This window comes from Cannabis sativa, chromosome 8 (assembly GCF_029168945.1).
Source record: "Cannabis sativa cultivar Pink pepper isolate KNU-18-1 chromosome 8, ASM2916894v1, whole genome shotgun sequence".
In the NCBI taxonomy this organism is placed as follows: domain Eukaryota; kingdom Viridiplantae; phylum Streptophyta; class Magnoliopsida; order Rosales; family Cannabaceae; genus Cannabis; species Cannabis sativa.
In genome coordinates this window covers 37,992,582-38,052,046 of record NC_083608.1, presented here as the reverse complement: position 1 = coordinate 38,052,046, position 59,465 = coordinate 37,992,582, and the positions used below count along the sequence as shown (strand labels likewise).

The following is a 59,465-nucleotide window of genomic DNA, read 5'->3' as shown; positions in this document are numbered from 1 at the left end:
GCAAACAGAGTATTTAAACCAGAATCGGTAAATACAAAAAATAAAGAAATCAACACCAAGATATATACTGGTTCAAGTCCGATCGATCGATGTGGTCCATGGCTCTACTCTAGTTCTAGAACACCACCGTAATTCTTCTTTATTGATTGAGTAAAACTAGGTACAATACAGTCGAGACGAAATTATCTGTTGAGTTCTCACAAAGTGTTTTAACTCTCACACTTTATACCCAAGAATTTTCTTCATCTACAGAAATTTCTTCTTACAAAACCCAAGCCCAAGCTCTCTCTTTTCTCTGCACCTCTCTCTCTCTCTACCTCTCAATTTTTTCTCTCTCAAACTCTCAATCTCCTCTGAATAGAGTTCTTAAACTCGTATCTCAATCGTGTCTTCAAATGTCGGGCCAAAGGTGGTATTTATAGGCTTAGGATCAAGATCCTAAAGCCGGTGGTTGGAAGAAACTAGGTTGTTAACTAACTTAACCAACTCCTCATTTAGCGAAATCGTCAACATAAGCACCAGGGCCTTCTGGAGCATGAATGAGCTTCCGGGATCAAGGACCACGGACCCTTGCTGAAGATGCTTCTGTATAGGATATAAGACTACAAAGTCGACTATTCGAAACTACAATTCCAGAAGGGATAACTAGCCAGCTAGAATTCCTTTCCATGGAAGGGCTAGCTATCTTAAAGACTGGACTCGAAATGGACATGATACTCATCCGGAAACTCTCTTCCGGACTCGACTATCATTCCACACAACTCCTTCTGGGATCGAAACTATCGAGTGAATAGCTTTCCAAAAATGACGATCGCAGAAACCTTTTCATTTGGGGGAACTATACCACAAATTCTTTTTGTTAATAAGGGAGACATATTAATCTTAAGGAAATTTTCAAAAATACTCTTTTTTTTATGTTTTATATACAATTTTACAACCTAAATTTTTTATTTATAAAAATACACTTTTAAATTTTAAAATTACAAAAATACACTAAATCTAGAGCTACTGAATAAATGATTCAGCACAAAGTTGTAATCCATTATAAAAAAAAAAAAACAAAACTGTAAATTTAAGAGATGTATACAAACTAGAACCCATGACTTGCTCTTATGAGACTTATATTTCATTTAATTGAAAAGGGCAACAATACATATTTTTCCTACACCAATATAATGCAAAAATGAAATTTACAAAATTACAATTTTTACCATTACTACACCAACCCCTTTTATTTCCCCTATCAACCCCCCAAATCAATACACACGAAAAATGCAAGGATACAAGATGAAGATATTCCTAATTGAAGGGAAACAACATTAATTGATGATGAATTTGTCTCCCAATAATTAATGTTAAATAACAATTAGAAAGAAGAAAAAATAGCAATGGCTTTCAACTTAATACTAATATTAGCTAGTTGATCGATCAACTGAAAAGAGCAGCGTACATGAGCTCATTCCAAGTGTCTGGCAATCCGGGAAGGCACCAGTGGCTACAATCTTGGCCACTGTGGTCGCCGCTATACCCGGAGGGATGCCCGTCTTTACGGTACTGTGACAGAGTTGTCACGTCTAGATAGAACACCGGCTTCTTCAACCTACTCATCACTTTGTTCACCACCACCGATGCCGATGGTATTCCACCTGGATATCTTACTCCAAAGTAAGGAAGTTTCTCTCCTGAACATGATTTTGATGGTTGGTTCCAATCCCTCCCCCTGATATCATTTCAAATTATTATATGTACGTATAAAGAATGTTGATGATTATTAATTACGTTTTAAAATTTAACTTACTCGTAATGTGTTGGAGAGATCCCTTGAAAGAAGACTTTGGTTTTGTAAGGATCAACGTTGAAGTTGACCCATCTAGCCCAAGTAGTTAGTCCTTTGTAAAACGCAACTAGACGGTTCATGTCTTTGTACAATTTGTTCCCGTCTTGGATGTAATCCCATCTGATCGATGAGAGTGCATTAGTTTTTTAATATATACTAAAAACATTGTAATTAAATATAAATAAATTAATATAGTAGTAAGTCGATCTTACGGTTGAGTTCTTCCTGTGTGGGTCCACCAGTGCCAGGTGTTGAAGATCAACATGTCCATGCCCCTCCATCCATTCCCATTCTTGATCGAATCAAGCTTCAACACCCGTCCCACTCTCTCGCTCCCAAGATCTACAAGGAATGGCGTGCGATACAGCAGTATCTTCACTCCGTACTCCTGCCAATGTAATAAACAATATTCTTTAAATCTTTATTTATTTTCTTCTCTAAAAAAAACTTTATTTATGTTCTAATAATTAAAAATATTTAGACCAATTTTAGGACGAATCCAAAGAGCATTTTTCAAAGCAGTATTTATTTAACAAACACAAAGGAGAGTTTTGAGATTTTCCAGAAAAAAAAAAAGAAGAGACTACAAATATGTAAAGGGTTATTTATTTTTAGCCTTTTGAAACATGTTAATTATTTATTTTATTTTACTTTTTCCTCTGATTAAAATTTGAAACATGTTATTTGTTACCCATTTGTAATATTTGTAAGTCGTGATGTGACGTGGTCCAATATTTTAACGAGAAAAGTCGTGTGTACTCAAGTTAGATATCAATTATGGAATTAGTAATAACTAGCACAAGTGGTCCATACTCCATAGATGTAGACTCATTTTACACAACAAACAAAATTTCACCCTCAGTAACAGGCACACCAAACACCACAGACAAAGTACATAAAAAAAATTATGTGGTTTCACACCTTTCATCGATGGATTTGTTTATTGTATACGTAACCATGGAACTAATACACAGGGAGTAGGTACCGTAGCAGTTTCTACATCTGTCGATACTGTTGAATCAAATTAAGCTAAGAAGATCTCTCGCACATGTAAAACATATATGGGTGGTACGTAAGTATGAGTGGACTGAAAGGAAAAAGTTTATATATTGGAACATAGAAGATGTAAATAGTTATTATTATTATTTAAAAATTATAATGATATATTCAAGTAAGAAAGTAAAGGAAGAGTCTTTATCCTAGCGTGAAAACATTTATTACTAAATAGAAAGGACCATCAAGAAAATTGAATAACCATAAAGTGAAAGTAAGAGATACACAAAAGGCAGAACAGCACCACTAATCACGGCTGGCTCCACTCTCACAAAATTTAAAGCAATAATAAGTTGGACCTCACCAGTTCAGACAAGAGAGGATATTACTTCAACAGTTCTACTACTCTGTCTATCAAAACACATTGCCCCATTCAATTAAAATTGGACCTAAAAGAAAGTGCAAAGTGAAAGAAATTTAACCATATATTGATAAACTCAACAGCCTTATACTATATTCCATACTTTCGACTTTGTTTTTGTACAAACTCCAAAAAAAAATTTAATTTTTAAAGAATAATAACTTTACCTTGTGTAAAAGGGTTTAAAGAGACAGCTAAAGTAGAGAGGAAATATTCACGCACTAAAACCAGCCAGCAATGATTGTAGACAATTTACACTCTCAAAGAAAATAATAATAATAATAATAACAATAATAATAATAATAAATTGAAGGAAGGAAGGAAGGAATAGAGTGAAAAAGCGATAATTTAATTTAAGAGTAGCTTTTTCTTACCTCAAATGTGACTGATGAGAGTCCTTGAGTTCTGATCACTGTGGTTCTGGAATTTGGTACCCATGCATGAATCATACAAGTTAATGATTCCCACTGGTTCTGACTCAATGAATCACCCACAAACATAATCTTTTTCCCTCTCCATTTTTCCAAGAAATACAACCCATTAAACCTGCAAAATATAAAATAGAATAATGACGAACAAGCTATTGACTCATAGTAGTAGTATATAGATACATACCCATTTGCCAAGTTTGATCCCAAAATCAAGGAAAAGAGGCGAAAATGGTACCTGGGCAAGACGCAAGAGAAAGGTTGCCATCTGTATTTGAGGTAAGACTTATCGGGTCGGCCGTACTTTTGGCAGTTGAACTCTGGATCTACAAAAGGACATGTTGAAGCGTCGTAGAGAGGATACGACTTGTCGTATACCCAGGAACCACGGTACCAGTTGCATTTTCCAGCCAGTATTCTGGCTACTGAGCTAGTAGTATTAGTAGTAGAAGAAGAAGAAGAAGCATTATTGAAAGCAATGAAATCCTCTGCTATGGTTTGGTGAGAGAACAAAAACAGAGTCAGAAAGAGAAGCAGAGGTTTCAATGGGAAACCCATTCTCTTGGGTTTCGAGTTTCCACCCAATACAATATAAAATTTCTTTTCTTTTGAGTCCGAGGCAAGTGAAGAGAAAAAGTTACTCTCCAACTATTCTTATATAATGGCATGAGAGAGAAGTGAGAGAGATTGACAAAGATCAAACCTCTCTCTCTACAAGAGTAAGAGGAGCTTATTTCTCACATGGAATGTGGGAGAAATACTTATTAACTTTAAAAATAAAAAATACAAAATCAAAAGAAAAATTCAAAATAAATTTAGCAGTGGAATGTTGTGGGTTTGAAAATTTGTTGGAGTCATTATGATGTGGATTCTAAAAAGAGAAATGATATATGGCCAAACTTGTAGTCTATGTATGTATAATCTTTTTCTTTCACTTTTTTTATCTCCCAAGAAAGAAACAAACACGAGGACTTTTTTTTTTAAGGTAAATTCTCTTTTTTTGGTGGGTGATTCTTTTTTTTTTTTCTATTGGTATTCAAGAACTTTAATTAGGCATACATACTATATAGACTGAGAATTTCTAAAATTAATCACTGGTGGGCAGCATAACTATAAAGTGATAAAATATAATTAGTTTAATTTAATATCAAATTTGATATATTTTGATTTAATAAACGTCAAGTCGTAGAGCCTACTCGTATCTAATAACAATAGTAGTGTGTCCCAAATTTTCATATGTATTTTTGTTGAACACAAAACAGAACACAGCATTTTAGTTTAATTAATGTCCATATAGCTTTGTGGGTTTATTATACAAAGCTTCATTACTATATCTCATTATTCCTCACCTATCTCAGTTCTGTACAAATTTAAGTCACTATGCATTGATAGGCAGTTCTCTTTAATTAAATATTAAACTGTTCTTTTTTTTTTTTAAATAATATATATACAGCTCTGATAAACTTCCCTTCTATGGCCATGTATGCCAATATAAAATATAGTTAAATAATTAGTTCAATTTTTGTATAGGTGTTTTTGCAATTTTCCAACCCTTTCAATCTCCATACATTAATTTCCTTCATTATTCAATACCTAACAGTTGAGTCCAAATTCAAGTACCGTACATATATTTTAACTTTTTTTAAATACATCAAAAGTTCACCATTTTTAGATGTACTCTACACTTACCGCTCGTTTGGAACGCCGTATTAGGTCGTATTGTATTGTATTGTATTATATTGAATTGGATTATATATCATATTTTTATATAATACTATGTTAAACTTTAATTTATACTAAAATATTATATATTTAGGTATCTATAAAAGTTAATACCACATATAGTTGTACATAAAAATATTGCATAAAATACAATTCAATATAATACAATACAATACAATACGATCTAATACAGCGTTCCAAACGAGCCCTTACTAGTTTATATAATACACACACTAATAATATAATTAACGTAATTAATCAAGTTTATGTATTATTGGCGGTAACAACTCGTCAACAATATTATGATTGGAAACTTTGAGTAAGACTATCTCCAATGGATAGTATATATTTTGAGTTAAATTTAGTCCAAAATATATCATAAAGTTATATTTGGCCAATTTTTTTATATTTGTGCTCCAATGCACAAGGTACAAATTAGCTATAAAAGTCAATATTATCATTAAGACTCATTCAAAATATACAAAATAATTAATTTTATTTATATTATTTTAACAGCTTATAAATATATCTTCTTTTTTTTTTTTGAAGAAAAGCATGTTATTAAATTAAATCAAATCAGCTGTTACAGGAACACTAATAAATCTAGGACAAGCATCAGTTCACAAATGAACCCCTATCGAACTAGTAACAGACTTTGCTAGTGCGTGGGTCACACCATTTGCATCACGCGAAATGACACAACAAGAATAGTATTAATAAGTGGCAAAGAGGTAAATAATTAAAAAAAAATAGTATTTATTGTGGGTTAAAATTTAGCTCATGCTATTTTTTGTGCCAAATTTGGTACAATTTTGAATTTGGGTCAAATTTAACACACATTTTACATCACTATTGGAGTTAAGTTTTAGTAAAATATTCTTAAAAAATAGCAATACACCACATTTATAGCTCTCTATTGGAGATGCTCTAATGATGAATAAAAATAGTGTAGTGATCTTAATGTAAAAATATAAGAGAGAGAGAGAGGGTAAGAGAGAAGATGTGAAATATTTATATTGAGAAAAAGATTTCTCTAAATTACAAGGCTCCAACCCCCTCTCTAATGGAGTAGAGGGGTATTTGTAGTTGGGCTCTATTGGCCTTGTATACAAAATGAGTTGTAGGTGGTCCCTATAGGGACCATGTACTATTTTGATGGCAAGTGGTAGTGGGCTGGAGTCATTGTTGGTCAGGTGTTAGGTGGTGCTGACACGAGCACGCTTTCACTACTTGTATCCAATCACGCCCCTGTACGTCTACTACTTTGTCTCAGCTTTTGCTATCCTTTCCTAGGCATGCATTTGATTCTCTTTGGAATCTCTCATTGTATCTCAAGGTGCTTGCTTCCTACTTTTAATTCCATATTTAATGGTTTCTCTTTCAACGCTTATAAAAAGTCACTAAGTGTTAGTTATGTTATTGGGGAACCCCCTTATGGTGGCGACAACCCTGTGGTGGCGATGACCCTTTGACTTTTGGAAGAGACCCCTTTGTTTGGAGTTGTTTGACGACAAGGAATGGATCCTTGAGAAAAGCCTTGTGTTTGCTTATAATAAATGAATAGAGTTTAAGCGAGACCCTTGTCTTTGCCTAGTTGAAGAGGTGTGTATTAGGGTTTATGCTTTGAAAAGCCTGTAAAGACATTATTGATTATTAATAAGAGTTAATAATTAATATTGAATAATTTATATATAAATATCAAAAAAATTCTTATTCATACATGAGACTGTGACTTGTAGTTGTACGAAGAATTAAGATCACTTAGCCATGAATAAAATAATTAGCAATATATTAAAGTTTGGGAATCTTTAATCAATAGTATCTAGTAATGTTCACTAATGCCCATTCTTCGGTGCAAGTAATCTCGATTCGGATTACTGATGTAGCATGATATCTAAGTGAAGGTGTTGTATATAGTAGAGATTATATATGACAATGCAAGGACCAATATAAATAAAGCTGACTTTATCAAACTTACTATTTACTATAAAGACCTATAATTTATATCATAATAATAATCAATTGTAGATCAATCTAAATGTTGAGGAATCATGAACTCTTATTTATGTTATTAGTTTCTTTATTTCACTCGTTAAAATTTTTCAGAGAAGATGATTCTTACAACTTTTGTTTGGGAAATCTCATAATGGGATGGATGGGAACATGATCTACAATTATAGAATCTTAACTTTCCCGACAGATCGAATGATGGTTCCTTTTATGTGTTAATTCTAAAACTGAAAAAGTTGCACGCAAATTTAGATGGAATCTAAATTATACTTCCACTAGTGAATTCATGGTACTAAAGTATAAAAAAAAGTAATTAGAAGGATAAAATAGTAATCTGACCAAAACTAATTACGAACCACACAAGGAGTGCTAATCACTAGAATTGATTATATCAATGGACACTATAGTAAAACTTAATAAATATAATTCTATAATTACTAAGAATTCAATTTCATGTTTATAGTTGAGTAATTGTGGAATTAATAAACAAAATTTATTTGAATTGGAAAGTTATGCGCTAATTAGATGAGATCTAAATTATATTTCTACTAGTGAATTAATGGTACTAAAGGCTAAAGAAGTAATTAGAAGGGTAAAATGATAATTTGACCAAAACTAATTACGAACCAACACAATGAGGACTAATCACTAGAATTGATTAAATCAATAGAAAATGTAATAAAACTAAGTAAATATAATTTTATAATTACTAAGAGTTTAATTTCATATTTATAGTGGAGTATTCATGGAATTAATAAACAAAAATTATTTGATTGATGAGACTGAATAAATAAATGTAGTTTATTAGAGCTTAGAATTATAGGTCCATGGTCCTTGGATCGCTACCGTAAAATACTATCGAAGGGTGAGATAAAAATTGTATATGAAAGTTTAGAAAATCTATTTTGAATTAGCAAAATAATAATTATTTGTTTTTTGTAATAAATAATTTTTTAAATTAATTAAATAGAAAAAAAAAAAAGACAAAAGTTGTTAAGACAAAATTTGTCAAGAAAAAAATTATTAAGACAATTTATCAAGACAAAAGACACCATCCGTGTCTTAATTAAGACAAGGTAGGGTGTTCCTATTGATTTTTATTTTTTGGTTAATTAATTAATTAATTAATTACTTCAATTACATAAATATTTGATTTTAAAAAATAGTTAAAAATATTTCAAGATGGTTGAGATGTGCTCTCAAGTAGTTTAGAGATTCCCTCATCTGAAATATCTATAGCAGAATTCAGTTATAGATATTTATTTAAATAATTAAATATGATTTAATTAATTAAAAATTAAATACTGTAAATATAAGTCTAGTTTGAGAAATCAGATGATGCTCTACACTATAGAATTCGAAATTAACAAGGAGAAAAGAAAAAAAAATCTCTCTCAAACTATTCTTACTCATATGTTGAGAATTCAACAAGAACTTTATATACACTTTATCGTAATAGCACACACTAGTCCTTGTGTGTGGTGAATCAATCTGAAAGACTACGGTGTGAGTTTCTAATCAACCTGGAAGGATACAATTTACGAAAAGAACCATGGACACTCTAATAGGCTTCAAGAGGTATTTATTTTTTTCATGCAATTTATGTTTTGATTTATTATATATATCAGGAGATCTTTGGCACTATGGTACGATGATAATCAGATAAACAATTATTCTGCTGCGTACTTGATTTAGTACCATAAACTCAACAACGTGGTACCGAGCGGGCGACTTGGCACCAAAGGTCCCCTCTTGGAGGGGCAACTTACACCAAGGGTCCCCTCTTGGAGGGGGCGACGCGACACCATGGTTCCTCATTTGGAGGGGTGGCGTGAAACCATGGTCCCCTCTTGGAGGGGGCAACACGACACCATGGGGATCCTCTTGTGATCTTGGCCTTTTTCTCAAGATTAGGGTCTTATTTGGATATCAATTCTTTCTTCGGACCTCTCTTTTTTTATTATGACTTCGAGATTATACTTTGTAAAATTTTGGGGTAACATGCACCTATAGGCAAATAGTGATTAAAAAAATAACTATTATTTGCTTAATATATATATATATATAGAGAGAGAGAGAGATTTAGGAAAAAAAAAATAAGTGAAAGCACTTTGGTAAGGATATTTTTCTATTTTCAGTATATAAAGAAATTGTGTAAGTTATTATTTTATATAATGATATACATTATATTTATATATAATTAGTATTCTGTCTGTTTTAGAAAAATTTTGAGTAATTTAAATTATGATTGCTTATGAGATTATGCACAACTTAAAGAAAAAACGAAGAGGGAGGAATGGTTATATGGCACTTAAACTAGATGTTAGCAAAGCCTATGACAAGCTTGAGTGGGGTTATCTCTGGGCTATGATGGTAAGGGTGGGCTTTGATGGTCGTTGGATTAATTTAGTTATGCAATGTGTATCATCTGTTTCCTATACCATTTTACACGGTGGGAAGGAGTTGGGATCCATTTCTGCTCAAAGCGGGTTGTGCCAAGGTGATCCTTTGTCACTATATCTGTTTATTCTTTGTGCTGAATGCTTCTCTAGTTTTGTTGCGTAGCTATGAACAGAGTGGCTTACTTACGGGGTGTAAAATCGCTCAAGGTGCGCCGGTAATCTCTCATATACTCTTTGTTGATGACAGCTACATTTACTGTAAGGCAACTGAGGAAGAAGCATACAATGTGAAGGAGCTGTTGCATACTTATGCGGTGTCTTCAGGGCAAAGAGTCAACTTCTCTAAGTCTTCCGTGGTTTTCACCAACAATACTGGAAATGCGGTGAGGGATTCCATTTATGCTATGTTGGAAATTTATGAGACTGGTGAAAATGGCTATTACCTGGGTCTTTCGTGTTCGGTGGGGAGAAATAAGAATGTTATCCTTAGTTTTATTAAGGATAAGCTTCGAAAGAGAATTCAAGGGTGGGAAGGGCGTATTTTATCTCGTGCGGGAAAGGAGATTTTGCTAAAAATCTATTGCTCAAGCCTTGTCGAATTATGCTATGAATGTTTTTCTCTTGGCTTCAAACATGTGCAAGGAGTTAGAGCGACTTATTATGGCTAAGTTTTGGTGGCAATCGGATTCGAGCAGTGGTAAAGGTATTCATTGGATGAGCTGGGAGGGGTTGTGTCGCCATAAACATGCAGGAGGATGGGGTTTTCGAAGTTTGAGAGACTTTAATTTGGCTCTTTTGGGGAAACAATATTGGCGTTTGTTGGTTAATGATGATTCTTTGGTTAGTAGGCTTTATAAGGCAAAATATTATGCTAGTGGTAATCTGTTTTTTGCTGAATTGGGAGACAATCCTAGTTTTATATGGCGTAGTATTCTTGAAGCTAAAGATCTAATCCATGCCTGTGCTCAAAGAACTATTGCTAATGGGGAAAATGTCTTCATTCTTAATGATCCTTGGCTTCTTTATAACTCTAACAGCTATGTTGTCTCACGACACCCTACTCTTGTGAATAAGTCGGTTAGCTGCCTCTTTCAAGTTGATACTCGCGTTTGGGATGAGGATGTTGTGCGAGATCTGTTTGTTTCCCGTGATCAGGATCTTATTTTGTCCATTCAACTTAGTAATTCGACCGCTAATGATGGTTGGAGTTGGAGACTTGAGACTTGTGGGAATTATTCGGTTAAAAGTGCCTATAAATTCTTGCAAGAATCCAAGGGTGCTTGGTCCCGAGATGCCAATACTGATTTTTGGAAGCGGCTTTGGTCATTAAAAATTCCTCCTAAGGTCAGTAATTTTTTATGGCGGGCTGCTTCGGGCGTGCTTCCAACTTGTTTTCAACTTCAAAAGTGTCATGTTCCCGTCAATGCAGAATGCCCTTTGTGCAATTCTAGTACACAAACTATTCAACATGCGTTGGTTGAATGTTCGTTTGCAAAAGCTGCTTGGAATCGCAGCATGGTGGACGTCGGGGCTGGGGCTGCAAGATTCAGCAGCTGGTTGTTGGGGATTTTCACCAAGGGGCATGAAGGTGAAATGGAGGAAGTGGCGGTGGTAAGTTGGGCTATTTGGCATGCGCGGAATGAATTTTTTTTTTTTTTTTTTTTTTTTGCAAAGGAAGAGTTGGCTTGCTTTAAATATTATTACATCAGCTAGAAACATGCTTGATCAATACAAATTCTCTCAAAGAAGGAAGGGTCTTTCGTTGTCTCCTTTAAATGATAGGGGGCTGTATCGTGAGCGCTGGATTGCACCTGTATTAAACAAGATCAAAGTTAATGTTGATGGGGCTTTATTTGAGCAAGAGGGGAGGTTCGGGGTGGGTTGTGTAGCTCGAGATCATCATGGTACTATGTTAGAAGCTTTCAAGAAGGAAAAGATTGGTTGTGTCCAACCGAAAATTCCTAAGATCACAAGCATGAAATAAGTTTTGAGTTGGATTGCAACTCATTCCTGGAACAATGTCGTATTGGAAACGGATAGCTTGGTGTGTGTATAAGTTGTTCAAAGTAATATTTTTATGTCCTCATAGTTTGGTCTTCTCGTTCAAGATGTTAGAAATTTGTTTTTAGATTTATCTTTTGTTGATTTGTGTTTTATAAAATGATCTGCAAATAAGTTGGCTCATTGCTTGGCAAGAGACTTGTTTCTCTACAGGTTATGTGCTTCAGTTGGAGGATTATTCCTCTGAAGTGCGTTGTATTGTTTTGAACGAATTTATTAATTAATAAATTTTATGATTTTTATTTAAAAAAGTAACCAATTTAAATTTTATTATTGATGCTTTAAACTATTCACAATTTATTGAAAAACGTAATGCGTATTACTATAACTAATAGTGTACACTATCACATGAAAAATTAGAATATAGTTGTCTAGGTGCCAAAAATAAAAGAATGCTAGTGTAGAAAATAATGCCTTCCCTATTTAATTATAGAGAATTACTATTAGGCACCAGTGGTGCCTAGCACTTTTGCGACATGTCGCGTTGCGATTAGCTAGCGATACTCCCTAAAAGCTATTATATTAAATTATATAGGACCCAATACTTAGTTGGACTAATAGAGATATTGACACACAGAAATATACTAGGCACCACTGGTACCCTTTAACATTTCTCTTAATTGTATTACACGAAAAGAAAGAAAAGATTAGGACATGAATGCCCTTTTCGCTAAAGTTATGAGATGGCATGGACTTGCTATGTTTATAAATTATGATATGCTGAGTCCTCGTTCGTAGCTATAGCCAATCACGCATAAGAAAACAACAATAATAAACATAAAAGTCAAAAAAATACATAGAAATTTTGGAAATATATATAACTTTCTTCCTCGTCCACTGGCTATTACGATTAATCATCATGAGATTTTTTAGTTGAGTAGCTGTGGAAAGATGTCTAAAAGAGACAACTTTTCAATAAATTATTTTATATGATCAATCAGCTTCTCTTTGTTATTGTTTTACTCTACAAAAAGAAAAATATATATATGCTTCTCATACGAGTTATTTTATATATTATGATTACCTAGAAAAAAAAATTGTGTTTTTTAATGAGATATTAATTATTATTATTTTTTTTTATATTTTCTAATAATATGAGTAATTATTTTTTATTTTTATTCCAAAAATAAATTTAAATAAATAAGAGAATTATCTTATATATTATTTTTTCTTTTAAATTTACGGTTTGGATTTCTAAAGTGGTTACAGACTAGTTGTAATAGGGATTTCTAAAAAAATATACTAAAAAAATTCATAACAATTAAAACAGACAACTTTAATAATTAATAAGTATCAAATTTTTTTTTAACATAAATTTACATTTATGGTTTAAATATCATGGAATACTCATATATTTATATATTCTCATTTTTCTTGAGAAATATTTGGAATGATATATACATAAATAGAGATGTATACATATATTAATAATAAGATAAAATAGATAAAAATTTAACAATATTAAATAAAAAAATATGATTGACAATAGGAGCAAATTTGTTCTCCTTGATCCTAGTTTTAATTGGGAAATTTGAAATTTCATGCTTTAAATACCCTATAATTTTTCCCCTAAATGTATAATCATTAAAATTGGTCATATATGACCACTTTAATGATTTTCCTAAACTACCCCTCACATTTCAAACCATCTCTCTCTCTTCCTCTCTCTCAGCCAAACTAAGAACCCATCCCAAACCCACTCTCAGCCGACGCCACCCATCCCAAACCCACTCTCACCGACGACCGTCCACGGTGTACCCAGCTCCGGCGTCGACGTCAACCCCGAACCACCCAAACGCTGCACCCCATCTCAGCCCCCTTCTCTCTTCATCTCTTTCTAATCAAGAAAAAAAAAACACCACTTGGTCCGATGGTCGGACCATTGGGTCCGATGGGGTCCGACCAATCGGACCCATCGGACCCAATGGTCCGACCATCGGACCAAGTGGTTTTTTTTTTTTTTTTTTTTTTCTTCTTTAGAAAGAGATGAAGAGAGAAGGGGGTCCGATGGTCGGACCATGGGGTCCGATGGGTCCGATTGGTCGGACCCCATCGGACCCAATGGTCCGACCATCGGACCTGGTGGGTTTTTTTCTTTTTTTTTTCTTTCGGTTAGAAAGAGATGAAGAGAGAAGGGGGCTGAGATGGGGTGCAGCGTTTGGGTGGTTCGGGGTTGACGTCGACGCCGGAGCTGGGTACACCGTGGACGGTCGTCGGTGAGAGTGGGTTTGGGATGGGTGGCGTCGGCTGAGAGTGGGTTTGGGATGGGTTCTTAGTTTGGCTGAGAGAGAGAGGAAGAGAGAGAGATGGTTTGAAATGTGAGGGGTAGTTTAGGAAAATCATTAAAGTGGTCATATATAACCAATTTTAATGATTATACATTTAGGGGAAAAATTATAGGGTATTTAAAGCATGGAATTTCAAATTTCCCTTTTAATTTTATATATATATATATATATATTTTTAATTCTAAATAATTATTAATCGTGTAGCATTTTTTAATAATAAATAAATCTAAATTAAAATTGATTTGATTTATTAAAAAAATAACTATAAATTATATTATTTGAAAACAATTTTATAGTTAGAAGATTTTTTTTAACATATGATTTTTTAAAAAATAATTATTAACTAAAAAATGATTAAGAAAATGAAAAAAAAATAAAAAAGTTTAATGAGTGGGAGAGAATTAACAACAATTTTATTAAATTATAAATAGATATTTTTATATTTTAAATTTTTGTAGTCACTAATTAGTAAATCATAATTTAAAAGTACGTTCATAGTATTTAGTGTTAAATATTAATTAAAAAGTTGTAAATTTAAAATGTTTAGTATGGTATAGTCAATTAACAGTTTTTAGTCGATAAAATAAAGGAATAAAATATTAGTTCACAATAATATTAACATTTTTTTTTTTAAAGATTTCTAGTATTTTTTATTTGCTACGATATAATACCATACTTATCTTTTTCTCTCTTCTTACTCTTATTCACATTTTTTCCCCAAAACTTAATTAATTAATAACACTATAAAATTAAACAATAAACTTAATTAATAACAATAATTAGGTACCCTAATATATTATAAACATCTTAATGAGAAAGGTTAGGCTCCCTGTTACCTTGTGTCCTGACATTCCTCAAAGCACGTTCAAATACTACACTTTTGTTGTGGTGGACTGCCCCACCGCCTATAATGCCATTCTCGACAGGCCGGCCTTGGTCAACTTTGGAGCAATTACCTCCATTCGACACATGTGCCTTAAATTCCCCACTCGGGAGGCCAGAGTAGGGACAGTGAGGGGAAATCAAGGAGAAGTAAGACAACGTTACAACGCCGCAGTACATTTATTGGTCTTGATGATACGGGGGTCAGGACTAGTTTTGGTAGAAGAACAGGACGAGTTGGACCCTCGTATTGGGTTTGAGGCGGTGTTAGAGGCCATGGAAGATATCAAGGAAGTAAGGGTGTGTGACCCCGACTAATCTAAAGTTATTCGTCTAGGGAAAAGCCTAGAACCGGAGGAGCAAAGTAAAATCATAGACACTATAAAGGCGTCTACGAACGTCTTTGCTTGGTGCCATGGGGATATGACTAGAATAAGTCCCCATGTGATCACCCATGTCCTAAATGTCAACCCAAATGTGCCTCCTGTACAACAAAAAAGACGCACACCAGACCCAATAAAGGCTAACGCCCTGGAAAAAGAGGTGGATAAGTTATTATCCAATATTTTTATCCGGGACGTGTACTACCACGAGTGGTTGGCCAACCCAGTTCTGGTGCCTAAACTAAATGGAACATGGCGAGTTTACATAGAGTTCACCAATCTCAACAAAGCTTGCCCAAAAGATTGTTTCCTGTTGCCTAGAACCAATCAAATGGTAGACACTACCTCAGGGTTCAAGTTATTATCCTTTATGGATGCTTATTCAGGGTGTAATCAAATAAAAATGCATGTCGCTAACCAAGAGTGTACTAGCTTCCAGACTGACAAGGGGGTATACTGCTACCTGGTCATGCCCTTCAGAATGAAAAATGCCGGAGCAACTTACCACCGCATGGTCAACTGGATGTTCAAAGGCCTCCTGGGACGGAACATGGAGGTATATGTAGACGACATGCTGGTCAAATCCAAAACGTGCATGGGCCATGCAGACGACCTCACAGAATGCTTTGAGGTAGTCTGGAGGTATGGGATGAAACTTAATCCCAAAAAATGCACTTTTGGCGTCAAATGAGAAAAATTTCTGGGATTCATAGTGAGTCAACGCGGGATAGATGCAAACCCCGAAATGATACAAGCCTTATTGAGCATGCCCTCCCCAAAAAGACATAAGGATGTGTAGAGTCTAACTGGGAAAGTTGCCACCCTGAGTCGCTTCATCTCCCGCTCAACCGACAAGTGCATCACGTTCTTGAACATCTTGAAGAAGTGCCAAAAGTTTGAATGGACTGAAGAATGCAAAGAGGCATTCAGAAAGTTGAAAGAACACATGGCTAAGTCACCAGTAATGTCAAAACTAGTTCACAAAGAAGACTTATATTTATATTTAGCCGTTTTCGAGAACGCAGTCAGTGCAGCTCTGGTCCGGGAGGAGTAAAAAGTTCAACACCTGGTATATTATGTCAGCAAGAGCATGATATGAGCTAAAATTCGGTATCTTTTGATCGAAAAATTAGCTTTCTATCTCTTAATTTCCTCAAGAAAGCTAAGACCCTACTTCCCAGCTCACTCCATCAAGGTGTTCACAAATCACCCGTTTTGGCAAGTTTTACAAAAGCCTAAGGCCTCAGGAAGGCTCCTCAAGTGGGCCATGGAATTAAGCCAGTTCGACATACAGTACATCCCACACACCTTGATCAAGGGCCAGGCATTAGCAGACTTCATTGTGGAGTGCAATGAGACAGAGGCCAACGCCAGTATGCCAACTCAAGATACGCCCGCGTGGAAGGTATACGTTGATGGGGCGTCCAATGAAAGCGGGTCTAGTGCTAGGATAATAATGATCTCACCTGACAGGATACGACTCTAGGCTGCCCTGCAGTTCACGTTCCCGGCCTCTAGCAACGAAGTTGAGTATGAAGCCTTAATAGGAGGATTGAGATTGACCAAGGCTTTAGGAGCCAATAGAGTGGATGTTTTTTATTGATTCACAACTGGTGGTCAACCAGGTGTCAGGAGAATATTAGACCCGGGGAGAAAAGATGGCTACTTACGTATCAATCGTCAAGGAATTGCTCCAATAGTTTAAGGAATATAAGGTGGAGTGAATCCCACGAGAAAAGAATGCTCATGCAGACTGCTTAGCCAAGCTAGCCTCAGATAGTGAGATAGAGAGGCTGGGGGTGGTACCTGTCGAACACCTTGTGGAACCTAGCATCAGGAACAAAGAAATAGTGGCCATCAACGAACAAAGATCAAATTGGATGGACCCTATCATTAAGTACATACCAATAGGAGAACTGCCTCAAGAAAGGACCATGTCCAGAAAATTACATTACCAAGCTCATCGGTATTTAATGATTGACAGTGTTCTTTATCGAAGGGGGCTCAACATGCCATACTTGAGGTGTGTGTCGGATCCTGAAGCTAGACAGATTATGCAATAGGTCCATGAGAAATTCTGTGGAGACCACACTAGAGGCCCAAGCTTCTCAAAGAAAATGTTAAGACAAGGGTATTTTTGGCCCACAATGAAGAAAGATTGCATAGACTATGTCCTGAGGTGTGATCCATGCCAGAGATTTGCAAACATCCCAAGAGCCCCACCCAATGAGATTACTTTGATGACTAGTCTCTGGCCTTTTGCAGTATGGGAAATATATCTCATTAGATCCCTACCCACTGGAAAGGGTGGGGTAAATATGCCATAGTGGCGGTGGATTATTACACAAAGTGGACGGAGGCTGAATCCATGAAGATTATAACTGCCAAGAAAGCCTTGCACTTTGTCATAAAAAATATTGTATGTCGATACGAGTTACCTCACAAAATAGTCTCAGATAATGAAAAACAATTCGACTGTGATGAATTCACAGATTTTTGCGACCAACACGGAGTCATGAAAAGTTTCTCTACGATCGCAAGGCCACAAAAAAAGGGACAAGCAGAAGCTGTCAATAAAATATTAAAGGTCACCCTAATCAAAAAGTTGTTGGCTTGCAAATAATTGGCTTGAGGAACTGCCACGCGTGTTATGGGCCAACCGAACCACTACAAGAACCACAACCAGACACTCCCCATTCTCAGTGGTGTATGGATGTGAGCCAATGGCCCCGGTTGAATCTATAATCTCGTCCCACAAAAGAGCCACCAATGATCTGGCAACAAATTAAGCATTACTGGAAGAAGCGCTGGATCTAGTAGACGAGCTCCGGGAGGAGTCTCAGATATGCATGGCAGCATACCAAAAGAAGGTGGCAAAATACTTTAACTCCAAAGTCAAAATAGGAAATTTGCCATTGGTGATCTAGTCCTAAGGAGGGTCTTCCTGGCCTCCCAAGAGCCAGGAGTGGGGGTAATTGGGCCAAATTGGGTAGGCCCATACAAAATTGACGATGAAATAGGATTCGAGACTTACAAACTCAAAAGAATTGACGGATCCATAGTACTTAGAGCCTGGAATGCTGACCATCTCCACAAGTACTATCAATAGTTAGGAGTTCAATCTTTACATTCTTCTTTATTCTGTAAGTTAACCTGTCATGAACTAAATATATGTGTTATCCCACATAAAGATTTAAGCTAAGTGACCCAAAAAGCCCTTTTTCACGTCACTTAGGGGGATACTAAGGCATAAAATACGCACAGAAATAGGCTAGATAAAAAAAGAGAGAAGAAGCAAAATGGATATAAACTTACAATAAAAGTTGTCCAAAATGTAAATGACTAAAGGCCTGGGGTCGGGCCATAATAGTCTCCCCTTACCTAAAATAAAGACAGTAAATACAAAAATAAAATTGTCTTAAGAAAAGGGGGAAATAGGTGAAATAAAAAAGAAGAAGTTTATCAATCAATTTGTGGAGGAAGACGAGGACCCCTACGCTCGGCCAAGACAACTTCCAATTTTTTGATCTTCTCCCAAAACCAGGCTGCAACAGCCTCAGGATTGGGGAAGAAGTGAAGGTGAGGTTTGAACTTGTTGGCCTTCCAGCACATAAATGCTCCATCCTCGAAGCACTTTTCACAATGCTTATAGGTAACTAGAGCCAATAAATCATCCATCTCGGCCTTGGTAGCCTCTTTTTGGGTTTTGTCCCAGAACTCGCGAAGCTCCTTGAGTTTAATAGTCAGGTTGGTCATTATCTCCAAGTCAGTCTGATGCAGCTCCTCTAAAGATTTAAGCTTCACAAGGAGTTCCTCGTTCTCCTCTCGGGAATCCCAGAGGTCCTTCTTACCTGAGGCGATGATGTCGTCCTTCGCTTTCAGTGCCGCCTGATGATTTCGCTCCATAAGGGCCTTGTCCTCTCAGGCTTCATTGCAAAGGGCTTCCATCTGGTCCTCTGACTCCCTGAGCTTCCTCATGACCCCGTCCATACCGTCAAACTCTGACACAGTAAACCCTTGATCAATCAAAGTCTTGGAAAGCCGACCAGACTCTACGACAATCTAGCAATCATAAAGGATAAGGTTAGAACTACAAAAATAAAAGCATAAAAGAGACATAGATAATTGTCACTTCTTGCATATAAGGCGACGCTCATGTATTGAATTTGGTAAATGGGAGCGCATGCCGCATACCTCTTGGTAGGAAGTTAGGTCAAATCAACAGTAAAGTGGCTCACCATTTCTGAGGCAAATGGATCCAGGTTAGGCCCCACGAAGCGTTTAAAATAGTCCGTCAGGGGATCCAATTTCAAGTCCCAGACGTCTCCGCATACTTGCCTTAAAAAGGCCCATCATGGGCCTCCCTCAGCCACTTCTTCAGGGCCTTCGCTTTAGCGTCTCCCTTGGGTAATTCTCCCACAGCATAATTATGCTTGGCAATGCAGAGTTAAACCCTTTCCTCGTCAGGGTGAGCAAGAGTTAGAATGACGCCTGGAGGCGCAGGATACTCATCAACTTCAGAAGGAATCCTTGAATCGACACTAGGGTCGGGGGTGTCAACCCTCTTCAGCCTCTTCGAAGGCTTTGGCTTGGTGACAACTATTGGATTATGTTTTACCAGGATCTAGATTTACTACCATGTATGTTGTTTAACATCCTAAATATGAATTTCTAAAACAATGTAATTTAAACACATATAAAGTTTGAGAAACCTTACATTGGGTACAGTGGAATTAAATGACTCCTTCCGCTCAAATCTCTAACCCTTGTATCCTTTCTGTAGCAGAGTATCACCAAGATATGAGCCCGATTCTCCTTCTCTTGAATTGGAATCTTCACATTCTTACACACTATCATTGAGAACCACTTGATGTGTGTGGGCACATACTCTATCACTATTGGGTTCTAAATATTGAAGAGAGAAAGAGAGAGGAAGGATTCGAGAATAGAGAGAAGAGATGGCTCAAGATTTGACTGAAGGCAAGTGTATTCATCATCTTTTAATTTGAGGCCATCGCTATCTATTTATAGGAATCCAACTAGGTTTAGGTTTGAATTATTTGGCATTAAAAAATTGATAAAATAAATGGTAAAATTGACTTAAGTGGCCGGCGATGGATGTGGGCCCCACCACTTTACAATTTTGCCATTTTTTTAACTATTTATCTTATTTTCTCAAAAATATCATATTTTCTAATTCAACCACTTAAATGCCAAAAACTATTTAATTAATAATTAAAATTAATTATCAAATAAAATTGCCAATTAATATATTTATAATTAGACTTAATAAAGTCTCTTAATTAACAAATTAACCCTAGAATCTCTTTTTTTCACAATTAAGCCATAGCTTAGTGAAAATTCATAAACTAGACATAGTCTAATTTTAGAATTATAATTGATTAATTAAAATCAACTAACTGAGTCTTACAAGTAGTATTGTCTCAACTAGTATGAGGATCATGGGCCTATACAACCGAGATTCCAATAAGCAGATCTAGGATCCCTAACTTATTAATTCCTCATTGAATCCACCATAGAACTTGGAATTGCACTCTCAGTTATATAGAACGCTCTATGTGTTCCACGATATAGATATGCTATAAACATTTAACCATCGTTCTAATCTCAATAATTAAAGATTCTCTATAGATGATTTACACTGAGTGGGGACAAATTTGCCGTTTCACCCCCTCAATGTATTTTATTCTTTAAACACTTAGCTTCCTATAAATGATATTTTAGTAAACTAATATAATCACTGAAATAAGAGCTCTTCCATTTATCTTTATGAAGCTAAGCTCAAAGGAAATCATTGTTTTACTTCTATGTCTAGATAGAAGCTATAGATTCCATATCTATGTTTAGCGCTCCCACTCAATTGTACTATCATGTTCCCAAAATGTACGTATCACCCAGACCAAAAGGTAGGCTTAACTAACAAATCAAGGAACACAAATAACACTCTTGAGATCGAGCCTAAGCATGTCAGGATTAAGATCTTTTGATCTAAGATCAACCATTGATATTGACTTAGAAAGATACAGCGGTAAGATTATAATATCTTTACCAAGATCAATATCGGTCCCAATCCAATGTATACTCCATACAACCGAAACTAGCATACTTTGCCAATGTTCTGGAAAGAACATAACACTTATCCAAGGTGTAAGTACACTTTATCGCTGACTATCACATTAGTGTAAATCCAGTGCACTAATGAATCAAGGGACATTATCTTTTGAAGCATATAATCACAATTACCTTCTACTGTGTTGACAACACTGTAATTGTGAATAACTATATGTTCTGGACTTAATAGATTTTATACACATTAAACCATAAAACATAAAAACTACATGACTTCTAATCTTCTATTGATAACAAATCAGATTAGATTGAAATGAGTTTTATTTAGAGCATAAAATGCCAACAACAACACAACCTTTACGCTTCCTGTCAAGAGGAGGAAATACTTCTTCTTTGTCAATAAGGACCACCTCCCGGTTCCCGAGAGCTTCGACAACAGGTCCCTCTAGAGTTACACTTACCCTAGGGTGCACCAGCATGTCTGGTTCGGGGCAATGGGTCTGGGTAAGGGCGTCCAAAAGGTCTGTCCATGGGTTTTGCTGTGCAAAGTAAACAAGAAATCAGAATGACATCAAAAAATTACATGTGCAAGTATAGTACAACAAGAATAGTCCTACCCTGGTGATCTAATTCTGCTCTAACAAATTCACAAATTAAAAAGCTGGTGTCGCATCCCCTAAAAAGCTATCCGAGGGAAGGAACCAACTCGAAGTCATATAGGAGGAATGATCCAAAAGAATTGGTACAGGAGGACCAGAGTCCATCCGAGACTAACCCAAATAATAACTTAAATTGGAGAAATAAAAACTTTTGGCATTATTGCCCCACTGGGAATGGGGCATCCAAAAACTATATAATTTGTTATCAAATTCCATTGGCCTTAAGTCAGCATAGTCTTGGACAGAAGGAACGAAGTGAATGTTCAAAGGAGACTTACAAGCTTCAGAGGTACTTGCACCGGGGGCTCCAGAGTTAGGAACCGGGAATGGAAATTTGGGCCGGACTGGAGTTTTCTCTTTTCCTGCCTCCTCTCGAGAGACCCTTCTTGAATCAGCTTGCAGACCCTGCTCCCTCTTGTGTCTGTACTTATTTTATCTATCCTCCGCGGACAAGATATCTTCCCTGAGCGCTTTCTCACTCCCAAGATTTCAGACGTTGGGGCAGAGCACTTTGGACAAGTTGAAGTCATCAACAGATTGACTCTCCAAGATCAACTTGGCCCTCCTACAGTTAACTGTCGTGACAAGGTCTCCCACGTTCAAATCTTCCTTCCCATAACCGACAAACACTTACGCATGGTTCAAGAAAAGTTGGGTGGGGCCGGTACGGTGCATGGAGGGAATTCTGACCCAGTCCGTTAGCAGGTCTGGACGCTCAAAGGCTTTGAACCTGGAGGATAAGAAGAATTTGTGACGATACACCTTTACATTCTTTTAGAAGTTAAAGGGTACCGGAGTATCATTGGCTGGATGGGTCTGAAGTTTATAAAAATTATCTTTAAATTTGTCCCCCTTCTTGGGGACTGAAAGAAGTTTGTAAAAGTACAAAATTTTTGTAGGACTGGGCGGAGCCCAGTTCTTGGCTACATAAAAAATAAACAAGCCTGACAACAGGCGGTAGGCTTGCGAAATCAGTTGGTAGGGTGAAAGTTTGACAAAGATAAACAACTCGATGAAATAGTCCTAGAGGGGAAGCATGGCTCCGGACATCAGATGAGTCTAACTCCATGCCCCAAAGTCGTTATAGTTGTGGTTTGGCATCTCCTCATCCCTGGGAAGGCGATGTTAAACTTTGGAACTGGAGGGTTTTATCCCCACAATGGTGACAATCTTCTCCAGTTGATGGGTGCAGGTCGACGTTGAGTGCAGTTCGTCAGCCTCCCAACTGGTGGAATGACATGCAAACTTCTTGTAGATGATAGGGCCCTTCATGACGTCCTCCAAGGTGGCCAACTTCTTTGGCCCCTTTTTCGAAGATTTCCTTCTGATGGCCACAGGGGTAGACATGGAATGGACTTGATGAAGATTGAAGATTTCTTGGTCAAACCTAAAGAAATCGTGCATGTGAAGGTCTCGAAGGACTTCACTCATCTAAAATAACAAAAATCCACCAGTTAGCCCCCCACATCAAACCCTAAAGTCAAAAAGGGGAATGGGGGTCCCCTATCTGCTGGAAAGAGGCCCCCTCAGGATGTCTGCCAAAAGGAACCCAGCGATTCACAAAGGCAAACATCGGGTGCAAAACATCCAAGAAAGAAATGAAAGGAAATGTGGGAGTACGAAAATCACTTCGAACAACCTGAAAAGGGCACACGAAAAACCCTCATTTTCAACCTTTTTCTAAGAAAAGAGAGAAACAACGCATACACAATGAAAATAGTAAATAAAATAAAATGTATAAAGGGCATAGGTCATCGGACGCCTGACGAAGGGGGCGTCACTGCCGTTTCGAGGAAACCAAGTAAGTCAAATGAAAACACATTTTATCATCACTACTTGCCCTAATAGGTAAAAGAAATGTATGAACAAAAAACTTACATAAAGACGGCAAGGCAGAGGCCGACGAGGCCTGGTGGTAATACTTTGCCTGACAGCAGCAGAGAAAGAGCAGAAGAAAGTTAGAGGCGTCTGAAATTTTATCGAATGGGTTTGATAATCTAGAAAGTAAAGGGTGGTGAAAATTACCCAGTTGGAGAAAGTGTTGGCTTTTATAGACTATTTAAGATACGAGGCAGTGTCGATTAGGCACCATCGTACGGTAAGGATTCACAACGGTTCAAATTCCGTGATCCAACGGATGGGATGAACGAGTATGATAAAGAGAAAGGGTAGTTGAAACGCTTGAGTACCTTTCTGAGACCAGCATTGATGGAAGGGTCTGTAAATAGGCGAGAAGCGAATCGTTGCCTACAAAAGAAACAAAAGCCAATGATGATGGTCATAAATAGTACTGTAACACCCTAACTATCTTAGGCGTATTACGTGATTTTTAAACGTACTGTGCAGCTCGTTGCTAATCAACGAGGTTTATGGAAAAACGTGATTAATTAAAATTTTGCTTTTTAATTAAACTTATAAACCATTTTACAAAAGACTCGGGATCCCGATTTATAAAATCATTTACAAAAGTTTTAACTGATTAACTATTACATAAAATTAAATGTCGTCTAACGACCAGTTACAAAATTCAGCCTTGCTGTCCCGAGGATCGTACGCTCCAGGCCTAACCGCCCCGACATGTACAACCTTCATAAGCTCGCTCACGGTCCATCAGCACTAGCCTTGCCTTTACCTACACATGAACATAAACTGTGAGTCGACAGACTCAGTAAGAAAAGCATAATAATACTCATACATAATACTAACTGCCGTGTCCAACACGATACTGAGTCCCGCTACTGCCATGTCCAACATGGTACTGAGCCACTACTGCCATGTCCAACATGGTACTGAGTTCTGAACGTTCATAGGGACGGTACTATTGACACGTAACAACCTGATCGGTCGAACCGGTCATACTCCATTCGGTCATACTCCGGCTCGTACCGACGTGTTACTATATCCTCCCGATCGGTCGAACCGGTCATACTCCGTCTTGGTCATACTCGGCTGTCACCGACGGGATACGTCAATAGCACGGAACCACCAACCAAGTGTCGGCTGATCGGTCAAAGCCCGGTCATACTCCGCCTTGGTCATACTCCGGCTGTACCGACGTGACGGGGTTGGATGGTTCGAAGCCAACATACAACTAATGTAATCTAACGGGCTTCCTACATGCTCGCTAAACATGTAATCTACATATGCATACCGTTATACTAATCTTACCCGGATTCCGAATTCGGGTGTGCGGTCAACCCGACCGGAACCGAAGCCGAGCGGCGGACATCGGCTCCTAAACCATAAAAATCACAACGCTATAAGTGACACGCTAAATCACTTCCCGGGGACTAAAACTAGGAACTAAAAGTTTCCCTATCGATAAAAAGCATGGCAATACCCCTAAAAACATAAAAACGAGGAAAACTAGGGTTCGGAAAAATTCCCCAACCGGCAGACCGGTTGCCCAACCGGAATTCCGGTTCCTCGCAGGCAGCCAACTAAAATTCTCATAACTCGACCAATTCAACCCCAATTGGTCCCAAACTTTCCAGACCTGTTCTAAACTATCCCTAGAACAAATCCAAGGCATCAAAACCACCCAGAAACCTCAAACATGAAAAATGCCATTGGAGCTCAAGCTTGAGTTCTAAACTCAAACTTGAGCAAAAACACCTAAACATGCAATCAAACCAACTTAATTCTACATAATCAAGCTCAAAATAACCTCTGGAAACTCAAGCAAACATCCTCAACAACACAGCAACAAAATATAACATTTTCTCTCAAAAATCACATATTTTGCATAGGAAATTCAAAGCTTTAAACAACACCACTAGCATGCATTAAAACCTATATAATCCATCCATTTAAAACCTAATTAAGCTACTGCAAACAACAATTAAGCCCAGCAACAAACAGCCATACAATCTAACATGCAACCTACCATTTTCACATTAAAAACATCAAGAACACAAAGAAAGGTTGAGAACCACTTACAAGCAACTAAGGATCACAAAATCTACACAAGAAAGACTTGAATCACCAAGAAAAATTCCTCCTCCTTGCTGCTCAAAGATGGCCGAAAAGAGAGAGGCTTGAGAGAGTTTCTTTTGAAATTTTCTTTCTTTTCTACACTTAGCATAATTTGTAAAAATTGGAAAATAAACTAAAGCCACTTATCTCATTTACTTCAGCCAATAAAATAAACAAATAACATTTATTTTTCAAATAAACAAGTCACTAAAAGACAAAAAGTCATTGGGGCAAAAAGACCATTTTGCCCCTCCATTCTAAAATCACATAAAAATCACTAAAGGGGTATTTTTGGGACATTCTAAATTCCCGGCCATTCCCGACATTCCCAATGTCTAAAACCCGTCCCCAAACTACTAACATACTAAGTTGTGATTTCTACTGAGCCAAACGCCGAGTTCCAAAATACCGGACACCGGAAATGCAGAATATGCAAGCTACTGAATAACATAAATAACAGTACAATAAATTATTTAAATAGCTATAAATAATTTCATGATTAATCATAAACAACTGATAATTTCCAAATTAACTAAGCGGGCTTTACAAGTACCCACGCGCCTAGGGCATGTGCCATCTCATTTATTGATACCGAAGATGACTCACAAGTCTCATTTACCTAAAACTAAATAAGACTTAGGGGTAAATGTTGTTCTGGTTTATTCCCAATATACGTGGCAACTGTTGTGTGTGGCATGTGATTGACATAGACACGCCACCCGGAGAAGAGTTAAGTTTAATTAAAGAAACAACAAGTGTGGTTCATGATGCTAGTTCCCAGACATGAACTAAAGACCCATCTTCTCCTCCGGGAGTCAAGACATAGATAGGCGTCTCTGGGCCAGAAAGGCTTGAGTTGAACTGTCACTTTGCATTTAATGCAGCATAGAGAAAACGTCTGTGAATGCCCATATGATGACGCGTCAGATATCATAAACCTGATTTAGGGCGATTACACGATAATCAAAGGAGCTAGTGACGGCTCCATCATGAAGAATCACATTAATTAAGAAGAAATGAGGGCTAATCTCATCTTACACCTACGCAGCCTACTACGTAGGTTATGCATGCCCTATTTTGTACCTTCTAGAAACTTGTGCATGCCCACAGTTGGCACTTAAAGACAAGTTACTCCTTTTCTTATTCCCACCAATCTATATAAATACCCCTCATTAAAAATGAGGAGGGGGAGGGAAAAACAAAAGTAACACAAAGATACTCTCATTAATAATAGAGACTCGTTGACTACGACTCATTAATGCCTGAACCACGTAAAAATCACATGCATTAATTATCTCTAAGCTCTCATCATTATCTTATTTAATTAGTTGCCGAAAATCTCAGTCAACACTTGTAATTCATTTTATTAACTTGTTAATACTTGGACTAATTTCAATATTTGTGTAATATATAATGATAATTTAATTAATTTCTTTTATGAAATGAAATTAAGTATCTTGGCTAATCATAAAATTAATTTAAATAATATTAAATTTACCTTTTAAAAAAATAAATATTTAATTTAAATTTAAATTGAATAATATAATAAATAAACTAATAAATATATAATTTTAAAAAATTAATTTTATGATTTATATTTAGTTTTTAGCGTCGGTTAAAATGCCATTTAGTGTCGGTTATAAGGACATTTGGCGTCAGTTATTGGGATATAATAGGGTATATATGGCGCCAATTCTATTGTAATAACCGACGTCATAGGGTAACTTTTAGCGTCGGTTGTTTTCAATCTTATAGCATCGCTCAAATCAGCATCGGTAGCAAATTTTGTCAAAATCGACGCTGAAATGCCTTAAAAACCGTCTCTAAAATCCATAATTACAGTAGTGATGCTAGCCACATTTGCCATCAATAGAAGAAAAGACTCTCATATTATGTTAGAACTGTTGAATAATTGAAAGAGAATGAGAGAAAAAAGAATTGTAAAGAAATGATATAAAATTATTAATCTCAAATGTATTAATGTTGGTAATCCGATACAATATTATATCCTTATACAATCAGGAAATAATAACAAACTATTAACTAAGTGCACATTAATTTTATTTTTAACTTTTAGGCTTAATTCATTATATTATATTTTAAATATATTAATTAGTACTGAACTGATTATAGTTGTAGATACAATACACCTACAATATCCACTTGTTTGAGATTAAGTTTTTTTTTTAAAAAAAAAAGCTTGTTATCTAAGGTCGTGATCATATCCTTGTCCTAGACATTTGTTAATTAAAATATTATTTATATTGATAGATATAAATGAGTTCGTGATTTGTACGTAACACATTAATTGTATTGTTGACAACACATGCAAATGGACGACATAAATAGGGCTGAACGAGGGCCGGTCCTGTTCAGCTCTACCTGTCTTATATTATTTGTTTTCTTTTGTTTTAGGAATGTTACGTATACGTTGATTGAGTTGGAGCAATATTAACCATTAATTATTAAGTCAAACATTTATAATAATGTTAGAAAATGATGGAAAAACACTTGAAATAATTATATATTTGGGCACTCACATGTTCTAAAATGAAAAAGTTTTAAAATATTTAATGAAACAAATTACTAAAAACATACTACGTACATAGATAATTATGCTTTAAATTAATTATGTTTTTATTTTAAAGTTTTTTTAAAATTTATTATTTGTGCTATATATTTATAAAATATTATTTATTGTTCTAAATATATATTTTATTAATTATTTTACTGGTTATAATAAAATTTACAAATTATTATAAGTATATATATACATATTTTTAATTATTTTTAAAATAAAAAATTATCGTAAAATTCAAGTTTAGATATATATATTTTATTTAGATGTAATTTTTATTTTTAAATATATATAATTAAATTAAATTGTTTATATAAAATTTTTATATAATTTTTTTAAAAATATATATAATAATATTATAAAATTAATAAAAAAATTCTGTTAGATAATTGAGATATTATATTAAAATTAATATAAAAAATTAAAAAATCTTATTAAACTAAAAATTCTAAAAACATCATACAATTATTAATACAACTCCAGCCAAATTTAGCCAGCGGTTTGAGCGTCCATGCATGTGGTTTCTGTGTATTAATTCTCGATAGACTACATATGTATTAATATCCTACTCATTACTTCTCTTACTCATCATATAAATATATTATTTATATAAAATGTGTATAATATCCTACTCATTATTCTCTTACGTATCCAAAAAAAAAATTCTCTTACACCATACATATGTACACTTACATGTAATCCTTGCATATATATATAATCTTAAGACTATATATAATGAAGATTGTACCAGTATAATTTTATTTTATTCATTATTGTTTTTTTTTTTTTTTTTTTTTTTTTTTTGAATCAAAATATGATTTTATTTAATAACTTTCAGCAGAAACAATAGAGTTTAAGACAAAAGGAGCATCGTGCTCACTGAAAGTACAATCTGGCAAAGAACAAGAACCTCTCGCAACACAATGAGCGGCCTTATTCGCAGATCGTTTAACAAAACATAAAGAAACATTATTTAGAGTAGCCATCAAATCCCGACAGTCCCGCACAAGCATTCCAAATTGAGATGGCATGTTAACTGAACCTTTAATAGCTTGCACAACAACTAAAGCATCAGTTTCCACCACCACATTAGACCATTGCTTTCTTTTAATCCAACTCAATGCTTCCTTGACACCAATTACCTCCGCTACTCCTGGATGAACAGCTCCAAAACGACTCCCAGAAACAGCTTCAATAAGGCGACAAGAATGATCTCGGACCACTAACCCAAATCCAAACTTGTTTTCTTCTTGAAAAATAGCTCCGTCAACATTAATCTTGACCATATTCAACAATGGTTTCCTCCAACGCTCACTAACATTATTAATATCATCTATTAATAATGCCCCCATTTTTTGTGATTGAGCATTCTTCCATTGATCAAGAACCACTCTAGCCGACCGAACTACTTCAATAGCAGAACAAGTTTTTTCATTCCAAACTAGATCATTACGAACAGCCCAAATTTTCCAACCCACCATAGCTACTTCCCTAACCACCTCTGTTGTATTACAAGAGGTAATATTAAAGAACCAATCCCCAAAGTCGTGCACAGGTACAGCCCCCAAAACAACACTGGAAACATTCCAACAAGCACGGCTGAAAGCACAATTCAGCAGCACATGACAAATGGTTTCGGGTGCTTGATGACAAAAGGGACACATGTTATCAACATTCACATGCCTAGTATTCAACTGCACTCTTGTGGGAAGACAGCCAGAAGCTGCACGCCAGAGAAAGTGCTGCACTTTTGGAGGTATATCAATCTTCCACAATTGTTTGTATCCCTGCTGAACAAACATGTCCACTGCTGCAGAATTCTGCAGAAAGTTATAAGCACTTTTTATTGTGTACAGCCCAGAATTTTCCAGCCGCCAATACCAAGAATCCCTCTCCACACGCTCGCTCAACTGAATAGACAATATCAGTTGTCGATCTCTTTCCCCGAACAGGTCTTGAATGACATCCAAATCCCATGATCTGTGCCCAACCGAAAGCAAACTGTGCACCATTTGACCCTCCAATGCAGGGTGATCTGAGATGACAAAGGGATTATTTGCCTCAGGAAGCCACGGGTCCTGAATGATGTTCACAGTAGTCCCATCACCAATAGCTTTTCTCACGCCAGACACAACTAGATCTTTTGCTTCATAGATGCTTCTCCAAATAAAACTTGGGTTCGGTCCAAGGCTAGCAGTAAGATAAGACCCCGAAGGGTAATATCTTGCTTTGTAGATTCTACTAACCAAGGAATTTTCATTATTCAACAATCTCCACCCTTGTTTTCCAAGAAAAGCTAAATTATAGTTGTGAAGATCCCGAAAGCCAATACCACCTTTATCTTTATGCCGACAAAGACGCTTCCAACTCATCCAACTCACACCCTTACTAGTAGAACTAGCTTGAGATTTCCACCAAAATTTAGACATTAAACCCTCAAGATTAGAACAAATCTCTTTAGTCAATAAGAACACGCTCATAGCATAAGAAGGCAAAGCTTGAGCCACCGATTTAAGCAACACTTCCTTACCGGCCTTTGACAAGAATCGACTTTCCCAAGAGAAGATTTTCTTCTGCATTTTGTCCTTAAGGAAACCCAAGATGGCATTTTTATTCCTTCCCATGATACAAGGTAACCCCAAGTAAAAGCTATTCTCCAAAGCCTCCACCATTCCCAACATCTCGCTCATCCTCTGTCTAGTAACATCACTAGTGTTATTACTGAAAAAGATGGATGACTTAGCATAGTTTACCTGTTGGCCAGAAGCGCGTTGATACACTTGAAGCAATTGTAGAACTCTAGAGGCTTCACTCTCATTAGCCTTACAGTACACATAGCTATCGTCAGCGAATAACATATGAGAAACACGAGGGGCTCCTCTAGCAACTTGACAACCCGTCAACCAACGATTACGCTCATACTGTTGCAAGAGAGAAGAAAGACCCTCAGCACACACCAAGAAAAGGTAAGGTGATAGCGGATCACCTTGCCTGATACCTCTCCGTGGAAGAATAGGCCCCATTACTTTGCCTCCATAAGTAACATTATAAGCAACTGTTGACACACAACACATAATGAGGGAGACAATTTTCCTACAGAAACCCATCCGGAGCAACATAGCTTCCAAAAAAGACCAACCAACACGATCATAAGCCTTACTCATATCGAGTTTGAGTGCCATACAACCTTCCTTACCCACTCTTTTCCTTTTCAAATAATGCATAATCTCAAATGAGACCATGATATTATCAGAAATCAACCGGCCTGGAAGGAAAGCACTTTGAGTAGTAGAGATAGCATTCGGTAAAGCAATCTTCAATCTATTAGCAATCACCTTAGAAATAACTTTGTAAACGACATTACACAACGAGATTGGTCTTAGATCACTCATAGATTCAGGCACCTTTTTCTTAGGGATTAACACAATATTAGTATTATTCAGACCACTAGGAAGAGTTTCATCAATGAAGAAAGTTCTTACCAATTTGACAATATCATCACCCACAATATGCCAAAATTTCTGATAAAAACCCGGTGTCATGCCATCAGGACCTGGCGATTTGTCTGGGTGCATCTGAAATAAAGTTTTTTTTATCTCCTCAGTAGTAACGGGTTCAATTAAAACATCATTTTGTTCCTCCCTAATAGTCGGCTGAAGGCAGTTAAGAACATCCCTATAATCACCATCCTCAAAAGCAAAAAGTTGCTGAAAATAACTTGTTACCACATTTGGCAACTCATCTTCCCAACCAACCCACTCTCCATTATTATTTCGCAGCTTGTGGATGAGATTACTACGGCGCCGTGAAGTGGCTTTAGCATGGAAGAATTTAGAATTTTGATCCCCTTCTCGTAACCATAGTTGCTTACTCCGTTGCTTCCAAAATATCTCGCGTTGTAGCAAGATGTTATTTAAATTATTCTGGGCTTCTTTATACTTTGTCACAGCAGCCACATCTCGTCCCGTCTTCCACTTTCTTATTTCAGCTTTGCACTCATGAATTCGCTTTTTAAAATTACCGGTGTAATCACTTCCCCAAGCAAGTAGCATTTCTCCACATTGTTGCACTTTATCCATTAATGGCAAACCGGCTGTTTGTAGCCATTTTTCCTCAACCATTCTCAAACAAATAGGCTCCTTCAACCAACAATTCTCAAATCTGAAGGTCTTATTTCTAACAGGTGCCACGGCCATAACAGTATTCAACAAAAGAGGGCAATGATCAGAGGTAGAGACCTCGAGATTAAAGAGCTTACCCGTAGGAAATAAATCCAGCCATCTTTGAGATACTAAAGCTCTGTCAATGCGGACTTCTATCCAATCGTTGGTGCCTCTCCCACGCTCCCAAGTATAGGGGTATCCATTCAAATCCATATCATGAAGATCACAATCCTCCAACACTCCGCAAAAACCGTCAATGAGCCAATTCGGGTACAAATTACCACCACGTTTGTCTTGTTGGGAAGTTACATTATTGAGATCACCAATAATGCACCAAGGAAGATCATATCTCGCCTTTAAATTTCTCAACAGCTCCCATGTTCTCTTTCTCAAATTCCTATTCGGCTCCCCATAAAGCCCCGTAAGTCTCCATGTTTCACCTTCACTACTCTTAACCGAAACATCAATGTAGTTTGTACCAACACCAAGTACATGAATCTCAGTATTATCCCGCCACAACATTGCCACACCTCCACTTCGACCTTGAACATCAACAGCCATAGCTCCTTCAAACCCAAGAGAGACTCTTAACTTTTCCACCATATCTTTTCTAGACAATGTCTCACAAAGAAAAACAATATCGGGCTTCTTTTGGACAACAAGGTCCTTTATGAATTGAAAAGCCCATGGGTTCCCAAGCCCATGGCAATTCCAAGATATTAGACTCATAATGTCTGGTGGGCCTGAGAACCAAGACCCACCTTCATCATGTTTTTTGAGCCCACTTCAAACTCATTGACTTGTGCCATAATCAAATCTTCTTTGTCCATTGCCACCTCACCCCCACTAATCACGTCCCCAGTATCCATCCTTCTCTTTTTTGTTTCCAAATAAAGAGTCATTTCCTTATGAGCAGAGTTGACTCTTTCCAAATCACTATCATCTTCATCTTCCACCACAATCTTTCCTTTTTGCACATCTCCTCCATTACTCCCCTGGATATCATCTCCTAAAATCAAGGACCCCCCATTACGTTCTGAAATCATGGGATCAGTTTCCATGATTTTAGCATCAGCACCACCATGCGTAACAGCCCCTGCCCTCCGATCACCGCCACCAACATCAGACTGGAGGTCGTCATTACCAGTTTTCAGCCATTGTGCACCTATTAGATAATTCCTTTTCCGAGTCTGCGCCTTCATAGCAATACCGTAAGGCTTAACAACCTGACTAAGATCTTGTTCAAAACGTTTTGGACAGAAGCGTTCGGAATGCCCAATGATACCACACACAAAACAGAATGTAGGCAAATGTTCGTACTTGAAATTAGCCCAAATCCACTCTCCATTCTCCTTACACAACTTCATCCTTCTTTTCAATGGTTTCTCAATATCTACGGTAGCCCGAACACGTAAATAATCCCGCCAAATGCCATTAAAATTCTTCGGGTCAGTTTTTACAAAAGTCCCCACGTAAGTCGCAGCACTTCTCACCACTTTTTCCATCATAAATCCCGAAACAAGATCATGGATTTGAATCCACATATCTAGTTTGTGAAGATGAACCATCCTTGGATTTTCCCCTCTCTTCAGTCTATGGAAAATCAGCGGAGCTTTGTTAAACGTCCATGGACTACCATCGATCACATTTTGAATATCAATTTCATGATAAAATTGAAACAAATATCGATTCGTATCCAACTCCTTGACATAAACTCCCTTTCCCGGTTGCCAAAGGGAGGCCATCAGATGTCTCATGGCATCAAAATCAATACCTCTACCGCTTAAAAACTTTCCCACAAGGCACCATCTGTCATCAAAAATCAGTTCCTCACCCTCCGCCTCCTCTTCAATCAGTATTCCCTCTTCCTCATCATCGATTTGTATCTGAGCATACCTTTCATCAATTCCATTAATCTGATTACTACTAGAAGCCATACCGCAAGTCAACCTTAACCACACACTGACAGGGACAAATGAAAGAACAACAAAGGACAAAAGACTCACTCACAACATGTCAAAAGGAACCCATGATATGTGTTTGTTGTGCATACATTCATAGTTTCTTTGTATTAGCTAATTAAAAAGTTATAATGACACTCAAATCACACATGATATGTGTTTGTTGTGCATACAATTAAATATGACGTATTCTCCGCTTAAAAATATTCAAGTACAGATTAATAGTTTTAATTATATCGTATGTAATTTGAATGTATAAAATTGAGTGTTATCATTACATGATAATTAACCAAAAAAAAAAAGGAACAAATTAGCTATATTTGGAAGAAGTCATATATGCACAGGAATATAATTAAGATTAATATTAATACAGTAAATATTATTAATTAAATTAGAATAATTAACGAGTTATTAATGATAATTAGAGTTATAATTATTTAAATATGTGTCAGCTTTGTATTGAACTAAATTTATATAATTATTTTTGGGATGACCGACAACATGTGGGCGATGTTACTAATGACACTATATGCATGTGCTATCACAATTCACAAATAGCACTTCATCTGAGATTGCGATCAAAGATATTATCACTCTATTTTAGTCCTTCCTATACTAACCACTTCACTTCACTTCACTTCATCATCATCAAGCCCAAGCCCATGGCTAAGGGCTCGACCTCCCTCCCATTACAAATTTTGTGGGACAAGATGACAAAATTAGTATTTTCATGCATTTATCATCGCATATTAATTAATAAATTTATATTGTATTTATATTTATTTACAAAAGTCTCTTATCATGTTCTTGTCTTTTGTGCCTAAAACAATATTTCTACACGCGTAGACCAGTGATTTTTCATAAATGTCGCACTCAATTATTACAATACGAAAAAACTAGTTAGACAAAGAGACCATATTAATTAATTTCCTTTATTATGCTGTAATCTTATTTTCAACTTCTCCAATAATTCATGTGGCTATTCAAGAGAATATTACTTCATAGAACTTTTTATAGTATTAATTATATTTACACTATTGCAACTAAACCCTTCCCCTAAAAGGATATAGAACTTCATATATTATTTAGTTATATTTCTGCTTTGCAAGTATGATATTTCTTAGACATTTTTGATAATATTGTAATTTTTATTTTGGCATTTCTAATTTTTAAAATTTTAGCGATTAGAAAAGAACCAGAAAAGGGTGATTTAGTTACAATTTGGAATCTTTTATCATATGTTTGGTCTCATTTTTGTTGTTTTTGAAACATTAACGTAACAAGCATGCATTAATTCTTAAAACTACATATATTATATATAATAGAAAAAAATTTGACTTGATTAATTAACTATAATATATATTTCTTGGTTAAATAAATTATACAACAGTGTGTATCTGATACACACTGATCCGAATCAAAAAGGAGAACTGCGTGAAATAAGGATTGAGAAAAAAAAACATTATATTAAATTGATTAAGGTACGTATACGTGAGTCTGACGCCGGGCCATGCCATTGTCGGAGAGTATAGGTAGGACCCTCCTATATCATATATTCATATGTACAAATGTATATATATTTATAATTAAGGAACACCACTTCAGGCTAGCTCTATTGGTTATAGATGAGTGTGTGTTGGAGGTGTTGGATTAGTTTCAAGTAAAACATAACATGATTGTAATATATAAACGCTTAAATAAAAAAAGGTAAATATCATTTTGGACCATGTGTTTTGCAGAAGTTAAAGATTGGACCCTGTGTTTTGTTAAATGACAAAATGAACCCTGTATTTTCTAAAATAGTAAAAATAGGATCCTGAGCTTAATTTTTGACAATTTTTTTTTTTAATACAACCAACTTGAAGATAATGCTTAATACGAACAGATACAAAAAATATAAACAATTTTGTTATAGCACTTTTAGATCGGATTATAATTAAACTTTACTTTTTACTTTGACAAAAAATCAATTTAGTGTCCTATTTGTACTATTTTAGAAAATACAGGATACATTTTGTCATTTAACAAAACACAGGGTCCAAATGGTAACTTTTGTAAAACAAAGGGTCTAAAATAGTATTTACCCAATAAAAAATATATATATATATATGTATATTTATAAGGAACAAATAAGCCACACACAGCTACACCGCAATTATTAATCAAATTGGAGCTTTTCTTTTACACATGATCATTTGTCTCCTTCTTCTTTGGTATCAAGAAAAAATAAAAATCATATTAATAATTAATAATCTCCACACAAAAGGGACCCTCATCTCTCTATAAATAAATAATATAACACCAAGCTCCTGCATAATTCATTGATGATCAGTCTCTTTTATTAATTGGTTTCATTGTTTTTCTTCCACAACTCATGGGATTTTGATCACCACATCAATATATCACGTCAAGTACTCATATGACATGATTATTGTTGTTATTTTTTCATAATTAAAAGAAAATAAATAAATTCTAACCTTACTTACAATTACATACAATTGATATTCCTTAACAAACATGGCTCTCTCTCTAAAAAAAGAATAATAATAAATAAAAAAACACTAACATGGCTCGAAATAAATATCAGCCGCCTTCCTTCTAAACTTATGGTTTTTTTTTCTTTTTAATTTTTTTTTGAATAATTCTAAACTTATGTTTGGTCCCTTTTCTACTTAAATTATTTGCAACTAGCTTGCTTTCTTATTTTTTCAAAGGTGGGAAAGTTTTAATGATTTATTTTATTTATTTATATGTAATCGGGAAAAGGAAGAATAATTATGGAATTAATTAATTATATATATTTATGCTTGAGTTATATAATTATACTTGTGTGGTGAGGATATATAAAATAGTTCGATTGAAAGTGTGACTTCTCTTTCAATCAAACAATCAAAAACGTTATCTTAGTGCAAAGACATTTTCAATAGGTGGGGACCAAATTAATTAATTGCATGCTTTGCTTGGTGTGTTTATGAAGTTAATTAATTAATGGTTGGTCACCCCAAAATGTGTATTAAATGGTTTATTTTGTGGAGCCCAAACACAACTCAAAGCAACTAAGAGCACTCAAATTAGACCATCTCGGATGAGAGATGAACATATAAAAATTGAGCTATATTTTGTACAAAAAAATAATTTTGTAATATTTTTATATTAACTTTTACTATTATGTTCTAATACATAATGATAAATCTTGATGCAAAATTTAATAATGTTATTTAATGCTCATTTAATAATTTATTAAAAATATAAAATAATAATAGGGAAAAAAACAAAAAAATACAAAAAAGGAAAAAAAATTACAAAAATACTTTGGGCCGGCCCATTAAACATTTATACAGTCCACATACAAATATTTACAAAAATACCACATGCACTAAGCCTTCAGCTGTACAGAGCGAACCATGAAGATGAAAATACGCGCTCGTTTCAAAACCGCAAAACAACCAAAATGAAACCAAAACGAGAAAAATACAACTATTAATTCTGGCAAAATCAACTGGAAAAGAATACCTGCAATGATCTAAACTGAAAATGACGAAAAAAAAAATCAGAAAAACTGTGAAGAAACTGAAATTACACATTTGTTTTCTATTTTATTCAATCAAAATAACTCCCCCTAATATCGAAATCTATATTCATGAAATGTAGATCTGTAACAAACAGATCTGGAGCTCCCACTAAATCCAAAACAATGTATGATGTGAAAAATTTTAAAAAAACCCTCATGAATAATACATCTACGTTATATACAGTTGCATTTTGATTTATTTTTTGTTTTGGTTGCCTTATAGTTGCATTATCGTTTTATGATAGTTTATATATTATGCAAGAATTTAATTTGATGGGGACTAAGAAATAGTAGTTATACATAGTAAGTTTTGTGCAAATAGTTGCATATTAATTTTATAGTGAAATAACATATGCAAGTAGCAAAACTATAACAAAACTACAAAACAACTGTATGCAAGTGCAAATAGTTGCCTTATAGTTGCATTATCGTTTTATGATAGTTTATATATTATGCAAGAATTTAATTTGATGGGGACTAAGAAATAGTAGTTATACATAGTAAGTTTTGTGCAAATAGTTGCATATTAATTTTATAGTGAAATAACATATGCAAGTAGCAAAACTATAACAAAACTACAAAACAACTGTATGCAAGTGCAAATAGTTGCCTTATAGTTGCATTATCGTTTTATGATAGTTTATATATTATGCAAGAATTTAATTTGATGGGGACTAAGAAATAGTAGTTATACATAGTAAGTTTTGTGCAAATAGTTGCATATTAATTTTATAGTGAAATAACATATGCAAGTTGCAAAACTATAATAAAACTACAAAACAACTGTATGCAAGTGCAAATAGTTGCCTTATAGTTGCATTATCGTTTTATGATAGTTTATATATTATGCAAGAATTTAATTTGATGGGGACTAAGAAATAGTAGTTATACATAGTAAGTTTTGTGCAAATAGTTGCATATGAATTTTATAGTGAAATAACATATGCAAGTAGCAAAACTATAATAAAACTACAAAACAACTGTATACAAACTAAAATACAGGAAAAACTCTTTGAACATCAACATCCATGATAAATCTCATTGTTACCCATTGATGATATAAAAATGAGACTGACCAGGTTAATCTAATCTATTAGCTTTGCCACCTTCACTCATAAATCTTAATCATGTTTGTCCTAATACTTTTCTAATATTAATTTTATAACTCTACTCACGTCAATACTACTATAAGCATGAATTAGATCGTTTTCTTTTCAAGTATAGAATATCATCGGTAATTGTTTCTTATTATTTTATTTTGTTATCTAATTATTTCGACGTGGCTTTGAGCTAGTCCAGCGAGAATGAAAATGACATTAAAATTGTACGAATTTATTTGTACATGCTTATATCAGTTGAATGGCCTAGTCAAAGTCTTCTCTTTTGTCATGAAAGTATTTCAGAAGTTGTAAAGTTAAACTAATAAGTTAAAAAGATTTAATTAAAAACTGAAATAAAATTAAAAATAAAAAGGAAAGAAGAAAAAAAGAAAGTGAAATGATGGATTGATTGATAGAAGTCAATCCTAGACCTAAGCAACAATATATAAGAAACTAGCTTTACAATTAAAAATTAAAAATAAAAAGAAAAGAAGAATTGCTATGGAAAAAAATTAAAAATTAAAAACTGAAAATAAAATTAAAAATTAAAAACTGAAATAAAATTAAAAATAAAAAAATAAAAACTGAAATAAAATTAAAAATAAAAAGAAAAGAAGAAAAAAAGAGAGTGAAATGATGGATTGATTGATAGAAAATGAAAAAAGAGAGGGAAGAGAGTAGGATTTGATTGATGATGGATGGAATGATGACTAAGTGGTATATGTGTAATAAAACAAACTTTGTAAGTAAAAAAGTAGGTATAAGCGTGTATGAGTAATTTTGTAATAAATTGTGTAAAATGGATTTTTCATGTAAAAATTTCATAATAATAATATAAAATTGAATGTAAAATTTAATAATAAAATAATAATATTGCAAGTCATTTAATGCAAATGAGTATTTTAGCTAAAATTAAATAATAAAATATTAAAAATGGCATAATAGTAAATATAAAAGCATAACATTTATTGTGATGTAAATTTTGTATTATACTCTATTGTGATGCAAATTTAGATCACTTTTGATTATGTGATATTTTTGCATCATAATTTAGCACACCATTAGAGTAGGCTTTTAACAAAGTGAGCTATATTTTGTATTTGCATCACTTATTTGCATTTTCATTGGAGATGCTCTTAGTTTCTCAATTCTTTCTTTAAAATATCTCACCAATAGAGCCATCTTAAATATTTTAGAAATCTTGTTCTAATTTTAAAACTTAGGTCCCTAACAAAAAAAAAAGTGGTGCAATTTATGATTAATATTTTTAAAATAATTCATCATATGATTGTATATCTTATAAAATGCCAATAAACACAAACTATTTTATTAAATTATTATTGGTTTCAATATTGTGACAGTAGTCCCGTGATCCGTAAGGGAAAATACCGGGTAAGCTGTGCAATCTCACATTGCTTGGGGAATGTCAAGTGGGATGGTTCTGAGACTGTGTAGGTATGAGACTACACAGTTGAAAAGAGCTTAAATGGATTGATTGGTACTACCTATGTCAACAAGGTGCATCTTGTTTTTCGGTAACTCATCACGAAAGAACTCCATAGTTAATCGTGCTTGACCTGGAGAAATTTCAGGATGGGTGACCACCTGAGAAGTTTTCCTAGGAAGCGTGCGAGTGAGGACAAAACACGCTGGAAATACTCGTGTTGGTCTGTAGGGTCAGTCATAAATCCAGAAAGCAGCCAGAGTCTCGTACTCGTGTATAAGAGCCATTATTTCGTGGGTGGTAAGGGCCCAATGGAGGCTTGAAGCGGGGATGTTACAAAATGGTATCAAAGCCTTGACCCAGCCAAAAGTGTGGCCACGAGGACGTCGGAACCCATAAGGGGGTGATTGTGACAGTCAGTAGTCCCCTGATTCGTAAGGGGAAATATCAAGTAAGTTGTGCAATCCCACACCGCCTAGGGAAGGTCAAGTGGGATGATTTGGAGACTGTGTAGGTATGGGACTACACAGTTAAAGAGGGCTTAAATTGATTGATTGCTACTACCTATATCAACAAGGTGCATCATGTTTTTCGGTAGCTCATCACGAAAGAATTCCATAGTTAAGCGTGCTTGGCCTGGGGCAATTTTAGGATGGGTGACCTCCTGGAAATTTTTCCCAAGAAGCGTGCGAGTGAGGACAAAGCATGATGAAAACACTTGTGTTGTTTTGTAAGGTCAGTCATTAGTCCATGAAGCAGTCAGAGTGACGTACTCGTGTATAAGAGCCATCATTGTGTCGGTGTAAAGGCCCAATGGAGGCTTAAAGTGGGGACGTTACAAATAGTATCAGAGCCTTGACCCAGCCAAAAGTGTGGTCGACGAGGACGTCGAACCCCGTAAGGGGGGTGATTGTGACAGTCTGTAGTCCCGTGATGCGTAAGGGAAAATACCGGGTAAGCTGTGGAATCCCACACCGCCGGGGAAGGTCAAGTGGGATGATTCTAAGACTATGTAGGTATAAGACTGCACAGTTGAAGAGGGCTTAAATGGATTGATTGGTGCTACCTATATCAGCAAGGTACATCTTGTTTTTTGGTAGCCCATCTTGAAAGAACTCCACAGTTAAGCGTGCTTGACCTGGATAATTTTAGGATGGGTGACCTCCAAGGAAGTTTTCCAAGGAAGTGTGCGAGTGAGGACAAAGCACGCTGGAAACACTCGTGTTGGTCTGTAGGGCCAGTCGTCAGTCCATGAAGCAGTCAAAGTGACGTGCTCGTGTATAAGAGCCATCATTCCGTGGGTGTAAGGCCCCAATGGAGGCTTAAAGCGGGGATGTTACAAATGGTATTAGAGCCTTGACCCAGCCAGAAGTTTGGTCGATGAGGGCGTCAGGTCCCGTAAGGGGGGTGATTGTGACAGTCAGTAGTCCCGTGATCCGTAAGGGGAAATACCGCGTAAGCTTTGCAATCCCACATCGCTTGGGGAAGGTCAAGTGGGATGATTATGAGACTGTGTAGGTATGAGACTACACATTTGAAGAGAGCTTGAATGGATTGATTAGTACTACCTATGCCAACAAGGTGCATCTTGTTTTTCAGTAGCCCATAACGAAAGAACTCCACAGTTATGACAACTTGACCTGGAGTAATTTCAGGATGGGTGACTCCTTGAGAAGTTTTCTCAGGAAGCATGTGAGTGATGAGGACAAAGCACGGTGGAAACACTCGTGTTGGTCTGTAGGGTCAGTACTCAATCCAGAAAGCAGCCAGAGTGGCGTACTCGTGTATAAGAGCCATTATTTCGTGGGTGTAAGGGCACAATGGAGGCTTGAAGCGGGGACGTTACAAATACAACTTCAAAAAAACAACAATAGAAAAAAAATATAAAAGGTTTGAAAAAAATAATAATAAATAGTAATAATAGATTTTTTTTTCTTTTGCATGGGAGTGACCAATGATAAGTTGTTAGCCTCTTAGAAAGTTGGATTCATACAAAAAAAAAAAAAAAAAAAAAAAAAAAAAAAAAAAAACCTGAAGGGCATTAAAGAAAAAATACATTAGATCCTTTATTTTTTTTGGGCCCTCTGCAGCAGCCCATCTTGCACACCTCTAGGACCTGCCCTGCTCACCAAAGTTCAAATTTTTATTTTATCTCACGCTTTTACATTATACCATATATCAATGTTTCTATATATTTTTTATATCATTTAAAAATTATTTATTTTTAATGTATTTTATTATTTTATAAAAACTAATTATATAATTATAATTACATCACCCGCGCATACATTAAAGAAAGTTTTCATAAAAATATTTAATATTGATAGCTCAATGAATAGTACTTCTCTACATGTTATTGAGCTAAAAAATGAATAATGCCTCAAGTTTAGCTCATTTAATGGAAGGTTACTTTTACTATATTTTCTTTAGAGAAATACTAGAGGACACTAGTGGTGCCTAACACCCTCAACGATGTCATATCGTTATTGGTATAATTTAGTATCGAGTTCCATATCACATAAGGTAATAACTTTTAGAGAATATCGTTAACAATCGTAGAACGTCATCTCTAGGTGGTGCTAGGAACTACTAAAGCCCAATAGTAATGCTCATACTTAAAAATAAGGACTGTGAATAAATAAAACTCTGCTCAATGAGCTAGAGAGAGTAGGGCTCTATTTATATTAAAGATGAAATTGGTTACAGAAGAATCTAGAATTCGTACACATTTATAACAACCTTGTCAGAGAATTACAAAAAATAGAATATTCCCAAAAGATGAAATTGGTTACAGAAGAATCTAGAATTCGTACACATTTATAACAACCTTGTCAGAGAATTACAAAAAATAGAATATTCCCAAAAGAATAAAAATGAAAAGGGTGTTGCACGGATTGCTGATGTAGGCACTAAAATTGAGGTTGATATTGACTGCTGAGGTGGATGCAGAGTTGGACATAAGGGCTGACTTGGACAGGGTCATTTTCTAACACCTCCTCTCAAACTTAGCGATGATTGAGTCACACCAAGTTTTTCTATGAGAAAATAAAATCTCGCATTAGAAAGACTCTTTGTAAGGCAGTCGGCAATTTGGTCACTTGATGGTACATATCGAATTTCTAAAGTTTTATTCAAAACCTTATCCCGAACATAATGAACATCAAGTTCAATGTGCTTGGTTCTGGCATGGTAGACTGGATTCGAAGCAAGAGCACTTGCTCCCATATTACCACACAAAGTAATAGGTATCCCAAGCAAAGGAAATTTTAACTCTTGTAAGAGTGACTGAATCCATGATAGCTTGGCAAAGACATGGGCAAGGGCCCTATATTCGGAATCGGTGCTGAAGCGAGAAACAATGACTTGCTTCTTTGAGGACCATGAGACCAAGGTGTCTCCAAAGTAACACAGTAACCTCCAATAGATCTTCTATCATCAGGACAACATTCCCAATCTGCATTTGAATAGCCAGTCAAGGTGAGTCTTTCACAAGGTTTCATGTGTAGTCCATGATGAGATGTCCCCTTAAGATATCGAAGAACTCTCTTAACAGCACTCAAGGGAGAAGTGGTTGGTGCCTTGAGAAATTGGCCCAGTTTGTTAACAGTGAAACTGATATCAAGTGGCGTGTGTGTCAAATATTGTAGTGCTTTAAGGATAATGTCTTTCCAACAGACATTGGAGTTGGGCAAGGCTTTAAGTGTATCATGGTTCATTTGAGAAGATCATTGACATATTTTGACTGTGACAAATACATCCTAGTTATATCACGATGCACTTAAATGCCCAAGAAGTTATGCAGTGAGCCAAGATCCTTCAAGGAGAAAACCTTGTTCAGATCTGTTGTGAATTGGTTGACCCTTTTTGTGTTGTTCCCTGTAATAAGAATATCTTCGACATAAATCAAGATGAGAATGATTTCACTTTCAGTTTTGTAAAAGAATAGTGAAGAATTAGCCTTGGAATTTTCAAAATTCCAACAAAGAAGTGTAGACTTAAATTTCTCAAACCAGGCACGAGGGGCCTATTTTACTGTATAGTGACTTTTGCAATTTACACACATAGTCAGGTTTCTCCTTATCTTTGAAACCAGCAGGTTGGTACATATAAATGTCTTCATTGAGCTATCCATTCTAAAAGGCATTGTTTATGTCCATTTGCCTTACATCTCAACCTCTTGCTATTGCTATAGTAAGCACAATTCTCAATGTAGAGGCTTTAACAATAGGGCTAAAAGTTTATCCATAGTCTATTCCCAATCTTTGATTGTACCCCTTTGCCATCAATCCGACCTTATACCTTTGAAAAGAGCTATCTGAGTTCCATTTATGTTTGTAAACCCATTTGTTTCCCTCAATGTTCATATGGGGTGTTTTGGGGACCAAAGCCCAAGTTTTATTTTTCACCAAGGATGTATTTTCTTCATCCATAGCATCTCTCCATCCTTCATGGACCAATGATTCACTGACTGAACTTGGCTCTTCATTGATGTGATTCCACTTTGCTTGCCCAACATACACTTTAGGTTTAAATATTCCAGCTCGTGCTCGAGTTATCATAGGGTGAATAGGAGCAAGACTTGTTACAACATTATCATTTGCTATCATTTCTTCCACAACATCATTAGTCACTTGTTGCTGCGCATTTTCTTGAGGTAGAGAACTAGCATTAGTAATTTCAATATTAACATCATCAAAGAAGTTATTTTTAGCATGATTATTACTAATGTTAGGTGAGTTATGATCAAGATGTACCTCGTGGGTAGTCAGAGGATAAGTTTTATCAGTATCAATCAACTGAGATTTGCTACGGGAGTCAGTGATAAACGGATTAAGAGTAGCAGACCAGAATGAAACCTCAAGTTGGATTGATGTTTTAGACTTGTGGGCGTTGAGAAAACCATTCTTAAAGGAAATTCAAACTCATTGAATATCACATTTCTTAATATGTAAATCCTTCCAGTGCTACTAAGACACTTATAGCCTTTGTGAGTATCACTGTATTCTAGATTAACACATTTAGTGGAGTGATATTGGAACTTGTGTGTTTGATATGGTCTGAGGCAGGGTAACATGTTGTACCGAAGGTTTTTAGAAAATTATAATCTGGCTTCTTTGAATGAATCATCTCAAAGGGTGAAACATTGTTAAGAATAGGAGTTGGCAACCTATTAATAAGATAAACTGTTGTTTGAAAAGCATCCCACTAATATTTTTGGGGCATGCTTGCTTGAGCAAGAAGAGTTACACCCATTTCAACAATGTGTCTATGCTTCCTTTCAGCTCTACTGTTTTGAGCTGAGGTGTGAGGACAAGGGTGATTAAAATTAATTCCATTTTGAACAATAAGATCGGTAAAGGCTTTATGTTCACCTCCCCAATCTGTGTGTAGTCTCTCTATTTTCCTTTCAAATTTATTCTCCACTAAGATTTTAAATTGAATAAAGGCTTGTAGAGGATCACCTTTAGTTTTTAGAGGGTAAATCCAAGTGAACCTACTGTAATCATCTATGAAGTGAATGTAGAATCTGAAATTTGTGTTTGACATTATGGGGGTGTTGGGCTTTATGCCCTAAATAAAACTCTATTTCAATGTAATATTTTCTATTCAATTATCAATAAAGAAACAGATTTATTTTCATCACTCATTTAATGTGTTATTTGGTTCATGTGATCATTTATTTATTGATTTGATTTATAAATTCATCCAAATCCTTATCACACTAATATTCTTATTTATTGTGTTGTCACACTTTGGAAAGTAATCAAGATTGTGTGATTAAATGTATTCCTATGATTTATCAGTACACAGAGTTTAACTGATAGGATAATCTACAATATAGTTTACTTGCTCATTGGATAAGTGTTATGTCCTTTCTAGGGCATTCGTTAAAGTAAGCTTGAATTGGATGTATGGAGTATGCATCAGAAAGGACCGATATTGAACTTGGATAAGATATAATTAACTTACCGTAATATCTATTGAATTTAATATCACCTAGTTGATCTTAGATAAAATGATCTCAATCCTGAAATGGTTAGGTTCTAGTTTAATTGTACTCTTTGTGTTCTTCAATCTGTTTGTTAAAGTCGATCAATGGTTCTTCTCGTGATATATAGATTAAGGACATGGTAGTTTAATTGAGTGGAAGCGCTAATCAAAGATACAGAATCTATAGCTTTTATCTAGACATAGAAGTGAAACGATAATTTTCTTTGAGCTTGGCTCAATAGAAATAAATGATTAACTGCTCATATTATATTAGTTCACTGAAATATTATTTATAAGTAGCTAAGTGTTTTAAGGATAAAATACATTGAAGAGTATAACGGTAAATTTGTCCCTACTCAATGTAGATCATCTATAGAGGATCATTGATTATTAGGATTATAATAAATGGATAACTCATAATATATCTATATCGTGGAACATATAGAGCGTTCTATATAATTAAGAGTGCAATTTCAAATCTATAGTGGTACAAGGAGGAATTAATAAGTTAGGGAATTTACTTGGTAAATTCTAGATCTGCTTATTGGAAGCTCGGTTATATAGGTCCATGGTCCCCATACTAATTGAGACAAATCACTTGTAAGACTTAGTTAATTGATTTTAATTAATCAATTATAATTCTAAAATTAGACTATGTCTAGTTTATGAATTTTTACTAAGATATGACTTGATTGTGAAGAAATAGGATTTTAGAGTTTATTTGTTAATTAAGAGACTTTGTGAAGTCTAATTAATAAATAATATAAATGACAATTTTATTTGATAATTAATTATAATTATTAAATAAATAGTTTTGGCATTTATAGGATTCAAATTAGAAAATATGGCATTTGTGAAATAATAGATAAATGGTTAAGAAAAATGGCAAAAATGTAACAAGAGATGGGCTCACATATGGTCAGCCACTTATCTCTATTTTGTGCTAATTTTTATCATTTTTTATTCCATATAATTCAATCCTAACCCTAAGTGAATTATATATACACACAATACATTTCTCATTCACAATATATATACACACACAATACATATATACAACATAATACATATTTAATAATACAGAAAAATCCTAAAAAAAATTATAAAATAAAAAATAAAGTAATGTACATTACTAAAATTAGTAGAAATTAGATTTATACCTTAATAGACGTTGAGATACAATATTTTCTCCACTAAAAACGGTGGTCGGAGGTATAACCACCACAAACACTACCTCTACCATCGGTTTACCCTTAAAAATGAGGAAAAATGTGATCTTTTCAGGTATATAGTTTTTGGTATGAAAAATAGAAGATTTAGAAACAAAAATGAGCTAAAATGGTGAAAAAAATGGTGAAATTGAGTGATTTTTCGTGGTGGTTGGCGAAGAGGGTTTGGGATTTTCTCTGATTTGGGGATTTTTGGGTTGCTGATCGAATGAACTCTTTTGGCGTCGATTATTTAGAAATTGACGATTACGATTCGTACTAAAAATTAGTGTCAGATTGTTATGTTAAAAAAATTAACGAAAATTAAGCTTGTGATACTATTTTGTACCAATTTAAAGAATACGAGGATTTGATTTGTCATTTAAACAAAATAAAAAATCTCATCAGCAACTTTTACAAAATAATTCAAAATATTTATCTTTGTAATTAATTGAACCCTATCCTCTATGAGCTATATTTTTTCTATGTAAATAAATGTATTAATTGTAATTTGTATGTATGTATATAGAATAATTATTATACTCTCTAGCTAGTATAAATATTTTAAATGAAATGCTAATGTAATGGACACTCATAGTATCTAGTACTTTTGTGAAATATAATATTATTAATGGTGTAATTTGAATTGTATATTTATTTTATTTTAACAAGGATTCGAAGATACAAAAATACTAAAATTAATTATAAAGCGACACCTTAAATTAATACTAGAAATCTTGATGCCCCAAAGCCAATGCTCAAATTTTAAAGAAAAGATCAAAAAGTGTTTGGAAGATCAATAATATTTAGATTTTTCCTTTAATAATATTATAGCTCATCCAAAATTATAATCTCGAGATGAACTTTTGATCATGATCATAATCATCACCTATCAAAATACACGTACTACTATATATATTTTTACCAACATTATAGTTATAGATACCTTTAACAATATGGAATTCAACTTGTGTTTGAAATTATTTTAGTTATTAATTTAACTTTATTATTGGTGGTGGCGTTTATATTTGAAAGACTTTTGAGTACATCACACCAACCACTTATCAAGTTCATGGGCTAGCCTTCTCCTTTTCTTAACTTTCACTTTGGTAATAAAAAAAGAAAAACGGAAAGCCACTTTTCTCAAAGTTTTTTATTTTTACACTTAATAAAAGGACTGTATATATTTATCCACGCTGGGCTGATCCAAACCTATTCAATTAATTGGCTATGTTAAAGTACATAACATTAATGAACTTGAGATCAATTGGCTCAAGGAAGGAAATTAAGGAATGAAAAAGTAATACAATATATCTATGTAATCTTATTTTGGAATTCAATATATGCTATTTGATCAAGTTGGGTTATGTGGGCCAATTTAAAGCAATAAAGTCAATATCTAAAATGGATATATATATTACGAATTTATATTAAGTTGCACACTAAATATATAATTAATAGAACTGCTTTTCCAGAGAATATTATATTTGGTACATAAAAAAGAATTGTCCCATGACAAAAAGACCTAATAATTATGGGAGGCAGGCAGGCAGCAGCATCATTTTGCAGTTTGCACTATACCTAACTCTCGTGTATTACTCTTTTGAAGTTTGGTGGTTTTGACAGCAAAAACTAGGGATCGATCGTGTATTCAAGTAGTTTTCATAACTTATATTGCAAGCCAATCTTTCCATCTAATATTGCAACAAATTTTAACTACTATAGTTTCTACTAATTAGAATTAAACCTTCATATATACATATATACTACGACTACTGTTATCATTATTAAGCATAAAAAGCAATCATTATCCACTAATTATTACTTATAGTTTTTCTTATGTCTAATTATATATCCACTAATTATAACTATAATTACTTATAGTTAACTGTATATGTACAGATAGTGTATAGATTTAGAGTACTCCCAATCTTTTAAAATATATTATAAAAATTCTATTTTTTTTTTATTTTATAGTACACTTTTACATTGCATCATACATCACATTTTATAATATTTTATTTATTAAAAATATATAATATTAATATATATACATATCCCTATACAAAAATAATTATTAAACCCCAAAATAATTTATAAAATACGTTAAATTAATTTACAAAAATTTTAGGAAGCCTTCTCCAAATACAAAGTGTAAGAATCAGTATTTTCTGTAGTGACAAATAAGGTTGAGTTGCATCTAGAATGGTTGATGTGTACAGTTTGTGTTGTTAGTGTTGTCCACGTCAGCAAAAATATTTTGGGTGTTTAGTTGCCCAACTGTCTACTTCGAATTTCTTTATTTAGCTGGGTAAAAATATTTTTTATTGTTACTTTTTTGACTAACCTTCTTATTCGAAGATTAGAGATTCGTTTCTTTCTTCTTATTTTTCGTCTTTGTGTTTCATTGCGGGTACTAACAAGAAACTCTATTATTGTGGGTTGAAGTTTCAGAAGAAGTCCTGAAGTCAAGTAGTAAGAGCTGAAGGGATTTCAGTTAATACTTGGGGTGATACAAATCTGAAGGTGTTCATATCTAGAGCTTTGTTAAAGGGATTTCAATGAAACAAGAAGCAAGGAGATCTTGCTTATTTTGCCAAGGAATTTGGCAGATTGGAGTAAATACTTCTGTAAGGAATTTGGCAGATTTGTATGAACTTGTAACGTCCTAATGCTAAGGCACGCTACAGTGCTTTTTCAATTATTGTGCAATCTTTGCTAATATAAGAAATTTCTCGAAAAACGTGTCAAATTAAAACTTTTGCTTTAAATATTAAACTTTGTAATATAATATAATATTTACAAATCCCGGGATCCCGATTTCAACTTCGTAAAATTTACTTTTTAAACTTTACATTTCAAAATACATAATTCACAGGTCGCACAGCGACTTTCAAAATATAACACCCAGATGTCCCGAGACCGAACACTCCAGGTCGCGCCGCTTGACATGTACAATCTCACCCGAGCTCAGGTTCATTCATGTTCAGCCTTCGCCTTTCCTTTACCTACACATGGAAGCAGAAACTGTGAGTCAACAGACTCAGTAAGAAATGCATATAACATACCATATAATTTCTGACCTGTAAATAGGCGCCCATACACCTATTTACAGAGCTTAACAGATGAGTATGAACGTTCATTACCAGTGTATAACCACTATACCACATACACATCGTACCTCACTGTACGAGTGTTGGTAGGGTTTATCCCGATCACTGAGTAACACTGAGTGATGTACCACACACCTTAGCATTTTTCCATGCTTGTGTTGGTATCACTGTATCGTACTCATAATCACAACAATCACTGTACCAATGCACTCTATAACTTATTCATACAAGTGTTGGTAGTGTTTAACATAATTCAAGCATGCATATATAAACACATATACACACATTCAGATAATCACATCATACATTATACACGCTCTTACTGTTTTCCGAATTCAAGTGTCTTTGGCCGGCCGACCTGAACGGAATTCACGTGCTAGATGGATGCCCTAATCACAATAATAGTAATACAGATGAGTGACTCGCTAAATCACTTTCCGGGACTTTAAACTTGAAACTAAAAGTTTCCCTATCGATAAACCTCATGACAATACCCTAAATATCCCAAAATTGGCCAAAACTAGGGTTAGGAAAATCCCCCAACAGTAGAGCCGGTTCCCAACCGAATCCGGTTCGGGTCACCAACCGGCCGACCAGGTTGGTACAGGCCACCCGCAACCGAATTCGGTTCCACTGTTGGGAACCAAAAAACATCCCCCTTGATTCAATTCAATCCCAAACTTTACCAAACTCTCCAGTATACCTATACAATGCATAGACATCCATTTCCAACCAACAAATCACAGAACAAACCAATAATTCAATTTATGCCATTAAAGCTCAAAGCTTGAGTTTCAAAACTCAAGCTTGCTTAAAACCATTCTCAAGCATCAAAAACAATAGCTAGGGACTCAAAACAACTCAACCTAACCCCAGAATTCAAACCCTAAGCAATTCAAAACCCAATAGCCACTAAACCTAAAAATTCAAAGTGAAACTAAACTAGAATTTCAAAAACTTAAGGGGAGAAGAACTAGGGTTACCTTGCCTTGATTCCTCTAAAATCCTTTGCTGAAAACACAAGAATTCAGCTCCCAAAATCCCTTGCCCTTGCTGCCTTCGAAGAGAGAAAGAGAGAAGAAAGAGCTTCTCTTGAATTTTTGGTTTTTTCCTTTGATTTTTCCCTCAAATGAAATGATTTTTCCTTAATTAATTCATGGCTGAAAAGTCATGTGCTAGGTGTCAACTAGAGGGACAGCCACCTAATCCATCATTAAACAAAATGTCTAAAATGCCCTTAGACTTAAAACTAGGGTATTTCTAAAGCTAGGGGTAAAATGGGCAATTTCCATAACCCCGCTCAATCCCGATAATTTATTTTCTCTAAAATATTTCCCACTATGAAATAGGGTTCTAAACTTACCCATGTGATCAATCTAGCCATCCATCGCATTTTTCGTTGTCGCCGAGCAAAAATTACAAAATTAACATATTTCACATATAAACTAAATAATACCCCTAGAGTTTAATAAAATCTCCGGAATTGAGAAATTATAACTCTAATATTTATTTCTAAATATTGGGGTCCACATTTAAAATTAATTCACAAATAATAATAAAATAATAAAATAATAAAAATTAATGCTAATTGCCTTTACTAATCCACATTACTAGAGCGGTCATTACAGAACTGGATGTTGTATTTTTGCAAATCATTTAGTGAAGTTACTTATCCTGGTTTAGGGAACCCAAGCAATACCCGAGATTGGAATGTGTTTTTCAATGGTAGGGGAATCTTGTAAATTGATTGTCTTTTATTGTCGTTTCTTCATCTCTTTGATACTTGAACTCGTTAGTCGAATTGGTAATAGTATTAAAGTGAAACTTGATAATCAAAGTTAGTAACTAGGCTTTTTAGAACTTACATTTGGTATCAGAGCAGGCTTTTTCTATTAAAAATATTGATCCTTAGGGTTCTTGCAAGCTGTGTTGTACTAAAGTTTATTATTGCAGTAATTCTTGATTTTTGTTGCATTTTGTTTCCTTTCTGCAACACCCAGTTGGAACTAATCCCCTCTCCAGACACGACTTTGGGAGTATACGGCTCTCTATCTTTGTTTTGTTTTCCTTGTTCATACAAGAATAGGGATGTTCAGAGAAGGAGGGTCCACATCTCGACCCCCAATGTTGGGATGTCAACCTGGGTGCTGGATATCAACTTGGTCGCTGGGTTGTCAACCTGGTTGCTGTGTGTTGAACATCCTTCAGTAAAACAACCATAAATCCTTCAATATTGATCCAATTGACGCGATACAACTAGCATTTCGAAGCTATTTCAAAGATCTATCTATCAAGTCATGTCTCACACACATATCACAACTATAAAGACTTTAAGTTCAAAATTTATGCCCAAGACAGTTGCAATTTTTTCCAGAGATTGGCCAAAAACGATCCGACATATGAGATTTAAACTCCAAAAATTGATGACTTTCATCAAGAAACACCATTAGATAATCATCAATGGCCACAATCAGCTCAAAGTGAATTTTTCATATTTTTTTGTATTATCTTATTTATATTTTAACAAAACCTCCTTCCTTATAAAAGGAGAGCTCCTCTAGCTCATTTTTCACATTCATCTAAGTCCCCATAAGGTGAGAGCATCTCTCTCTACTTTCTCTTTCTAAAAATTTGTGGTCTTGCCTTAGCTATTTTTCTTGTAAACTCGTGAGAAATAAAAACTCAAAGTAGACGTAGCTTCATATTATTGTCGTGACACAGGGAGTGAACTACTATAAATTTCTTGTGTCTCTCTATTTACTTACTTAAACATATATTTCTCCTCTTATCAATCCAGCGAGCGAGTGTTGACCAGATTTTTGCATCAACAGAGTTTGTTAGGATTTTACTATGGGTCGAAGCCCATTTAGAAGTTTGGAACCTCTTTGGGTTCGGTTATTTGAACATAATCGAAGCCATAGGGTAGCACATGTAACCCTATGGCTTCAGTTATTTCTAAATACTCTTAGCCAAAGGGGTTCCACGATAAATTTTTTCCCTTTTAGTTTCATTTTTCCTAATATAACAGAAGTTATATGTGAGTGACTAACTAATAGTAGTGGGTTCTAGAAACTAACTAATAGTAGTGGGTTCTAGAAGGCTATGGTTTCACTTTTTTTTTTTTTTTTTTAAAAAAAAAAAAAAAAAAAAAAAAAAAAGTGATTGATAAATCCGAAGCTAAAATTAAAGGTCATTTTGTAGCAGTGGCTCTCTCTTGATCTGATAGAATAATCTCAGTCCTGTAAAAGTGAGATATTTTTTTTAATTAGATAGTAAAATTAATTATAAAAACTCTAATTTTTCTAATAATACTTGGATAATATCTATTAAAAGTAATATATAAATATAAATAATATTATATCACTAAGCTATATATTGATTTTTTTTTTAAAGAAGCTATATATTGATTACTATTAGATAAGTCTCTCATGTATAAAAATAATCACAACAATATCTTTCATGAAATTTGAGAATGAGCTCTTTGAAAAGAGACTTGCGAGAAAAGCTAGCGAATACAATATACTCTATGAGAGAACGAGTTGCATTTTTTTCAAAAAGAAAAAATACATTACTTTCATTATTTTAGGAAAAGAAAAAGAAATTGTAAAAAGACAAGAAAGAAACGGCCATAGATTGAATCACCACAACCGCATAACGCCCTGTATTAAAACGAAATCCATATAATGAAGACGATGAGATAAAATTGGCAAATATAAAGTTAATTAGGATCACCCAACAAAAAAAGCGTGACCATAAAAAATTTAGTTCAAACCAAATTGTATGATAAAGTTTGATCTCGAGAAGGTCAATGATTCTAATTCTATAGAATGGGTCTTTGGGGAAGAAATGATGGTTACCTTGAATTTTCTCTCAAAGTTCATTCAACTAACATGGTATGCATCCGAACTCTTAAATTTAACTTATTACTATGGTTTATTTGAAGCTAAGAGAGGTGTCCCCTTTAATTTTTGTCCTATGCATGGAATATCTGTCTCGAATTCTAGCTAAAGTGGAGAGGAAAATAAATTTTAAATTTCATGACAGGTGCTCAGAAATGAAACTCAATCATCTATGCTTTGTTGACGATGTAATACTGTTTTGTCATGGAGATTTTAAATCTATTTACTATCTTTTACAAGGACTTAAATCGTTTTCAAAATCACGTGGATTATTTCCAAATAAATTGAAATCGACCTTGTATTGATGTATATGAAAGAAAGGGAGATTCAAAGAATTGTTGAGGCTTTGGAGTTTGTTAGAAGTGAACTTTCCTTTATATACCGGGGAATACCGATTTGTGCAAGAAGATTATCGGCTCTAGAATGTGAAATAATAGTGGAAAAGATGGTTCAGAGATAAAATTTGGGGAACCCGAAATATTTTTTTTGCTGGTCGCACAACTTTGATTAATTCAATCCTCATTAATGCTATTCATACATAATGGGCATAGATTATGGTTCTCCCTGAGGCTGTCCTAAAGAAGATAAATGATATTTGTAGAGTATTCTTGTGGAAAGGTACTGTTGAAACAAGCAGTCCAGGATATGTCTCTTGGTCTAAACTTTGCAAATCAAAAATAGAGGGAGGACTTGGTTTCAGGAACACCTTGATATGAATGAAGCAGCTCTTAGAAAATACACTTAGGGTATTGTATCCAAACAAGACAATTTGTGGGTGCGATGAGTTCATAGCGTATATATAAAGAATGCAAATTGGTTTGGTGGGACTATCAATCAACTACAGATGGCAACTGGTATTGGAGACAGATTGTGAAGATTAAAGAGACATATAAAAGCCTTCAAACCTTGTAGCGTCTTCTGGGAGGTAATTATATTATCCATCAAACTTATAAGCACCTTTGTGGAGATCAAAATAGAGTTAAATGACATAGAGAAGTCTGGAATAGATGCAATATACCGAAATACAAGTTTACTATGTGGTGGCTATTCAAGATAGATATTGTAAGCTAGAAATAGATTGATCACATTTAAAGTTTGTCAAGATGAGTCCTGTCTATTATGTGGAGCTGCTATAGAGACAATTGATCACATTTATTTTGAATGTTCTTTTAGTAGCAGGTGCTTAAAAGAGGTGTTCTCATGGATGAAAAAACACTGCTCAGAAAAATTTATCGGGTTAAGCTCTCTAAGTTTAAAAAGAAAGTGATAATTGCAGAGATAGCGAGCTTGGTGTATCAGATATGGATAAATCAAAATAATTACCTTTGGAATGACAAGATCCAAACAATTAAAAGTTGTGTCCATCAAGTGAAAGAAAATGTAAAGCATAGAATCAAAAGTTTGGATGGAAAAACAATGTCAATAGAGGAAAAGGTGTGGTTTAATTCATTGAAAGTGATTAGCTTGTAATTGATTAGTTTATTTTCAGGTCTCAAATAGAGATGCTGTTTAGTTTGTAAATGGTTGGTTTTGTTAAACAATACAAGTATTTCATTCATAAATAAAAAAATTAGTTTAATTTTTTTTCAAGTACATAATTTATTTAAAATATATTGTAAAATTTTAAAAAAATTAAAATAATTAAAATATAGAAAATAATGTTTCAAATAATCTTGAAACTTTTATCGGCTGGTTAAATTTTTTTTAAAGTTCTCAAAATTTTGTAAGATATTTTAAATTAAAAATTATCCTAAAGGCCGAAACAAATAGGGCCCGTGGTTGCTACATTTAATTTTCCAAAAGTTCATATATACTTTATTTTGTAATTAAGGATTAATATTGAACACTTTCTTAATCTCGAAAAAGAGTTCAAACAAAACAGAAAACGCAGTAGTGATGTTGATGCATTGCAGATACAAAACTAACTATAAGACCCAAAACAATTAAATGTATTTACAGAGAGCTGAAACAATAATTAAACTTTTATTCTAACTGAAAGTACAACCCATTAAAGCAAATAAAATCTTCAAAAAAAGAACATTATATATACATATGCAATAATAAGAATAATAATGGGGGATCAATTCAATAGAAACTATAGGTAGCTAGACAACAGGGTAAGATGCATCCATGGCAATACCACAAAGACCTTGTTTCTGACCCACATCTCTTTGAATCCTGACATAACCCTCTTCACCCCAATTTGTGCCCCACGAATTCTTAACAAGCCAGTATTTAGTGCCCTCCTCCTCGTCCGTACCATAACCAACAACGGTGACCCCATGGTCAAGTGTGGTACCGCAATCACCAGTGAAAACACCAGAGGAGTAGAATTGGAAGTATTGGCCCCCTCCCTCGATGGCCACGGATACAGGCTGGTGCGCCACGGCCTTGAGGAGCTCGGCCTCGCTGTTTTGGGGGACTGCTTGGTAGCCCTTGATCTTGGCCACGTTGTACAATCTCTTTGTGGTGGCACATGTGCTCTGTTCTGCTTTGTATGGGTATGCGTATTCAGATGTTATGCCTCCATTTTTGGCTATGAAATTGAAGGCGTTCTCCATTAGTCCTCCTCGGCATCCTTGGTCGTCTGGGTTTGTGTCACAGTCAAGGATTTGTTGCTCAGATAGGGAGATTAGTTTCCCTTTCTTTATTTTTGTGATTCCCTCTGTTGCTGCCACTGCTGAGAACACCCAGCAACTACCTGTGTAATGTAATATTATTATTATTACTATCATGCATTTCTTCTATATTGTTATGTAATTATTGGATCTATAATGTGTATCAGCTTCGCATTTTATTATTAAGACACCAAAATCAAGCATCCACTTCTATACTTTTATTACCAATTTTGGTACGTATGATAAATATTAATTAATATTGTATTTCTAGCTAGGATTAAAAGTTGGCATGCATGTACACAACACTCTTATATATATGTATAACATGCATGCAGATAAATAGCTCTTCATATATTATATGTATAAATTATGTATATAATATATGGAGAGCTATTTATCGGCATGCATGTATGTATGTAAGTATAATATATATACCACATGTTTGCTGGTCCTTGATGGGAGTGACAGCTCCTTTCTCCCTCCAATCAATGCTAGAAGGAATGGAAGAGTGAGTAACATTTTCATACTTGAACAACATGGATGATGTTGGCCGTGATGATGATGAAGTACTACTGGCTGCCGTTGATTTGTATCCATTACGAAGAGCCCTAAACTCATGGTTAGCCATGTCCCCAAACTTGTTCATACTTATTTTGAAAGAGTACTTTTTCTCATGTTTATTGAAGGACTCAATAAACTTGACATTTTCTTTAAAGATGTTGAAACGAATCTCCTTCTCTTGGGCACTCTTGTACACCTTTCCATGTCTCACCATCCACTCTTCATGCCTCTTCGACAAGGCTTTGATCCCATCTTCCTCTATATTATTATTGTTACTATCATGGAGTTCTCGGCAATATGACACTTGAGAACCACAAACTGCCATGAAAATTATAATGAATAATAAGGCTGAAGCCATATGGTTATAGCTACGTACGTACGTACTAAATCTAATTAATTAATTATGGGAAAAAATTACTTGAACAGTATTTGTGCTTGTGATGTGTTAACTATATGAGTATTATATATAGGGAAATTATTACATTATTCTTTTTTTCTTACTTGAGAAACTGCACAAAATGAGGAAGAATATTATAAGGGGTTGAAATAGGAAACTGAGAAACAAAACTGAAAACTTGTGGGCTTAATTTAGCCTCATGAATAGAATCTACAATAGATCATAGATCTTTTTGACTTGGCCCAGTCAAGCACAGTTATCATATCATAGCATGTATAATACTTATTATCTTTTAACCAAAATAAAATAAAAACAATTAAGTAAAAATTAACCTTTCACATCACCCTAAAATACTGTCATTATAAAAAATCTTACTTTTTGTCACAACTAAATTTGTGAATAAAAGTAAAAAAATTGTTACTAATTATAAATCATTATTCCTATGTTGTGACTAAAAGATCTGTGGCTAAAAGTATTAGTCACAAAAATTACAATTTATTATTGTGACTAAATGTTTTTTAGTCACAATATTTATTGTGATTAAAATTAAATTAGTGACGACTTGTAACTAAATATTATGTTTTAATTACAATATTATTTTGTTGGGACTAAAAATCACATTTAGTCACTAAAAGTAACAATTTTTTGTAGTGAGTGTATTCAATATCAGCAAAAAAAAATATACCGTCTGTTCAATTACAAAATCAAAA

At 34.7% G+C, this 59,465-nt stretch overlaps 3 protein-coding genes across 3 annotated transcripts; all 3 read right to left on the bottom strand.

Annotated features, from left to right (window-relative positions):
- Positions 1-1,104: 1,104 nt before the first annotated feature.
- Positions 1,105-4,712, bottom strand: LOC115701063 (protein trichome birefringence-like 39). The gene is made up of 5 exons (XM_030628755.2): positions 3,918-4,712; positions 3,626-3,797; positions 2,050-2,225; positions 1,799-1,957; positions 1,105-1,720 (listed from the first exon to the last, which is right to left on the bottom strand). Exons 1-5 carry the CDS (start codon positions 4,235-4,237, stop codon positions 1,429-1,431), a joined length of 1,119 nt encoding a protein of 372 aa, XP_030484615.2. The 5' UTR covers positions 4,238-4,712; the 3' UTR covers positions 1,105-1,428.
- A 24,841-nt stretch (positions 4,713-29,553) lies between these two features.
- Positions 29,554-33,495, bottom strand: LOC133030597 (uncharacterized). Its single transcript, XM_061103390.1, has one exon. It carries the CDS (start codon positions 33,493-33,495, stop codon positions 29,554-29,556), a length of 3,942 nt encoding a protein of 1,313 aa, XP_060959373.1.
- Positions 33,496-57,143: 23,648 nt separating this feature from the next.
- LOC115701064 (ervatamin-B-like) lies at positions 57,144-58,798 on the bottom strand. The gene is made up of 2 exons (XM_030628756.2): positions 58,233-58,798; positions 57,144-57,880 (listed from the first exon to the last, which is right to left on the bottom strand). The coding sequence occupies exons 1-2, from the start codon at positions 58,714-58,716 to the stop codon at positions 57,285-57,287; spliced, it is 1,080 nt and encodes a 359-aa protein (XP_030484616.2). The 5' UTR covers positions 58,717-58,798; the 3' UTR covers positions 57,144-57,284.
- Between the last annotated feature and the right edge of the window lie 667 nt (positions 58,799-59,465).

Excerpts from the sequence above, each read along its gene's own strand:
- LOC115701063 (XM_030628755.2), bottom strand. The coding sequence starts at position 4,237 with ATGGGTTTCCCATTGAAACCTCTGCTTCTCTTTCTGACTCTGTTTTTG. Across the intron at positions 3,798-3,917 it reads TTCTCTTGCGTCTTGCCCAG|GTTTAATGGGTTGTATTTCT; the intron begins GTACCATTTTCG and ends TATATTTTGCAG. Across the intron at positions 1,958-2,049 it reads CACACAGGAAGAACTCAACC|ATGGGATTACATCCAAGACG; the intron begins GTAAGATCGACT and ends CTCATCGATCAG.
- LOC133030597 (XM_061103390.1), bottom strand. The coding sequence starts at position 33,495 with ATGGTGGAAAAGTTAAGAGTCTCTCTTGGGTTTGAAGGAGCTATGGCT.
- LOC115701064 (XM_030628756.2), bottom strand. The coding sequence starts at position 58,716 with ATGGCTTCAGCCTTATTATTCATTATAATTTTCATGGCAGTTTGTGGT. Across the intron at positions 57,881-58,232 it reads CAAGGACCAGCAAACATGTG|GTAGTTGCTGGGTGTTCTCA; the intron begins GTATATATATTA and ends TACATTACACAG.